At 37.3% G+C, this 72,089-nt stretch overlaps 1 protein-coding gene and 1 non-coding gene across 2 annotated transcripts; both read left to right on the forward strand.

Moving 5' to 3' along the window:
• Window positions 1–6,339: 6,339 nt before the first annotated feature.
• On the forward strand, window positions 6,340–42,229 carry SPESP1 (sperm equatorial segment protein 1). The gene is made up of 2 exons (XM_040493098.1): window positions 6,340–6,542; window positions 41,026–42,229. Exons 1-2 carry the CDS (start codon window positions 6,482–6,484, stop codon window positions 42,042–42,044), a joined length of 1,080 nt encoding a protein of 359 aa, XP_040349032.1. The 5' UTR covers window positions 6,340–6,481; the 3' UTR covers window positions 42,045–42,229.
• On the forward strand, window positions 11,139–11,337 carry LOC121042156 (U2 spliceosomal RNA). Its single transcript, XR_005796009.1, has one exon. It is a non-coding gene; the product is annotated as a U2 spliceosomal RNA (small nuclear RNA).
• Window positions 42,230–72,089: the final 29,860 nt, after the last annotated feature.

Consider the following 72,089-nt stretch of genomic DNA (forward strand, 5'->3'; position numbering starts at 1 on the left):
CTGTACTTAGAGGCAAAGACCTGTGTTTTGTAGTTTTAGTGCATGAGGATGTGGCGAGGTAACCCAATCTTGTAGCCTGAGTCTCAATTTTCTCATATATGGAGCTGGGATGCTAATACATATTTAATCTACCCTTCTGTTATACTTGAGTATAAAAGGAAATATAGAGTCTGTAAGGTTTAGACTAAAGCAAGTATTCAAATACAAAGGGTTATTATTTGAAGGAAAAGGAAAATGAGATCCAGAGAGATTAAGGTCCTTCTTACCCAAGGTCACTTTCTATTTTATTTGGTGGTTTTGGCAAGAAAATTTCAAGTTATTCAACAAATACTTATAGAGTACATTCTGTGAAAAGTCCCTGGGACACAAACACAAAAAGATACAGTCCCTGTCCTTCAGAATCTTTCTATTAGTGGGGACATGTAACATTTCTCAAAAGTTAAGTGAATTAAAATTTAATTTGTATTGAGAACTCTTTTAGAATTCCAGGACCCTCCTAAGTAGATGGATCCATGGGGCAATAAATCATTGTTCTGACATCTCTGTAAGTCACCAACTACATTCTAAGACTTTCATGGGATTTTGCACACTGACTTTGTAGAGCTAAAAGGAAAGAGGGAGAGTTTCCCTGGAAAGAACTAAAAACATTCCTAGGTTCACATAACTTCCAACCCCTTCCCAGCTCTTCTCATCCACATTCCAAAATTTCTTTGCCACTCATACATTAAAACAAAATAAATACATCCCATGGATCCAATTTAGAATCCTGTATTGAGAATAAAAAATGCATCTGCCTACCTCAAGTGGTGCAGAGCCTAGTGAAAGAGGGCAATCCTAACAGTAAGCCTACCTCCTCTGTGTGCTTCCAGGTCTCATTTTACAAATTGATTTCAGGCAAGGTCTGTCTTTAATGTAAGTGCAAATAGAGTAGCTTCAGCAGTTAGTGGAAGACTCGATGTGCAACATTCCTCTAGACAGCCTGCGCTGAAGAAAATCTCTGTTGGAGGACAAAGGCTATTATTATGTAATCATTTTTACTATTCTTAAATGCTATTTGGTGTGTTCAGAGTGCAAGGCATGAAAATAAGACAAAACACACGAGAGCAAAACATGCTCCAGCACAACAAAATCAGAACCCACTTCCCAGACTCCCAGCCAGAGTGATGCTCAGAAGTAATTGCAAGTACCATGCCAGCCATTGGCGAGGCTCTGCCGCCCCCAGGTGGCTGAAGTCCTTCTCTGACAAAGTCGCTGGTGCTCCTGTTAGGATTTTTAGTGTTAGGATTTTTAGAACTGTGGAGTAGATGGTTGGGTAGGGAGATGGGTGGATTCATTTAGTAAATATTGAACTTCAGCTATTCTTCCAGAATAGTGCCAAGTGCTGTTAGGAAGTGACATTTGAGATCTCAGATCTGAAAATTGCATTGGCATTACATAAGGCAAGGGCTATGATCAGGCTGCCCTGTGCTTTGGTTCCAGAATAGTGGGGGAAGTGGCAAAGATTGGGGAAATGACTTACGGTGATGGGGGCAGGACTTCCCAAATATGCTTCATTCTCCAGGGAGACAAACATAACTCTATCTAACCATAGCCTATGAATTCGAATCCATTGGGTCGGGGCATCTGGGTAGCTTAGTCGGTTAAGTGTCTGACTTTGGCTCAGGTCACGATCTCACAGTTCATGGGTTTGAGCCCTACATTGGGCTCTGTGCTGACAGCTCAGAGCCTGAAGCCTGCTTCAGATGTGTGTCTCCCTCTCTCTCTGCCCCTCCCCTGCTCATGCTCTCTCTCTCCCAAAAATAAATAAACATTTTAAAAAAAAATCCATTGGGTCAACAGGTGAAAGAATACAGAGCAGGTAAATGCAGGCTTCAGATACAACCTAGAAGAAGTATAGGGCAAGTTCTAGGTGGGGGCAGGGAGGGAGAGTAGGCAGAATTCTTTGCCTCACTGAAAAACAAAGTGAGACAGATTAAAAGAACAAGATACCATATTTAATATGGTTGGTCTTCAAAGATGATGACACCCAGGATTAGTAAGTCATTATACTATTGATGGGTATGGAAGTTGGTACAATCCATTTGACAGAAATTCCACAATTAGGAATTTATTGTTCAGAATTACTTGGAGGGGTATATGGAGAAAAGAGCAGATGATGAGACCAGTGCCATTTGTTTCACCTGGGCTTAAATAATGGCGTCACAGACACTTCAGAGCTGAGGAACTCCCTGAAGTTGTCTCTGCAGCTGAGTAACTATTCTTAGTTTCTTTTGGGATTCTGTAAAAGCCTACATAAAAGTCCCAACCTTTTGATTTCCTTTGAACTCAAACATGCATTTATCGAGCAATCCATGAATGCAGGACGTTGGCTGGGCTGGGGAGGGTGCAATGCAGGGATAATTTAGATCTGCTTCTTTGACCTCAAAGACTTTAGTCAAGAGGGTCGACTTGTAAAAATGAAATGCAGCAATTCAATGAAAAATGGCTGTAATAGAACACTGTGGAAATATGGGATAGGGAAAATACAATATAATCTAATTGAGGAAGGGGTGGATTCCTAGCAAACGTGGCATTTGAGCCTTGAAACACAAGTGGATTTTGATAGGTCTGGGAAGTTCAGAGGGAGGGAAGGTTGGTGTCTCTTCCTTTAGGTTGGAAGAGCATGAGCTGTTATGTTAGTATATCTTTATGGGCACCAACAAGGTGCTGTGTGTGATAGAGAAGCATAAGAATCATGATAAAGCGGAGATACAATACATCCCTGAGAAAAAAAATCATATAATAGTAAATGATATTTAACTTAATACTGTGTGATTTAGTTTCAGAACAGTCCACAGAGTCCAGAGGTGAAACAGAGATACAGGCAAAATACTATTTTTGTTTTGTTGTTGTTAGTGAATTAGTCACCTTAAAAATATTTCGGTTAATCAGTAGGAGAAAGTACGAGGCATAAGATATCCATTACTTTTGCTACTGTTTCTCTTCTAAGCTTCTAGATTTTGTAAAAAGTTTTCATTTTTAATTACATGAGAAATTAATATATAATACACTCTTGTTTGGAAAAATTCAAGGGATAAGGAAAAAATTAAAGAGAAAAAATTCTCCCTTCAAAATCTCTTCTTTCCACCCAATATCATTCCTTTTCCTAGAAGCAAGCACTGTTATCAGCTTGCTGTGTTTTCTTCCAGAAAGATTTCTGGAGTATTCATGTAAATATTTAACTGTGCTATGATTTCACATAAATTGATATGTATTTTTCTGCACTTTAAAAGATATTCAATACCCTATTTTGGATATTTTCCTATGTTAGTACATAGATCATAAAGTACACAGAGTTAAAAGTCATTCTTGGTAACTAAAATTCCACAGTTAAGGATATCCTTTGGCTACTTCACCAGGTCCATTTGGGTTTTTTTTGTTTGTTTGTTTTTTTAAGCTTATTTACTTAAGTAATCTCTATAGCCAACATGTGGCTTGAACCCACAACCCCAAGACCAAGAGTTGAACGCTCTTCCAACTAAGCCATCCAGGTGCCCTTCAACACATCCATTTGGATGATCCATGAGAGCCGCTAAGGTGTTACCGGATTTATATAAACACACAAAAAAGCAAAAAACAACCCAACCCTGGGTCTAACAAACTGACATCGTATTTGAACCTCTCACTTACAGCCTTTCACTCAAATTTGGGAGAACAAATCTCTGCAACCACCAAAACCTATCAGGGGGGTTCTGTCTGCAAACCACAGTCTGTGTTGGGGTGATACCCCCAATCTATAGTTTATGCTCTCCTGTCCTCAGTTTCCTTGGCTTTTGATATTCAAAGTCAAGCATGTCCAATAAAAATACAAACAAAACAGATGAACAGAAACAAAACTTTTCACCTAAGCACCCACTCCTATAAAGGTGGTTTAACTTTCAACTACATCATGAATTGAAAAACAAAATCCAGCCCCTCTTTTGACTTGTCTGTTCAAGATTCTAGCTGTCTTTCACTGAGGCTCATGCATTAAGGTGGAATGAAAGGTAGTGGGGCAAGGAAGCCCAGGGAGGGTGGGACCTCAATTAATAACTCAAATATAATCCACTCCTATGAGAACACTTCCCCCAAATTAGATATACTTTATGAACCCCATTTTAATAGTTGCCCAGTATTCTAACAGTATTTTAGAATGTTCTTTTATAAACAAAATGTACCATTCTCTTATATTTTTTTATTATATTATAGATAATGATCCATTACGGCTATCTTAGGACATATCCCCCTCTGAATTTATGTTATATAACTTATAAAATAGTATTTATATTATGTTAAGGGTTGTTACGTATTCCAAATTGCTTTCCAAGTAGTTGTAATCATTTGATTCTAGAAGGCTGCTAAGACACTGGTAGAGCACCTCCAAGACTCCCGCACCAACCGTGAAAAAGTTGTCTGTACTAGCTGTCCCTATTTCCTTGGCTCTTGGTCATTCCTCAACTCACATGGTCTGGATTCTGCATAAACCACTCCACTGAAACTGCTTCTGCCAAGGATCCTGTTGCTCATGGAAGTTCTCAGAAGCATGTGACAGCCTTAGACTCTCCCCCTCCAATGAAGCTTTCATTCTCTCCTGGTTTTCCTCTCCCTACTTTCAGTCTTCTTTGCAGGTCCCTCCTCCTCTTTCTAGCCTGCCATGTTTCCTAGGATCTGACTTAGGCCCAGTGGCCTTCAACCCTGAAAGCTCTCCTCAGGCAATCTCACACTTCTCCTCTTCTAGATTTTGACGCCTCCTACACCTCCCTGTTCACCTCAGCTCTCTCTGGGGCCCTGCATCCATCTGCTCACTGGACAGTCCCCGCCAGTAGTAGTTCCAAGCCCATCTCAACAGAACAATGTTGAAACTAAACTTCTCTTCCTCCACCGCCCTTCCCAAACTCCTGTATTCCCCATCTCACACCACATGCCAGGGGCTCCAGCCAGAAACATGAGCATGATCTCCTCCCTCAGTCCTCACATTCAGACAATCTCCCAGTTTTGTCGATTCTAATTAAATGTCTCTCAACTCTGTCCACAGGCCCCATGTCCTCTGCCAGTATGAGTCCAGGTCTCTATCAATACATGCCAGGATTTCTGGAACAGCCTTCTCACTTGGCTCCCTGCCTCTCACTCTTGCTTCCTTCCTGCCAACCCATTCCTGACATTGCAAGGAGAGCTTTCTGAAATGCAAATCTAATTATACCTTTCCCAGCTCTGAACCTTGCAGTATTTCCCCATTGCCTCAGAATAAAACCCAGGCCCTTTGCTTCCTGAAGCAGAGATATGGGTGCCTATGGATTTTTTAAATTACCATATGGTAAACTTATTCTTGGTGGTGTACAGTTCTAAGAATTTTAAGTTTTGTTTATTTATTCTTGAGAGAGAGAGACAGAGTGAGTGGGGGGTGAGTGGGGGAGGGGCACAGAGAGAGGGAGAGAGAGAATCCCAAGCAGGCTCTGCGCTGTCGGCACCAAGCCCTATGTGGGGCTCGAACTCACACATGTGAGATCATGACCTGAGCCGAAACCAAGAGTCGGACTCTTAACCGACTGAGCCACCCAGGCGCCCCAACAGTTCTAAGAATTTTAACACACGTATAGAATGAGGCCACCACAACTCTCCATCACTCCTCTTCTCTCATACATACTCTTTTATAGTCACGCTCTCCCCAATCCTAACCCCAGACAACCCACCCATCTATTCGCCATAGCTTGTTTCCATAGTTTGTCTTTTCAAAAAAAAAAAAAAAAAAAACAAAAAACGGGGGGGGGGCGTCTTTTGAACAAAACAAACCCAAGCCCCTTAAAGTGGCTTTAATGACTACCTAGCTCTCCTCTCTCACTTCCAACATCTGCTCCCTCCCAGTCGCTGCAATTAGACGGAACGATTTCCGGTTCTCTGGGAGTGGGAGCGCCCAGCTGTCTTCACGTGGGGGGACCTCCTCCCCGCCCTTTAGGGTTGGGGGGGGGGCTCCTCTGTGCCCACAGTGCCTAGTGCTTCCCCCACTACAGCACTTCCACGCGGCTGCGACTGCCAGGCTACTTGTCCATGTCTTCCATCACATAGCTCCCTCCAGGCACCGCCACACGCCCAGCTTCCACCGGCCGGCCGAGCTCTGCCACATCCCAGGCCTCGTAGCTCCAGAAGTCGCCCGGGCGTCAAGACATTCGGAGCCGGCGCCCGCCACGGAGCTTGGAAGCCAAAGCGAGCATGCGCACCGGGGCGGGGCAGAACGTTGTGGCCCAGTCTCCTGCGCGCTGGTCCAGGAAGGGGCGGGCCTCGGCCACTCGCGTTCCCCTCCCCCAAGCCCTCGCTGCGCCTGCGCGCTGGGGACAACCGTTGCAGGGCGCCCACGGCCCTGAGGAGGGACTGTCGCGGCTGACAGCCTCTCTTTTCGGCCCTGAGGTACCCGGCCTGGTGGCCGAGGACGTTCCCGTCGCATGGCGGAGTGCTGCGGACGGTGCCCATGAAGTCCTTAGTCCTAGTTGTGCTGTTGCTATGGCTTTCATCCGTGCCTGCCTTTCCGAGTGAGTGACCGACCTGCGGCGGCAGCCACCCAGGGGACAGTCCTGGGGGAAGCTCCCTGCTCCGGGGTCCGCCGGAGACCCGGTCCTGCACTCTTCCCACACCTCACTGCCCGGGGTCCTGGCCTCCGTTGTGGAGGTGTATCCCTCTCCTACTCGCGCCTTCCTCCGCCGCGACCTGCGCGCCGCCGGTAGCGATGCAGCGGGTCCCAGGCGTCACCCGGGATGCGCCGGCCTGGGCACACTGGGCTGGCGGGTGTGACCTCCTCACCCTTGGCGGATACGTTCCTTGACATTAACCTCGTTCCCCTTGGCCAGAGTCGCTGCGTGTGAGAGAAAGCAGGGGTCTGCAAACTGCTGCCCGTGGGGCCAAGGGGGCCTGTTTTTGTAAGGTTGGCTGGCCAAGAATGGCTTTTACGTTTTTAAAGGTGAATATGAGATATACTCGCTCCTGACTTGTGGAAAACTATGAAACTCCAGTGGCATTGTTGATAAAGTTTTATTGGAACACAGCCATGCGCATTCCTTTATTAATTGTCCATGGCTGCTTTACCGCATTGTTTAACAGCAGAGTTAAGTAGTTGCCACAGAGACGGGATGGCGTGCAAAGGCTAAAATGTTTACTTCGGGCCCTTTACAGAAAAAGTTTGACCCCTGTGGTAAAACACGGAGAGCAGGTGGATTGTCTAGGACACTCTGTGTCCCCCTATGCCCCCCAACAGTGGATCCTCCAGTGCACAGGATTCAAAACCTCCGTTGAGCAGAATTCTAACTTACGACTTGTTCCTGCCCGTCCCCAATAGCTGAAAACTAGTAAGATCAAGATCAGACGTGCTAAGACTACTATGTTGACGAGGACACCTTGAAATATTTAAGTGCATGTCTGATATTCCAGATGTAACTGTGAGGCTCATCCATCTAGTTTAACTGTAGTTCGTTGTAACTTTTATTAATGTTGGGGTTGACCTACCCAAGTAAATAAAGTTTAACAGGTAGGTGTGAAAAAAGTACTAAGGAGCATGCCAGTTATGAAGAACTCTATTTCAGAATTGTTAAAATGTCTTAGTAAAAAATTAGATTTAAGAAGTGAAAATACAACACAACCTAAATCGTGAATACTGGTGAGAAAAGTTCTGGATAAAGTGCCGTATACCAAAGTCATCCCTTTAAGTACTAGCATTTATGATTGTTAGCTATTTTAAACAAAGATCTTTTGTAAAAATTTTCTTCTTTGCCATAAAGGAACAATATACTGAAGATGATGATATCCTTTCGTGATGTCTGATAGTCATTATAACTAACATCAGTTATTGCATTTTGGTAGCTATAGATCAGTAAGTCGCAACTGACTGACATGTATGGAGACTTTAATTGAAGAGACGTTAATATTGTCACACACCACACTCTGCGATTGCTGGATCCTTAACTCAGTGCAGTCTCCTGCTTAACTGCATCATTTCATGGCTTGTTCTTTTTTGTATGTGTGCCCTCTTCCCTAAGCTTTCGTAAAGCTCGCAGGAAATGAAAAGAAAAAGGAGTGGTATTGTGTTGAAGATACAGATGACACAAGATATAAGGAAAATATATACAGATCACAGAGGATAGCTTGGAAAATGTAATTGACTTCTTTTCCACAGGATTGGATTAAGGGATATGTAGAGCAACGTTTACATGGCTACTTTCTCTGTCTCTCTCATTCTCTTTCTCTTGGTGATTTTAATTCTGTTTATTTATTTTTTGGAGTAAGTACACCAAAAGAAACCAGGCTTATCCTTGTGTTTGGTTTAAATCCAATTTGTATTTTTATTTTATATGGCCACTCTTCTAACATTTGTGGGTGAGAGTCATATAAAAAATGCTGTCAGGCCAAAGAAAAGGCACATAGGTTTTTATAATGAAAAGTACAGTTTTGCCTTTTTTTTCAAGAATACCAAGACAGTTTTGAGGTCATCTTACACAAGTATCATAGCTATTTTATTAAGTAATTACATTTTTTTGAAAACCTCAGTACTTCTTTTAACTGTCCATACCTTTCTAATGTGCCCAACCCAAGTTTAGCTAGTACCAATTTAATCCAAGTTCAGTTTGACATGAGTGAGGCTTGGATTCTTCCACATGCATACACCTCCTGATGGTGCATGCATCACCTTTGTACCATATACTTAAATTTATATACACTCAATTAATTTTCTTGTATCTGATTTTTCCATAGTTTTAGTTTTAAATATTACCAAATTTAAAAATCATACCCCTTTAATGTGTTGGTGGTGTATAACTTGCTTTACTTCTTAATGAGAGTTCTGGTTGCTTTAAAAGAAAATTATAACTTCGAAAGTATCTGTAGTTATATATTTAAATATTATTAAAATAAATTATACGATTTGCCTTTTATAATTTTAAGTCACCAAATATTCATAAGCCTGAAGCTACAAACACAAGAATGTGAAATACTAGCTTTTGGGCTCTTTTTCTTTTTTTTTTTTTTTTTTAAGTTTATTTATTTTGAGAGAGAGAGTGGTCATGTGTGCTTACACATGTGAGCAGGGGAGGGGGAGAGAGAAAAGAAGAAAGAATCCCAAGCAGTCTCCCAGCTATCAGCAGGGAGCCCCACGCGAGCCTTGATCACATGACCTGAGCCAAAATCAAGAGTCAGACTCCTAACCAATGAGCCATGCAGGCTCTTTTTTATATCTTATAATTAAATTGTTTTTTTTCCCCCTGGTTATCTCTTTGGATCGATCAGCAAAAGTAGAGTTAATGATACAGGATTGTTTCAAGCTAGGATCAGAAAACCTCTTAACTTGCTTCTCCAGATTGGTGTTTAAAGAAGGCTAAATATATAAGTTTTTTTGGCATCTATCTTTGTCCCTAGGAAGGCCTTTGTCCTAATAGACCACAGAAGGCAAAGGAAGTAGTAAAGCAGCAAACAGCAATAATAATTGTTGAAATGTATTGGCAAATAAATTCAAAAGAAAAGCAGATTCCTTTTATTTATTTCAAGTACAATCAAAAGATCAAATTCACTTGGTTCTGGTGATGCAAGTTCACTTTACACTGTTTCAAGGCCCAAGACTATGGCTCTGGGAGGGTCTCTCAAACCTGTACATGCAATATTGTGACACACCTCATTAATGTTTATGAGGAGCATGTTATCTAATATGGAATGTCCAGAGGGGAGGCGTAACAGTAGTTGCATTAGGCTGTCCTTCGATGTTTTATCAGAAAAAATTCCTGTCTTTCTGTTCTTTTGAGCTGTTTTTTGTGCTGTTTTGGTAGGATCTCATGTGTTTTTAAAGACTTCTTGTTTTCTCTTATTAGCTGGTTGTCCCAAGACCACTTTTTATCTTCCCTTCTTTCAGTGGGATCGACCATCCTTCTGAGGAGACATAGGACATAGTATTAGAGACTAAAGTACCTGGGATACATATCGGACTTACATGATGGGGTGATATTGTTATTTACATCATTTTATTGAACAGAACTAGAAGAGATATATTTCAAAGTCATCAGTTTGTTTTGGTTCCAATTAAAATTTAACATTACTCCTGGGATAACTTTCTGATTTTTAACCTTTTACCTGAATTAAATTTGTATCCCTTTTAAAAAATATAATTTGGGGTGCCTGGCTGGCTCAGTTGGTAGAATATGTGACTCTTCGAAAAAAAAAATTTTTTTTAACATTTATTTATTTTAACAGAGAAAGAGCATGAGCAGGGGAGGGGCAGAGAGAGAGGGAGACAGAATCTGAAGCAGGCTCCAGGCTCTGAGCTGTCAGCACAGAGCCCAATGTGGGGCTCAAACTCACAGACTGCGAGATCATGACCTGAGCCAAGTCAGACACTCAACTGACTGAGCCACCCAGGTGCCCCAAGAATATGTGACTCTTGATGTCAGGGTTGTGAGTTCAAGCCCCATGTTGGGTGTAGGGATTACTTAAAAATGTGTGTGTGTACATAAATATATGACACTTTTTTGGTTATGTGTTGCAGAATAAAGTAACACCCCCCAAATTTATTATTTCTCATGATTCTATGGGTTGACTGGGCTCAGCAGGACAGTTCTGCCCCATAAGGTGGAGTTGAGGTCAGTCATTCAGCTGTATTCAGCTGGAAGCTCAAGTGGGATGAGAACATCCAACATGGCTTCTTATCTTCCAAGGTCTTTCAATACATGATTTCTTATCTTTCAGTAGTCTAGCCCAAATGTCTTTCTACCACGGCAGCTTGCTTCTTAAAGGGAGTTTTACAGGACCCCAGTATGTAAGTTCTTATCAAGCTTAAGCTGTGTCAGACTCACTAATGTCTCTATAGGCCAAGATAGTCACATTGGGCAAGCCCATATTCATTATGGGAAGACACTAACCAAGAACATAAATACCAAGAAGTGCAAAACCCAAAGTTACAGTTCTTTTTTCTCCCCCAGCCTTATTGAGGTGTAACCGAGAAAACTAATATATTTAAAGTATACCATGTGATGATTTGATATATGTCTATACTGTGAAAGGATTCCCACTATTGAGTTAATTAGTGCATCACCTCACATAATTACCTTTTTGTGTATGTATCAACCATAGTCCCCATGTTATATATGTTATACATTATCGCTTCTTGGCCTTTTGGCTAAGATCAAGTGTATATATGTTATACATTAGATCCTCAGGCCTTACTCATTTTTTTTTTAATTTTTTTTTCAACGTTTATTTATTTTTTTGGGACAGAGAGAGACAGAGCATGAACGGGGAGGGGCAGAGAGAGAGGGAGACACAGAATCGGAAACAGGCTCCAGGCTCTGAGCCATCAGCCCAGAGCCTGACGCGGGGCTCGAACTCCCGGACCGCGAGATTGTGACCTGGCTGAAGTCGGACGCTTAACCGACTGCGCCACCCAGGCGCCCCCTTACTCATTTTATAACTGCAAGTTTGTACCCTTTTACCAGACTCTCTCTCTGTTTCCTCCACCCCTAACCCTAAAGTTATATTTCTTTAACTGGAACACTTAATTCATGGGAACATAATTGTTCATTTTACCTGTCAGCAAAAATTTAAATGTGAATTAACAAATTATAGGAAAACTGCTGGATGAATAACAAGATAGGATGTTTCTCTTTGTGACCATTCTTTGAGTGTACCCCACTAATGAGGCACGGTTATTAGAACCTTGATTTGAGTTGGAAGTACTTCATCTTTGTGATTTAAGTTCATTTTAATTTGAAGGTGTTGGTGTGTTAGCTGGCAGTTCTTATGTGATGAAATATTTCAGATATTAATTCTTACTTGCAGCACTTCTGTAGAATAAGGGAAGTCTATTTGTGAGCCCACTTAATGACATGGATGGAAAATAGAAAGAAATTGTTCTCCAAAATTAAGGACATTCATCCAGAGTCTGGTCCACCTATACATGATTCCTTGCTTGGGTCTATATTAAGCTTTATATACATGAGTTCCTTATCAATGAAACCATTCCGTTTTTCATTCTTGTGGTAATAAAAATCCTAGTTATATTTGAACCTTTAAAAAAATGGGCATCCATGATTCTTAGTTAAATTTTGAGTGTGATCACCAGTTTCCCTATCGAGGTTACAGGCCATGGGCAAAGTAAAAACATGTGAGTCCTTAAAGCACAAGGACCAGAGGTATTCCATTGAATTTTAACTTCTTTGTCTTTGTATGAAAGTTAAAAAGTTTACTGAGTTTCCCCCAATTATAAGGAACATTTTACTACTACCTTACCAGGTATGTATTCTTATACCAAACCACACATTTAAAAATTAACAGTATTTTTGGGCTTTAAAGCCTTCATTTTTTAGGGGCACCTCGGTGGCTCAGTCAGTTGAGCTTACAACTCTTGAGTTTGATTCAGGTCATGATCCCCGGGTTGTAGGATAGAGCCCTGCAGCGGGCTCTGTCCTGAGCATGCCACCTGCTCAAGATTCTCTCTTCCTTTCTCTATCCCCCCACCACTTTTCCTCTCCAACACTACTCCTCTCCCCTTCTGCTCCTCTCCCCCATTCATATGCTCTTTCTCTCTCTCTCTCTCTCTCTCTCTCTCCCTAAAATTAAAAAAAAAAGCCTTTGTTTTTTTAAAACATAAGTTGTATATTACATGGTCAGAAACACCCATCTTATATTGAGAGATACAGATTTTTTTTTAGAATTCCATCTGACTTAAGGTGTTTTTGAGTGTATTTCTTTGTATAACCTACGTATTACATTATGCATATATATCTTATCACGGTCTATTGGTATCAACATTTTACCAGTTTGAATGAAATGTCAAAACCTTACCTCCCTGGGGCACCTGGGTGGCTCAGTTAAGCATGCGACTTCAGCTCAAGTCTGATCTCACGGTTTGTGGGTTCGAGCTCACGTTGGGCTCTGTGCTGACAACTCAGAGCCTGGAGCCTGCTTCGGATTCTGTGTCTCATTCTCTCTTTGCCCCTCCCCCATTTGTGCTCTGTCTCTCAAAAGTAAATAAATGTTAAAAAAATTTTTTTTAAACAAAACCTTACCTCCCTTTATGTCCTTTACCTCTCCCATTTGCAGTATAATTGCCTAATTGCGTTAAATATTTCCTCTACATACACTGAGAACCATATCAGAGTATTGCAAATTTTGCTTCAGCTGTCAAATGTAATTTGGAAAACTCAAGAGAAAGAAACTGTTGCATTTACTCAGGCTTTTACTCATGCTTTTGCTCTTCCTTTTGTTCTTTCTCCCTTCTCAGTGCTCCAAGATTCCTTCTTTTATCAGTTTCTTTCTATTGAACAAACCTCATTTAGCCATTCTTTTAGGGTAGGTCTTTGGACAGCAACTTCTTTCAGTTGTCCTTCATCTGAGAGGTATTGATCATTCTTTCATTCCTGAGGGATATTTTCCCTTGATAGAGAATTCCAGGTTGACAGTTTTGGGTTTTTTTCTTTAACTCTTGACAAATATTGCTGATCTCCATGGTTTCTCATAAGAATTCCAGTTGTCATTCAGATTGTTTTTCCACTATAGATAAGGTGTTATTTCTTTTTTTTTTTTTTCTTTGTCTTTAGTTTTCCGAAGTTTGACCATATGTCTTAGCATGGATTTCTTTTGGTTTATTTTGTTTGAAGTTCACTTAGCTTTTTGAATCTATAAGTTCATGTCTTTTGCCAAACTTGGAGTTTTTTCCAGTTATTATTAATATGTCTTTGATTACTTTTTCAGACTCAACCTCTTTCTTCTTGGATGACTTGAATGTTCCAAGACTTAGATGACATGAATGTTAGGCCTTTTCGTTACAGTCTCACAAGTCTCTGAGGCTCTGTTCATTTTTTTTTTTCCAGTCCATTTTCTGTTTTTCACATTAGGTATTTCCCATTGTTCTGTCTTCCAGTTCACTGATTCTTTCCTCTGTCCCCTCCATTCTGTTGTGAGCCTATCCATGAAGGTTTTTTTCATTTTAGTCTTTGTGTTTTTCAGTTCAAAACTTTCAGTTTGGTTCTTCTTTATATATTCTGTTTCTTTGCTGAGATTTTCTTGTTCTTTGCTGAGACTTTCTATTATTCATTTGTGTCAAGCATGTGCATGATGGCTTGTTGAAGCATTTTTATGATAGCTGCTTTTAAATCCATGTCAGATGATTCTAACATCTGTGTCATCTTCGTGCTGGCTTCTTTTGCTGCCTTTGCTCATTCAAATGGAGATTTTCTTGGTTCTTGTTGTGACCAGTGTCTTTTGATTAAAACATGGATATTTTTGGTATTATGTTGTAAGACTCTAGATCTTATTTATATCTTCTGTTATAGATTGAGACTGAATTAGAGATTTAACTGATTTATAGATTTAAATGAATGTTGCCTTGTTACCACATGGTGAAGATGAAAGTCCCAGCTGCTCCTCAGCCTTCTCTACCGGAAGAGAAGGTATTAATTCATACCTGGTAGCAACACTTCTATGAGATAAAGGCAGAGATGTTGGAGCACCTTACTGAAGCCTGCCTGATGAGGGTAAAAGTCTGGGTTCTCCACTCAGCCTTTGCTACTGGCCATAGGGCTATAAAGTTTTCTATGGTGTTTGCCTGGAATGGGATGGTTATTGCCTAAAAGCTTTCTGTCTTGCTAGGCTACCGTTTTACTTGTCCTTTGGCTATAGAGAGCAGTCTTTTCTCGGAAAATTTTTTGTCTGCATCCATTGGTGTTTCTCAGTTGCCAGCTTCTCCAGTCTCTAGTCTGAGGTGTGTGTGGCAAAAAGAAAACCCAGGGAACTCACTGCTGTGTCATTCCTTAGGTCTTGAAGTTCCTAGTTAGTCTGTCTTTTCTCTGCCTTTCAGATTACTTGTTTTGTATATGGTATCCAGGGTTTTTAACTCTACTTAGTGGGAAGAATAGAGGAAAAGTGCATGCTATCTTTTTGGAAGTGAAAGTCCAGATACATTGGTTTAAAACATTTTATTTGGGACTTAATGGAAGAGACCATGTGTTTTACAAATAAGCAAGAATACCTAAGTAGAGCAAACATGGGAATTATGTGATAACCTGATTTTATTTTTAATTTTGGTCAAAATATGTTGGAAGTATGTTTGCAATGCTTTTCTTTATATTATTTCCTAGTTTGTGTATAAAGAAAGTACTAGATATTAGAAAGGAGAGAGGAGTCTTAATAGACCATCAGACATCTAAATTTAGATCGAATTTTATCTGACTAGTGATTCATAATACTCTACCTAAATAATTGAGATAGAATGTAAATAAATTCAATATTTTGAAAGTTTGTCTAAAATTCTCCTTTAAGTTTTTATTTTTATAGGCAGTTAACCAGTGCACATTACTTTATTAGCAACATTCCTTTTAACTTACAGGCAGTTTGATGCCAAACCTCAATGTTTTTCTTCTAAGTCTTTAGAGAAATACATATTATTAATTTAAATGTTAGCTTATACATCCATAATTAAGAATGTCAGGAAATATAATCAAGTTAATGTCAAAATAAAATACAATTCATGTTAAACTATCAGTGAATTATAACACTTAAAATCCATACATAATACATTTTAATGGAAAAATTCTGTTGGTCATTATGATTTTATAATATTATAACTAATTTTTAAGACACCAAATATTTTGTTTGTAGCACATTTTAAGTGAAATTGCATATTCACATTATATTTATGTTTTTCAGTACATTTCTCAAAAAGTTTAGGTACATTAGCTTAAATGCAGAAATCCAAATTGTGCATAGGTTTGGATATGCCTTATTTACTTTTGAGTTTTGTATTCTGTGATAGCAATACAATCACCACACAAATGAAGCACATAAAAAAATACTTTTTTAAAAAGTAAAGTTTTTTAAAAGACCTACATTTTACCAATATTCTACCAGAATTTTAAATTGTAGCATTAAGTAAGAAACTCCCCAAAGAAATATTAAAATTACTTACTTTTATTAGAGCCCTGTATTTTTTTTATCCTTTAAAGTATGAAAGTTCTCAAATTTGAATTACATGTATATTTTTATTTATTTTGAGAGAGAGAGAGAGAGAGAGAGAGAACACAGGAGGGGCAGAGAGAGAGGGAGAAGGAGAGAATCCCAAGCAGGCTCCACACTGTCAGCACAGAGCCTGACATGAGGCTTGAACCCACAAGGTGAGATCATGACCTGAGCTGAAATCAAGAATCAGATTCCCGGGGCGCCTGGGTGGCGCAGTCGGTTAAGCGTCCGACTTCAGCCAGGTCACGAGCTCGCGGTCCGTGAGTTCGAGCCCCGCGTGGGGCTCTGGGCCGATGGCTCGGAGCCTGGAGCCTGTTTCCGATTCTGTGTCTCCCTCTCTCTCTGCCCCTCCCCCGTTCATGCTCTGTCTCTCTCTGTCCCAAAAAAATAAATAAACGTTGGAAAAAAAAAAAAAAAAGAAGCAGATTCCCAACCCACTAAGCCACCCAGGTGCCCGTGAATTACATGTATATTTTTTAAAAATTATATTCCCCCTCCTTTTTTTTTTTTTTAACCAAAGGAGGTGGGAGTGGTTTAGTTTTCCTTAAAAAATTTTTTTTTAATGTTTATTTATTTTTGAGAGAGAGAGAGCATGAGCAGGGGAGGGGCAGAGAGAGAGGGAGACACACATCTGAAGCAGGCTTCAGGCTCTGAGCTGTCAGCACAGAGCCCAATGTAGGGCTCGAACCCATGAACTGTGAGATCGTGACCTGAGCCGAAGTCAGACACTTATCTGACTGAGCCACCTAGGCGCCCCTAGTTTTCCTTTTTTTTTTTTTTTTTTAATTTTTTAATGTTTATTTACTTTTGAGAGGCACAGAGACAGGGCTTGAGTGGGGGAGGGGCAGAGAGGGGGGAGACACAGAATTCTAAGGAGGCTCCAGGCTCTGAGCTGTCAGCACAGAGCCAGATGCAGGGCTTGAACCCATGAACCATGAGATCATGACCTGAGCCAAAGTCGGACGCCCAACGGACTGAGCCACCCAGGCGCCCCTAGTTTTCCTTTTTAGTTCAGCTTAGAAACTATTGACTCTTTGCCCAAGATTCAGAGTGACATGTTTTTCCTTTAAAAAAAAAAAATTATTATTATTTTATTTCATTTTATTTTATTTTATTTTATTTTATTTTATTTTATTTTATTTTATTTTATTTTATTGTTCTGAAATTAGTTAACATACAGTATAGTCTTGGCTTCAGGAGTAGAACCCTTTGATTCATCTCTTACATATGACATGCAGTGCTCATCCTGAAAAGTGCCCTCCTTAATGCCCATTCCCCATTTAATCCACCCCCATTCCCCTATCAACCCTCAGTTCATTCTCTGTATTTAAAAGTCTCTTATGGTTTGCCTCCCTCTCTGTTTTTATCTTATTTTTCCTTCCCTTCCCCTATGTTCATCTGTTAACTTTCTCAAATTCCACATATAAGTGAAATCATATGATACCTGTCTTTCTCTGAGTGACTTATTTCACTTAGCATAATACCTTCCAGTTCCATCCATGTTGTTGCAAATGGCAAGATTTCATTCTTTTTCATAACCAAGTAGTATTCCATTGTATATATACATATACCACATTTTCTTACTGCATTCATCAGTTGATGGACATTTGGGCTCGTTCCATAATTTGGCTATTGTTGATAGGGCTACTATAAATGTTGGGGTGTATATGCCCCTTCAAATCAGCATTTTTGTATCCTTTGGCTAAATATCTAGTAGTGCAATTGCTGGGTCATAGGGTAGTTCTAGTTTTAATTTTTTGAGGAACCTCTATACTGTTTTCCAGAGTGGCTGTACCAGTTTGCATTCCTACCAACAGTGCAAGAGCATTCCCATTTCTCCACATCCTCACCAACATGTGTTTCCTGTGCTGTTAATTTTAGGCATTCTGAGGTAGTGTCTCATTGTGGTTTTGATTTGTATCTCCCTGATGATGAGTGATGTTGAGCATCTTTTCATGTGTCTGTTTGCCATCTGGATGTCTTCTTTGGAAAAGTGTCTATCATATCCTCCGCCCATTTCTTCACTGGATTATGTTATGGATTATGATAAGTTCTTTATAGATTTTAGATACTAACTCTTTATCTGATACATCGTTTGCAAATACCTTCTCCCATTCTGTTGGTTGCCTTCAGTTTTGTTGATTCTTTCCTTCACTGTGCAGAAGCTTTTTGTCTTGTTGAGGTCCCAATAGTTCAGTTTTGCTTTTATTTCCCTTGCCTCTGGGGACATGTCAAGTAAGAAGTTGCTGTGACTGAGGTCAAGGAGATTGCTGCCTGTTTTCTCCTGTAGGATTTTGATGGTTTCCTGTCTCACATTTAGGTCTCTCATCCATTTTGAATTTATTTTTATGTATGGTGTAAGAAAGTGGTTCAGTTTCATTCTTTTGCATGTTGCTGTCCAGTTTTCGCAGCACCATTTGCTAAAGAGACTGTCTTTCCATTGGATACTTTTTCCTGCTTTGTCAAAGATTAGTTGGCCATATATTTGTGGGTCCATTTCTGAGTTCTCTGTTCTATACTGTTGAGCTATGTGCCTGTTTTTTGTGCCAATACCATACTGTCTTGGTGATTACACCTTTGTAATATAGGTTAAAGTGTGGGATTGTGATGCCTCCAGCTTTGGTTTTCTTTTTCAACATTACTTTGGCTATTCAGGGTCTTTTGTGGTTGCATACAAATGTTAGGATTGTTTTCTTGAGCTCTGTAAAGAATGCTGGTGCTATTTTGATAGGGATTGCATTAGGTAGATTGCTTTGGGTAATATTGACATTATTAACAATGTTCTTCCAATCCATGAGCTTGGAATGTTTCTCAATTTCTTTGTGTCTTCTTCAATTTCTTTCATAAGCTTTCTATAAGTTTCAGCATACAGATCTTTTACCTGTTTGGTTAGGTTTATTCCTAGGTGTTTTATGCTAGGTTTTTGGTGCAATCGTAAATGGGATCAATTCCTTGGTATCTCTTTCTGTTGCTTAATTATTGGTGTATAAAAATGCAACTGATTTCTGTACATTGATTTTATATCCTGTGACTTTGCTGAATTCGCGTATTAGCTCTAGCAGTTTTTTTGTCGAGTCTTTTCGGTTTTCCATGTAGAGTATCATGTCTTCTGCAAAAGGTGAAAGTTTGATTTATTTGCCAATTTGGGTGCCTTTTATTTCATTTTGTTGTCTGATTGCTGAGGCTAGGACTTCTAATACTATATTAAACAACAGTGGTGAGAGTGGACATCCCTGTCGTGTTCCTGATCTCAGGGGTAAAGCTCTCAGTATTTCCCCATTGATGATGATATTAGCGGTGAGTCTTTCATAAATGGCTTTTATGATGTTAAAGTATTTTCCTTCTATTCCAACTTTCTTGAGGGTTTTTTTTTTTTAAGAAAGGATGCTGTATTTTGTCAAACGTGTTTTCTGTATCTGTTGACAGGATCATATGGTTCTTATCCTTTCTTCTATTAATGTGATGTATCATGATTGATTTGTGAATATTGAACCAGCCCTGCAGTCCGGTAATGAATCCCACTTGATCATGGTGAATAACTCTTTTAAAGTACTGTTGGATTAGATTTGCTAGTATCTTGTTGAGAAGTTTTTACATCCATGTTCATCAGGGATATTAGCCAGTAATTCTTTTTAGAGAGGTCTTTGCCTGGTTTTGGAATCAAGGTAATGCTGGCTTCATAGAATGAGTCTGGAAGCTTTCCTTGCATTTCAATGTTTTGGAATAGTTTGAGCAGAATAGGTATTAACTCTGCTTTAAATGTCTGATAGGATTCCCCTGGGAAGCCATCTGGCCCAGGACTCTTATTTGTTAGGAGATTTTTGATAACTGATTCAATTTCTTTGCTAGTTATGTGTCCATTCAAATTTTCTATTTCTTCCCGTTTGAGGTTTGGTAATGTGTGAGTATCTAGGAATTTGTCCATCTCTTCCAGATTGTCCAGTTGGCATATAATTTGTCATAGTAGTCTCTAATAATTGTTTGTATTTCTGTGGTGTTGGTTGTGATCTCTCCTCTCTAATTCATGGTTTTATCTATTTGGTTTCTCTTTTCTTTTTGAGAAGTCTGGTTAGGGGGTTATCAGTTTTGTTTATTCTTTCAGAAAATGAGCTCTTAGATTCATTGATCTGTTTTTTTTGGGTTTTTTTTTTTTGTTTTTTTTTTTTTTTTTATCTATTTGTGTATCTCTGCTCTAATCTTTATTATTTTCCTTCTTCTGCTGGCTTTGGGCTTTATTTGCTGCTGCTTTTCTAGCTCCTTTAGGTGTACAGTTGGGTTGTGTATTTGGGACCTTTCTTGCTTCTTGAGATAGGCCTGAATTACAATGTATTTCCTCTTAGGATGCCTTTGTTGCATCGTAAAGGGTTTGGACTGTCATGTTTTAATTTTCATTTGCTTCCATGTATTTTTAAATTTCTTCTTTAATTTCCTGATTAACCCATTCATTCTTTAAGAAGATGTTCTTAACCTTCAAGTATTTGGGGACTTTCAATTTTTTTTTTCTTGCTGCTGATTTCAAGTTTCCTAGTGTTGTGATCTGAAAATATGCATAGTTATGATCTCAATCTTTTTGTACTTGTTGAGGGCTGTTTTGTGACCCAGTATGTGATTTGTTTTGGAGAATGTTCCATGTGCACTTGAGAATGTGTATTCTGCTGCTTTAGGATGAAAAGTTCTGAATATATCTGTTAAGTCCATCTGGTCCAATGTGTCATTCAGAGCCGTTGTTTTCCTTATTGATTTTCTGCCTAGGTGATCTGTCCATTGACGTAAGTGGAGTGTTAAAGTCACCTACAATTATAGTATTATTATCACTAAGTTTGCTTATGTTTGTGATCAATTGATTTATATACTTGGGTGTTTTAAGTTGGGGGCATAAATACTTATAATTGTTAGCTCTTCTTGATGGATAGACCCCTTAATTATGATATAATGCCCTTCTTCATCTCTTGTTACAGTCTTTGTTTTGGAATCTAGTTTGTCTGATGTAAGTATGGCTGCTCTGGCTTTCTTTGACATCCATTAGCATGAGATGGTTCCCCATCCCCTCACTGTCAATCTGCAGTTGTTCTCAGGTCTAAAATTAATCTCTTGTAGGCAGCATATTGACAGATCTTGTTTTTTTATCCATTCTGATACCCTGTGTGTTTTGATTGGGGCATTTAGTCCATTTACATTCAGAATGATTATTGAAAGATATGGATTTAGTGCCATTGTGTTACCTGTAAGTTTTGTGTTTGTGGTGATGTCTCTGGTCCTTTGTAGTCTTTGCTGCTTTCCACTCACAGAGTCCCCCTTTGGATCTCTTGCGTGGCTGGCTTAGCGGTCATGAACTCCCTTAGTTTTTGTTTGGGAAAGCCTTTATCTCTCCTTCTATTCTGAATGACAGCCTTGCTGGATAAAGGATTCTTGGATGCATGTTTTTCTTATTCAGCACATTGATTATTTCCTACCATTTCCTTGTGGCCTGCCAAGTTTCAGTGGACAGGTCTCCTACTACCCTTATGTGTGTACCCTTGTAGGTTAAGGACTGTTTGTCCCTAGCTGCTTTCAGAATTCTCTTTATCTTTGTATTTTGCCAGTTTCACTATGATATGTTGTGGGATTTTTGTTTTTGTTTTTGTTTCATTTTTATTTTGAAGGGAGTTCTCTGTACCTCTTGGACTTGAATGCCTATTTCCATCCACATATTAGGAAAGTTCTCAGCTATAATTTGTTCAAATAAACCCTCTTCCCCTTCCTCTAGCTCTTCTTCTGGAACTCCTATGATACGGATATTGTTTCGTTTCATGGATTCACTTAGTTCTCCAATTCTCCTCTCATGATCTAGTAATTTCCTTTCCCTCTTGTTTTCAGCTTCATCATTTTCCATGATTTTATCTTCTATTTCACCTATTCTTTCCCCTTCTTCTTCCACCCTTGCTGTCACTGTGTCTAGTTTATTTTGCATCTCAGTTACAACATTTCTTAATTCATCAGGACTAGTTCTTAGGTCTTTGATGTCTATAGCAAGGATTCTCTGGTGCCTTCTATGCTTTTTCAAGCCCAGCTGTTAGTCTTATGACTGTTACTCTAAATTCTTTTTCAGATATATTGCTTATATGTTTTGAGCAATTCTCTGGCTGTGATTTCTTCTTGAATTTTCTTTTGGGGAGAATTCCTCCATTTTGTCATTTTGGCTAAGTTTCTGTCTTTTGTGTTTTTTAAAAGCTTGTTATGTGACCTGCACCTGAGAGTATTACTATATTAAAAAGTGCTCATACCCTGTCCAGGTCCTGGGACTTCAGGAAGTGTTTTTTTTGTGTATGTTTCATGCATTCTGTTGTTGAGTTTCGGCTCCTCTATCCCACCTCTGCAGAGCTCTTTACTTGCTTATAGTGGTGGAATGTTTGGAACCTTCAACCTGGTGTGCTTTGATTTGTTTGTTGAAGTAAACCTGGAAAAAGAAAAGGAAAAAAAGTGGAGTGGGGGTGGGGGGGAAGCCTGATCCCATAAAAAAAGAAAAATTAAAGGGTAAAATAGAAGACCAAACAGAATCAAAAAACTGTAAGGCTAAATCCAGAGAAAGAGAAAGGAAAATAAAGAAGAAGAAGATAGAGAAAAGGTGGAAAAAGAATAGAATAAAAATGCCTGATCAAAAAAATTATATTTATATTTATATTTATAATGTATACAAAATAAGAATTGACCAAAAAAACAAACAAACAAACAAACAAACCAGGAACTATGGGCTTGATTCCAAAAGAAAAAAAAAAGAGAGAGAATCTAGAATAATAAGATAAACTAAAATTAAAAAACAAAAACAATTGTCTGTTGGCTGTGCTGGTCTGGAGGAGAGGCTGACTTTGTGTTGGGTCAATCTTGCTCCAGTAGATAAGCAGTTGCCAGGCACCAAGGGGCAGGGTTTGGTGTAAATTGGTACCACCTCCATCGGGAGCCCACTGTCCTGCTCCCTGCAGTCCCTTCATGTTGGTGTTGAGGAGGAAAATGGCGACACCCAATCTGTCCTCCTCTGACCAGGTGTTGCAAATCATGCTGTTAAGGCAGCCCTCACAGAGTATGGAGGGCAGTCAGCTTGCCCTGTGCCACAGTTCTCCTGTGCCTCTAGGAGCTCAACTGAGATTCAAAATCTGATGTCTTAAATGACCCTGCACTATGCAGACCCTGTTCTGGAGTAGCACCACTCTGCCCTGCTGATAAAAGGCCTTTGGCTGGCACCTGCAGGGTGTTTTGTCCTTGGGGAGGCAGTAAACCCTCTTCTTACAGTACTCTGGGAAGAGGACTGTTCTCTCCCAGTGTGCCCCTGAGATGGCTACACTCCTCCATGCATTCCAGGGCTGGCTCCCTCTTCCCCAGGAGCATGGCAATGGCTTCCAGCTCCGTTTGGAGAAAGTCGCTCACTTTTGTACCTCCAAGTTTTAGCTCCAGAGGCTCCATCCTGCCAAGCTGTCTCCCTCCAACTGTGGAGATCTTGATGTCACTCCACATCCATTCCCTAGGTGCTCCGAGTGATCTGACCTCAATACAGCTGTGTTTGAGGGACAAGGAAAATCCCGGTCCCCTTACTTCTCTGCCATCTTAACCCGTCCCGAAATCAAGCTGTTTCCATGGTGTTCCTCTCTTAAAACTTTAGTCTTAAGGAACTGGGTATATTACTGTATAAGATTTTTAATATTAGCATTTTATTATTATCAGTACATTTTATTGTAATTTTTGGCATACTGTCACTTCTTAGAAGCATAGTCTTTTTTTCTTTTTTTTTCATTTTTGAGTGTAAGTTTTTTGTGGAAAAAAATTGTTAGTTAAAACAGTTAATGCATAATACCATTTTAGCTTTACCAATTAGGAAATCTCTCCAGAAACAAATAAAGGTGTAGCCTTTTGGATTTTTATGAACATAATCATATATATTCGTTCTCTTAAATAGACATTGTAGAAGAAATTATTTGGTTTTTTACACCTCTTAACAATTGGAAGTTTTATGTATACAATTAGATATTTTAATTGATGCTTGATAGTGCATTTGTAAGAACTTGAGACTTCCAAATATTTTAAAAACTCAATTAATTTACAATATATTTGCATAGATAATAGGGCACTAGGTTTTCTTGGGTTTGTTATTCAGTTTCTTTAAAAAAAGAAAAGAAGCCACTTAATTTACATGTTAAAACCATGATTTGTGGTTTAAAATGAGTGACTAGAGGTAAAAATCACATTTTTTAATTTCTAAAAATTTGTAATATCTCTGGCCACAAAAACCATAGTTTCTCAGGTGAGACAAGGGAACCAAGCCACTCCTAACTCTTTGGTAGAAGAAAAAAATCTTATGAATTATACTGTCATATCCATAATCTTAAATTTAAGAAATTTTATGTTAATTTTGTCTCAGTTTAAAGTAATAAAATTTATGGCATGATGAAACTGGGAAATATAGCTTGGTTTTTAGAATGTGTTCAGTTAGTTACATTACAGTGAAAATAGCATCTACTGATAAAATTAAATTTTATAAACTAGTTCTTTAAAAATGATAGTTTTGTTTTATCTTTGTGTTAATGTCCAGTAACTATAATGCAAAACAGAGTTATCAGCATGACATTTTAAATACATAATATACATACAATGAGGTACACAAATCACAGGCCTGAACTAAGTGATAAAATATTACCAGCCTAGACTAGTTTACAAGTATTTTATTTTAATGCTTGCAATTATTTAAAATCTTGCATAGGAATTTAAGTGACTGGAATTTTCTAAATTACTTACACTTACAAAACTGGGTTTCTCCAGAAAGAACTTATGTAGAGAGAAAGATTATACATGTAACTACATGAGTCATTAGGTTAACCAAATAAGATTCTTGAATATGACAGCTCAAACTGTTTATATTTTTCATCCATCTCATAAAGTGTACTAAAAAATAACAAGCTTTTTTTAAACTCTAGTACTGTAATGCTGCACTAAGAAAAAAATGTCAGTTAAAACATTAAAATTAAGCAATTAGAACAGAGAATATATCAGACAGTGGTGTATTTAACAACAAAACGGTTTTTAAAATTACACAAAACCCCAAACAAGATAATTTAACCATTCATTAGTTGGAGTGGAATGTAGTCCGATTATACAAAAGCAATTGTAATGTTTAACCTTGTTATTCATTAGTATTTTTATGGTAAGTTTTAACATTAATAAATTGTTATTGACAGAACCAATAATTATGTCAGTTTTAATCAAGATTTCCAGCTAAAAGTAATAGTTGTATGGCTTATTATATTATAAAAAGGAATGCAATTATAATTTAGATAGGGGGTTTAAAATTCAGGTTGGTGTGCCTTAATGTTAAAACTCAGCTGGCAAAGATCAGTAAAAATGAATGTCTGTTCATATATATTTTTTAGTTCTGTTGACTAAAATGGCTTGATAACAATATCACTTCTTAATGTTAGTCTTGATATGTACCTCTAGCCCTCAGATTTTTATCTCTAATATTGTTTTCCGTGAAAAGAAACCAGGATTCCTTGAAAGGATAGCTGATTTTCATCTTTAGGAAAATAAAGTCTAGACTTGAGGGGTAAGGATGAGAGTGGGGTAGAAGATGGGAGGGAGGCAGGCAGCAGTAACTACCAGACAACAAACAAGGATACTTTAAAAATTCAGTGGTTCCCTCAAAAGGATACAAGAGACAGCTTACAGTGGCTCCAACTAAGTTGTGACTATTTGAGCATAAAAAACCAAAATGATAGTTTAAAACTGTTAAAAAAAATCTAAGAGTCATAATGAAACTCAAAAGTATGAGAACTAATTTTTAATACCTAATATTTTACTCAGGTGAAGTTTATTCAGATATTTAAAAATACTGTTTACATTTAATTTTATTTATGTGCCCAAGACAGGCAAAAGTGTTTCCTTACACAAAACTAATACAAATCAATGCTTTACAAGATCTTACTTTCTTCCTGTAAAAGATCTATGGACAGACTCATGATTCTTTTGCTACTACCCACCCCCATAGGCTACCCACCAACAGGATTCACATATTAGAAGATATACTACCATATTGTTTCGGAAGTTAATGAAATGTATTAAGATGATCCATGCACATGAAGGTGCTCTCTCAACTGATCCTGATAGCTATACCACAACAGGATAAAGAAAACTTGATGCCAAAGTCAAGTGACCTTTGAAATGTGCTTAAAATACATAGAATTATGGGGCACCTGGGTGGCTCAGTCAGTTAGGCATTCAACTCTGGATTTCAGCTCAGGTCTTGATCTCACAGTTTGTGAGTTCAAGCCCCACATTGGTCTCTGTGCTGACGGCGTGAAGCCTCCATGGAATTCTCTCCCTCTCTCTTTACCCCTTCCTAGCTCACATGCACACTCTCTCTTTCAAAAATAAATGAACATTTAAAAAGTAATAAAAAATAGAGAATTGTGCTTTTTCTTTACATTTGTTTGCTTTTTGATGGGTTTAGTAGTTGTTGCTGGTGGCTACTTTAACTTCTCTCCTTGCCCTTCATGGTTCTTAAAAAGAATGGAGTGGATGAAAACATCCCCAAAGACAATGTTAGAAGCCAAGAACTGACACACTAGGCCTAATAATCTTGCTCTGAAAATTTCATTTGTACCATTTAGTCATAGAAGATGAAATGAACAATAAACTGTGTTGCTTACACTTCAGATGAAAAATACCCATTTTTTTAGATTCTTGGCTTTGTGTCTTCATTAAATAAGGACTTAACAATGTATAAAAGGCATTTCAATAAAAACTTAAATGTTGATCAAATATAATAATATATTACGATCCTATTTATATAAATATGTATAACCTTGAATTCTGTTAAAAAATCTATCAGATGGGGCGCCTGGGTGGCGCAGTCGGTTAAGCGTCCGACTTCAGCCAGGTCACGATCTCGCGGTCAGTGAGTTCGAGCCCCGCGTCAGGCTCTGGGCTGATGGCTCGGAGCCTGGAGCCTGTTTCCGATTCTGTGTCTCCCTCTCTCTGCCCCTCCCCCATTCATGCTCTGTCTCTCTCTGTCCCAAAAATAAATAAATGTTGGAAAAAAAAAATAAAAAAAAAAAATCTATCAGATGGAGAGGTGCCTGGGTGGCTCAGTTGTTAAGCATCTGACTTTGGCTTAGGTCATAATCTCACTGTTCCCGAGTTCGAGCCCCACAACAGGCTCTGTGCTGACAACTCAGAGCCTGGAGCTGTTTCAGATTCTGTGTTTCCATCTCTCTCTGCCTTCCCCTGTTCATGCTCTGTCTCTCTCTTTCTCTCTCAAAAATAAATAAACATTAAAAAATTAAAAAAAAATCTATTAGATGGCAATACTCCCCAAATTGATCTACAGATTTGACACAATCCATTTCACAATCTGGCTTGCTTTTTTTGTAGAAATGAACAAGCTGATACTAAAATTCATATGGAATTGGAAGGGACCCAGAGTAGCCATAACAATCCCGAAAAAGAACAAAGTTCAAGGATTCACACTTCCTGATTTCAAAATTTACTGTTACAACTGCAGTAATCAAGACAGTGTAGTACTGGCATAATAATAGACATATAGGTGACAAATTTAATTCAGAGTCCAGAAAGGACCTTTTACATTAATAATGGTCAGTTGCTTTTCAACAAGGATACCAAGACAATTCAGTGGGGAAAAGAATAGCCTTTTCAGCAAATGGTGCTGGGATAACAGCCAAAGGAATGAAGTTGGACTCTTGCCTCAGGCTATATACAAAAGTTAATTCAAGCTAGATCATAGATCTAAATGTAAAAACTAAAACTATAGAACTCTTAGATGAAAATGTAGGTGTAGGTCTTTGTGCCCTTGGATTTGGCAATGGTTTTTTAAGATGTATCAAAAGCACAAGTAACAACAACAAAATAGATAAATTGAATTACATCAAAATTAAAAACTTTTGTGCTGCAAACGATAACCTTAAGAAAATGAAAATACAACTAACAGAGTAGGAGAAAATATTTTCAACTCATATATATGCTAAAGGACTTGTCTCCAGAATATATAAAGAATTCTTACAACTCAATAAAAAGACAACCCAATTAAAAAATGGGTAAAACATCATCAGAATACAGATTTATCCAAGGAAGATATATAGGTGGCCAACAGGCATGTGAAAAGATGTCCAATATCATTAGCCATTAGAAAAATATAAGTCAAAACTCAATGGGATATGACATAACACTCACAAGGATGGCTGTAATCAAAAGAACAGAGGATGATCTGGAGAAATTGAACCCCTTATACATTGTTGGTGGGAATGCAGCTGCTTTGGCAGTTCTTCGAAGCTTAAACATAGTATCACTATATGACCTAGTAATTCCATTCCTAGACATATGTACAAGAGAAATGAAAACACACATCCACACAAAAGCTTGTATGTGAACATAGCAGCGTTACCCATTGTCACTAAAAAGTAGAAAGAAGCCAAATGAGCAGCAACTGATGAATTCATAAATTGTAGTATATGCATACAATGGAATATTATTTGGCCATAAAAAGGAATGAAATACTGATGTGTGCTCCCAAATGGATGAGTCTAGAAAACATTATGCTAAGTGAAAGAAGCCAGTCATAAAAGAATGCATATTATATAATTTCACTTATATTAAACACCAAGAATAGGCAAATCCATAGAGAAAGAAAGTAAACTTGTGGTTGCCTAGGGCTGAGGGAAATGGGGAATGGGCTTATTTGGGGGATGATGAAAATGTTTTAATGGTTATGGTTGCACAACTGTGACTATACTAAACACCACTGAATTATATACTTCAAAATATGTAAAAGATAAGTTATGAAGGAATTTTGTTCCTAGTAACCCTTAGGGATTTTAATTATGTTAATTCAATGTTACCTTAGAGATTGATAAAGTGAATTAAAAGGGGATTAATAGAACTTAAACAAATTTAGTTAAATTTATGTGATCTAAATTTATACTAGGCCATTTAGTAAGGGCCAGTTTAAGGAAGTGCAGGGACTTTCTGAAAATTGTAGCTATTTAACTACAATATTTATGATACTGTTGATAAACTTCAGACTTAGAAACTTAGAAAAATATAATTAAAGCGGTATCTTTTATTGTTGTAAAAAAGTGCCTCCTTTGCCTAAAATAAGAGGACTTTTTTTAATGTCCACATTTTCTCCCTAATAATAATTGGACTGTTAGCTAAAAACCAAAACCAAGCAAGCAAAAACAAACCAAAAGACAGTCTTTAGACCAGCAGATTTATTTTAAACATAACATGATGTTTAGTTTTCCTCTATAGCATTCTTCTATAGAACTGTTTTAACCTGCTATTATTTCTTTAAGATAAATCACTGGAGGTACAATTAATTTGTATACTTACCAGCATTTGGTTCATTTATTCAACCATTCATTTGACAAATGCTTTTTGACTGTCTGCTATGGCTGTAGGCTCTGGGTATAACAGGATATAGAGAACAAAGTAGACATGGTCACAGCTTTCAAAGAGTTTTCAATATGTAGTCGTTAACAGACATTAAATTTAGATAGTTAAGATGATCTTGAATTCTATAAAGAAAAGATCAGTGTGCTAGAGAGAGACTGATGAAGGATCTGGGATTCATAAAGGAGGTATTGAAGTTGCTTTTGTTACTAAGGAAGTAACTATACATACACATGCCAATCCTAGGTTTTATTGTTTTTAAAAAATTTTATCTCCCTGACTGGCAAAATAAAGATTGTTTTTAACGTGCATTTCTTTTATGAACAGTGAACTATAGCAACTTTTCATGCTAATAGGCTTTTTATTCGTTATACTCTCTTCTTCCTTCTTTAAGTGGCCATTCTAGGAGAAGGAATATATGTTTTGAATATATTATTTTTTGATTGAAGTTTTATATTTCACTGCTTATTTTAAATCATGATTTTATTATTTTCCTCAAAATAAACTCAAAAGTAACTTATTTTTGCTTCTGTGTGAAGTGAACGGATCCTTTTTGCATCATTGACTGTCAGTTCCTATGTATACTTTGTAGTACCAAAACATACCTAATTTGGATCAGTTTTAGACATTTTTCCAAAGAAGACATACAGATGGGCAACAGACACATGAAAAGATGCTCATCATCACTTATCACCAGGGAAATGCAAATCAAAACTACAATGAGATATCACCTCACACCTGTCAGAATGGATAAAATCAACACAAGAAACAACAGGTGTTGGTGAGGATGTGGAGAAAGGAAAACCCTCTTGCACGATTGTGGGAATGCAAACTGATGCAGCCGCTGTGGAAAACTGTGGAGGTTCTTCAAAAAGTTAAAAATATAATCCAGCAATTGCACTATTAGGTATTTACCCAAAGAATACAAAAATATGAATTCAAAGGGATACATGCACCTCAATGCTTATAGCAGCATTATCTACAATAGCCAAACTATGGAAATAGTCCAGCTGTCCATCAATTGATGAATGTATAAAGAAGATGTATAAAGAAGAATGTATACACACACACACACACACACACACACACACACACACACACACACAGTGGAATATTGTTCAGCCATAAAAAGGAATGAAATCTTGCCATTTGCAATGATGTGGATGGAGCTAAACAGTATCATGCTAAGAGAAATAAGTCAGAGAAAGACAGATACTGTATGATTTTGCTCATATGTGGAATTTAGGAAACAAAACAAACAAGCAAATGGAAAAAAGAGAGAATGGGAAACCAAGAAACAGAGTCTTAACCATACAGAAACAAAATGATGGTTACCAAAGGGGAGGTGGTTGGGGGAGAGGGGATGGGTGAAATAGGTGATGGGGATTAAAGAGTACACTTGTTATGATGAGCACCAGGTATTGATTCTATGGAAGTGCTGAATCACTATATTGTACACCTGAAACTAATATTATACTGTATGTAACTAACTGGAATTAATTAATTTATTTATTTATTGAAAGAGGGAGAGGACATATTCAAAGAGGGGAGGGGCAGAGGTAGGAGAGAGAGAGAGAGAGAGAGAGAGAGAGAGTGAGAGAGTCCCAAGCAGGCTCCATGCCCAGCTCAGGGGCCTGATGCTGAGCTTGCTCCCATGACCATGAGATCGTGACCTGAGTTGAAATCAAGAGTCTGCGGGATAGAAGGAACATACTTAAAGATCATAAAAGCCATTTATGAAAAGCCCACAGCTAACATCATCCTCAACAGGGAAAAACTGAGAGCTTTTTCCCTGAGATCAGGAACACGACAGGGATGCCCACTCTCACCGCTGTTGTTTAACATAGTGCTGGAAGTTCTAGCATCAGCAATCAGACAACAAAAGGAAATCAAAGGCATCAAAATTGGCAAAGATGAAGTCAAGCTTTCGCTTTTTGCAGATGACATGATATTATACATGGAAAATCCGACAGACTCCACTAAAAGTCTGCTAGAACTGATACATGAATTCAGCAAAGTTGCAGGGTACAAAATCAATGTACAGAAATCAGTTGCATTCTTATACACTAACAATGAAGTAACAGAAAGACAAATAAGGAAACTGATCCCATTCACAATTGCACCAAGAAGCATAAAATACCTAGGAATAAATCTAACCAAAGATGTAAAGGATCTGTATGCTGAAAACTATAGAAAGCTTATGAAGGTAATTGAAGAAGATTTAAAGAAATGGAAAGACATTCCCTGCTCATGGATTGGAAGAATAAATATTGTGAAAATGTCAATACTACCCAAAGCTATCTACACATTCAATGCAATCCCAATCAAAATGGCACCAGCATTCTTCTCGAAACTAGAACAAGCAATCCTAAAATTCATATGGAACCACAAAAGGCCCCGAATAGCCAAAGTAATTTTGAAGAAGAAGACCAAAGCAGGAGGCATCACAATCCCAGACTTTAGCCTCTACTACAAAGCTGTCATCATCAAGACAGCATGGTATTGGCACAAAAACAGACACATAGACCAATGGAATAGAATAGAAACCCCAGAACTAGACCCACAAACGTATGGCCAATTCATCTTTGACAAAGCAGGAAAGAACATCCAATGGAAAAAGGACAGTCTCTTTAACAAATGGTGCTGGGAGAACTGGACAGCAACATGCAGAAGGTTGAAACTAGACCACTTTCTCACACCATTCACAAAAATAAACTCAAAATGGATAAAGGACCTGAATGTGAGACAGGAAACCATCAAAACCTTAGAGGAGAAAGCAGGAAAAGACCTCTCTGACCTCAGCCGTAGCAATCTCTTACTCGACACATCCCCAAAGGCAAGGGAATTAAAAGCAAAAGTGAATTACTGGGACCTTATGAAGATAAAAAGCTTCTGCACAGCAAAGGAAACAACCAACAAAACTAAAAGGCAACCAACGGAATGGGAAAAGATATTTGCAAATGACATATCGGACAAAGGGCTAGTATCCAAAATCTATAAAGAGCTCACCAAACTCCACACCCGAAAAGCAAATAACCCAGTGAAGAAATGGGCAGAAAACATGAATAGACACTTCTCTAAAGAAGACATCCGGATGGCCAACAGGCACATGAAAAGATGTTCAGCGTCGCTCCTTATCAGGGAAATACAAATCAAAACCACACTCAGATATCACCTCACGCCAGTCAGAGTGGCCAAAATGAACAAATCAGGAGACTATAGATGCTGGAGAGGATGTGGAGAAACGGGAACCCTCTTGCACTGTTGGTGGGATTGCAAATTGGTGCAGCCGCTCTGGAAAGCAGTGTGGAGGTTCCTCAGAAAATTAAAAATAGACCTACCCTATGACTCAGCAATAGCACTGCTAGGAATTTATCCAAGGGACACAGGAGTACTGATGCATAGGGGCACTTGTACCCCAATGTTCATAGCAGCACTCTCAACAATAGCCAAATTATGGAAAGAGCCTAAAAGTCCATCAACTGATGAATGGATAAAGAAATTGTGGTTTATATACACTATGGAATACTACGTGGCAATGAGAAAAAATGAAATATGGCCTTTTGTAGCAACGTGGATGGAACTGGAGAGTGTGATGCTAAGTGAAATAAGCCATACAGAGAAAGACAGATACCATATGGTTTCACTCTTATGTGGATCCTGAGAAACTTAACAGGAACCCATGGGGGAGGGGAAGGAAAAAAAAAAAAAAAGAGGTTAGAGTGGGAGAGAGCCAAAGCATAAGAGACTGTTGAGAACTGGAGCAAACTGAGGGTTGATGGGGGGTGGGAGGGAGGGGAGGGTGGGTGATGGGTATTGAGGAGGGCACCTTTTGGGATGAGCACTGGGTGTTGTATGGAAACCAATTTGACAATAAATTTCATATATAAATTTAAAAAAAAATGAAAAAAAAAAAAAAAAAAAGAAATCAAGAGTCTGACTCCCAACCAACTGAGCCATCCAGGCACCCTGTTAACTAGCTGGAATTTAAATAAAAATAGAACGAAATAAAAATTAAAAATAAAACATTTTGGGATCAGTTCAAATGTTTCCAAGTACATCTTAATATATGAATGGGGTGTATTTGTGTCCAGTTGACAGTAGAGCAAAATTCTGTATATTTTACTTATGTATTGATTGTATTTTCATATTTATATGTATTTTAAAAGAAAGTTGTATTCCTCCAGGATAATTTTATTATCATACTTCTACTTTGCCAGCATCCTTATGTCATGTTTTTATGACAACATTGTGTAGTTATTATGTGTACCTGCTTTGAAAGAAGGCAGCCTGTTTGAATGCCATTCTTCCCACCTACAAATTGAATATAATCTTAGGCAAATTACTTGTCCTTTCTCGGTATCCTCCTTTTCCTCTTTATAAAAACATTCCTCACATTCATAGCCCTCAGTGTGGTGCCAGGCACGTAGTAATCCCTCAGTCAGTCAGAGCTATTATGGTCTTTTCAATCACTGTCTTGCAATTTTGCCCTTCAGATTTGGTGCCACTTTTGTTCCCTGCAGTTGTTTTACCATTTTGTTTAGTTTCCTATAATTCCTGTCATGTGACTCATTCTCCCTGTACTATTTCAAGAAAAGAAGTGCAGATAGTCTCAAGCACAGCTGTGACATCCATATCTATGATTCATGTTAAACTGTAAACCTGCTTTGCAGGGAGCCATCCTGCTTACTAGAGGCACTGGAAAGCAGCATTATGATTTCTCAAGGTGGAAGAGGTTCTTACTTGTCCTCATTTGGAGACATTGCTCTGTTTGGCTGGAACATTAACTGGTAAAGAGAGAGGGGGGATATTATAAAGCGTGCCAGGGTAAACTACAAGTATCCAAAGTACAAAAACTCAACTTCTAGCAGAGTAGTCTGGTCTTTGTAAGAATTTGAATTTTGTTCATCTTTCTCGTAACTTCTGAAGAAAGAGGAAAAGCAGGTTTTCATAGTGGCCAGAACCATTTGCAGGGATATTGGAGGCTTGACTATCTTTTACTACCTTGCTTGCAAATATCTGTACAAAGATCAAATTGATTTGCAAGAGCAGTCCTGATTAGTACAACTATGAAGTCACTATGAAGTATGTAGATTTTTTAGGGGGACAAAAGTAGGAGGTGGGAAGTGTGTGGGAGTGGATGGATTTAACAACAGAACAATATGGAGACAAAAGGTACATGAAGAAGGGAAGAAAAGCAAGGTAGAAAGTAGGGTGCTGTATCCTTCGGCAGCCATGAACAGGCTTTTTATTTATTTTTTTTTAAATTTGTTTTTTTCAACGTTTATTTTTGGGACAGAGAGAGACAGAGCATGAACGGGGAAGGGGCAGAGAGAGAGGGAGACACAGAATCGGAAACAGGCTCCAGGCTCTGAGCCATCAGCCCAGAGCCTGACGCGGGGCTCGAACTCACGGACCGCGAGATCGTGACCTGGCTGAAGTCGGACGCTTAACCGACTGCACCACCCAGGCGCCCAGAACAGGCTTTTTAATGTTGCCTAAGTAATAGTGTAAAGGGATAGTGAGTACTTCAGTTTTTTTTAGGAATGCACTAGCAGTAAGGATGTTCTTTTCCAGTCCTTTGACAATCTACTTCACCTAATAGTAACTTGGGTGTCCTGTTTACTACTTTGAGAAGGGACAAGCTAAATCATTAAAAATGGAGGGTTTAGCAGCCTACCGTCTAATGGCAATGTCTTTTTAAAAGCACTTAGGCCTTTGTTGGCTGCAGATTTTAGATTTGTATGTGAATAGTGGCCCAGAATTGAAAATTTTCCAAAGCATATATAAAAAAAATTCTTTATGGAGAAATTTAAATATATACACAAGTAGAAATAATGGTATAATAAATCTCCATATATCTATAACCAGCCTCAACTACTAACCCATAATTAATCTTGTTTCATTGATATTCCTTTCCCTCTCATCTTCCTGGTCCCTCTCTCTAACTTCTCAGATTTGAATTTTTTAGAAGCAAATTCCAAACATCATATAATTTCATTAGTAAATATTTCAATATGAAGACTAAAATATAAGTACTTAAACACAATAACAATGTTAGTTTCACACCTAAAAAGATAATAATACCTGAGTATTATCAGATATCTGGCCAATGTTCAAACTTTCCTGATTTTCTCTCTTCAATTTTGTTTGGATGAATTGGGATTCAAATAAGATTCATACATGTAATTCATTGATATGTCTTTTAATTCCATTTTAATGTATATTCTTCTTTCATCTCTGTTTTTCTCCTTGCAATGTAATTGTTAGGAAATGGGATCATACGTCCTATAGTTTCCCACAGTCTAGATTTTGCTGATTATATCCCTATGGCATAGTTTATATCTTCCTTTGTTTCTTGTCCCATGGATTTTCAGTATATTGCTAGTTAGACCTAGAAAAATCGTTAGATTCAGGTTTTTACTGTTTTTGCAAGACTGCTTCATCGGTGGTATTGTATTCTTTCATCAGGAAATAGATAATATCTGATTTTGTATCTTTGGGGGTATAAACAATCACTGATATTAATAATCATTGCAAAATGTCATATTCTAAGTGGCTTCTCCATTTATTAGCTAGAATAAGTTTATAAATTGAAAGCTTCCCTCACTTTGAGCTATTTTTCCATATACAGTTGGGTCTGTTTCTATCTTTTCTGTTCTGTTCCATTTATCTGTATATTCATGTGCAGTGCTATACTAGATTTATAACAGAGGCTTTATAATATAATTTCATGGGTCTAGCCCCCATTTTTTGGGCTATTCTCACTCAGTTTTCCTTCCAGATGAGCTTTATAATCCATTTTTCTAACTCCAGGAAATAGTGATATTTTGTTAGAAGCATATTAAATGTATACCTTAACAGAGAGAACATGACATCTGAGCATCTTTATGATGTTGAATCTTTTTTTCTAAGAACATGGTATATCTTTCCATTTGCTAAAGCTTACATTATGTCTTTCAGAAGATTTTATTATATTCCTATATCAGTTTTCTGTGGCTGCTATATAACAAATTACCATGAACTTGGTGTCTCAAAATAACAGAAATTTATTCTCTCACAGTTTTAGAGGCTGTAAGTCTAAAATCAGTTTCACTGAGCCAAAATCAAGGTGTAAGGCAGAGCTGTGTTCCCTCTGCAAGCTCTAAGAGATTTTTTTAAATGTTTATTATCTTTTTGAGAGAGAGAGAGAGAGAGAGAGAGAGAGAGAGAGAGAGAGAGAGAGAGTTAGCAGGGGAGGGGCAGAGAGAGAGGGAGACACAGAATCCAAAGCAGGCTCCAGGCTCCAAGCTGACAGCAGAGAGCCCGATGCGGGGCTTGAACCCATGAACCGTGAGATCATGACCTGAGCCGAAGTCAGATGCTTAACTGACTGAGCCACTCAGGTGCCCCAAGAGATAATATTTTAATTGGCTCTTCTAGCTTCTGGTAGCTGCCAGCATTCTGTGTTTTATGTCCATTTCACTCTATTCTCTGCTTCCTCCTCTATATTACCCTCTTCTTCTGGGTATCAGATCTCTGTCTCTCTCTTATAAAAACATTTGTGATTGGATGTAGAGTTCACCCAGATAATCTAGGATAATCCCCTGTCAAGATCCTTAACTTAATCATATCTGCAAAGACCTTTTTTTCTTATAAGGTAACATTTAAAGGTTCCAGAGATGAGGACCTGACCTCTGCATGCCTATATTCAGCCTAATATAATTACTCCTATAGTTTTGGGCATGTTTTTTTAAATTTATGATTAGATATTTTCTTTCATTATTTGTTATCAAAATAGCATCTTCTTTCTCATCTTTTAACTGGTTTATATTTGTATATTGATTTTCATAGATTGATTTTATAACTTGCTACTTTACTAAATTCTCTTAGTCCTTATAGGAGCTTTTCAATGAATTCTTTTGTGTGGTCTGGAAGTATTATTATATCGTTTACACGTAAAGATAGTTTAACCTTTTTCTTCCCAATTCTCATGCTTCCAATTATTTTTGTTGTCTAATTACTAATAACCTCCAACACAATGTTAAGTGGTAATGGAAATCTTAGTATCCTGATCTTGTTTCTGTCTTTAGTGGGAAAGGGTCTAAGGTTTTTTATAGATAGGATCCAAGACATATTTTTAATGTTTTTTTTAAGGATTTAAATTTATATTTTAAACTGAGAAATGTCAGGAGTTATCTTTATAGAACTTTTAAAGTGTTTTCAAGTATCTGTTTGGTTCCAGGTAGATACAGTATCTTAATTTTATAGTTAAGTAAATGTTCAGAGAAATTAAGTAATTATCTAAGGTCATGATGTTAGAAAGTGGTACCCACAGGACAAAAATCAAAAAAATATTTTCACTGCAGTAGGCTACCTATTACTTTAATATTTTCCTCCAGGAAAACTATAGATTCAGGACAATGATTTACATACCCATAAGAATACATAAATAAGTTATTTTCCCTTTTAAAATGTGAGTTTTACTGGTTTACTATATTAAGTGATTGGGTGTGTGTGCTTGTGTGTTTTTAGAGAGTAAGATACTATATACGGAGAAGGCTAGTCCTCTTTAATGACCAACTCTGGTCCCATTTCCTCTCCTCAAAATCAATGTAGTATAAACCCTGACAGTTGTAGTATTTTTCTTTTTTGTAATGCAAAGGCCAGACTTAAGCTTTGATTGTAGAGGCATCTATTTCAAAGAGCCATCCATTTCAAAGACTGCTATCTTGAATAAACACATTGCCAGCAGGCCACCCTGGTTCATTTATTTTAGAGATCTTAATTGATTTTGATAACTGACCTTTTGGGCTACTTGTTTTTTCCTTTCCTGTGCTTCAAATTCATGGTCTTATGTTTTAAATTCAATAAAGAGTGAACCCTAGGGTCCCCACATTTGACCCCAATAAAAAAAGAACCCCTGGTCCATTTGCACTCTCCACTCCTACCACCCTCTCTCTGGTGCTTTCTAGGGTGCTCTCTCCCTCCCTCTCTTTCTTTCTCTTTCTCCACCCCGTCCACCCCGTCCTCCTCCTCCAGTGTGGCCCCGGGTGTGCTATGCAATTTCAAGATCTTGTAAGTAATAAACCTTTTTCCCCCCAAATTTCCTGATGGTTGTTGCTGAAGGGTGTTTTGCAATTATAGTAAGAACCACAAGGGTCAGTCCAGTGGTTACATTGGTTTGGAAAGGGGATTCTTCTCTGGAAACAGCTGCCCCCACCCCACAATGGCCAAGCCCAGGTGAGTACCACCAGGCATTTCTAGCTGGTAGTCTTACTATAGGTAGGCTGAGACTGACACAAAATAGGCAGTAGCTCACAAGAGTTAGGTATGTTAACCTTCTAGTTCCTTTTTAAAAATCCATAATTCACAGACAAAAATGTATGATACTGTGTCAGTGATTTTAAGAAAATTATTACAAGGTTTGGGGCGCCTGGATGGCTCAGTTGGCTAAGGGACAGACTCCTGATCTCAGCTCAGGTCTTGATCTCAGGGTTGTGAGTTCAAGCTCTGCGTTGGGCTCCACACTGGGTGTGGACCTACTTAAAAAATATATATAAATATTACAAGGTCATTATCAAAATCTACCTCTTTTTTCCTCACCCATCATCATCATATGGATCTTGAAGTATGCAAGGCTTTTCTAAGCATAACATAAAACACAGAATCTACTTTTAGAGTCAGATCTCCAGACAAGTCTGGTATCTTTCCACTGACTCTGCCTCACTAAAATGTTCTTATTAAGAAATTTTTAAAATTGAGAAATAAGCTATCAATTTTGGTTAAATATCCATCTGGTCTCTCTAAGTTGCAACAGAAGAGTTAAGGAAGAGAGGAAAAACATGTAAATGTAAAGCTTTTTTTTTTTTTTTTTTTTTTTTTTTTTTTTTACTGTTTTGTGCTTGCCAAAGTGCTGAATAGAAGTGCCTTCTGAACAGAAAGTTTGTTATTTCATTTTGCCTGAAGAGGGAGGGTTTAGGTATGAGTTATGCATGAGAGTTTGGTAAAAAATGACTTACTTTCTTCAATTAAGCCATTTATATCCATGATAGTGGCAAAATGATTTCAAAATGACATGTATAAAATCCCAGCACTTAAAATTAAAAGCTGTTTTAAGAAAAGGGGAGTTGAGCAGAATTTCAGAATATCTTATTCAATTATCTTTTTTGTTTTCCATGTTGGAAATGAGAAGCTTCATCAACCACTCAGATGCTGCAAAATACCAGTATAAATAGAACTGCCATTTTTGAACTAGAGTGTATTATACTAAGTGAAATAAGTCAGTCAGAGAAAGACAAATACCGTAATTTCACTCATGTGTGGAATTTAAGAAACAAAACAGATGATCATAGGGGAAGGGAAGGAAAAATAAGATAAAAACAGAGAGGGAGGCAAACCATAAGAATCTTAAATACAGAGAACAAATTGAGGGTTGCTGGAGGAGAGGTGGGTGGGGGGATGGGCTAAATGGGTGATGGGCATTAAGGAGGGCACTTGTTGGGATGAGCACCGGGCCTTATATGTAAGTGATGAATCACTGGGTTCTACTCCTGAAACTAATACTACACCGTATATTAACTGACTTGAATTAAAAAAAAAAAAACAACTGCCATTTTGTGTTGAGAGTGAAATGTTGATGGTTTAGAGCAGGAATTGGCAAACGTTTTCTGTGAAAGGACAGATAGTAAGTATTTTCAGTATTTGTATACCATATGGTCTCTATTGCAACTACTCAATTCTATTGTTGCAACCCAAAGCAGCCATAGATAATACATAAACAAATGGACGAAACTGGCTGGATTACAAGAAAACTTTATTTACAAAAACAGTTAGGTGGATATGACCCACAGGCTGTAGTTAGAGCTTTGCTGGGTTGAGGGCAGTTGGATACTGGTAAATGTTCAACAAATGATTTTTTGGAGAGACTAGTAAACCCAGATTTATAGCATTTGCCCATTTATATGATGTAAATACTCCCACCATCGTTGGGTTTCAAGCTGTGTATTTGACATTACTGAACAGGGACATAGAAAGAGATATAGAGTAGTACACTATTACAAGCATTTCTGCCATACAGCTATGAAAGATGTAAATAACCTCAAGACCATAGATAATAGTAAAATTACATAAAAATAAGTGATGAATTTTGAGTATTTATTACCTTTATTTCTGATACAATTTATCTAATTGCAAATTAAAATAATTTTTAAGAGTGTCTATGTTTAATATTTGGCTTACAAAATTCCTAAAAAATTAATAATTGGCTCTAGTGAGCCAGTATGAGGCAATTCCAACACATCACTTCTAGAGATTATAATCAGGAATTTTGTTTTAATAAACTGCCTACAGAATCATAAGTTATATGGGAGGTAGGAGCGAAAAAATATAGAGAATTGTGTTAATACGCAACTTTTACACTAACCTTGTTCATCTGTTTTAACAATCTGAAAAAATAATTTTGTTTATATAAGTGAGAGTTGACTGAGTCAAAAGTGCTTTATTTCTTGGTTCTTTATCTCAACTTTTAAGTGATAATATATGAAGTAAATTTAGGTCAGTAGATTCTGTCAATATGTCAATATGTAATACTAAGTGTTACCATTTGATTTTTTTCCCCTTAAGGTATAACTGTGACGCCTGATGAAGAACAAAACTTAAATCATTATGTAGAAGTTTTACAGAACCTAATACTAAGTGTTCCTACTAGGGAGCCAGGTCGTGAGGAAAAATCAAAGTCTCCAAATAATGCTCATTCTATAGGACCAAAGTTATCAAGATTTAAGGAGATAATTACACATGGAGACACTTCAACTAAAAATGATGTTTTAACGAATCCTGTCAGTGAAGAAACCACAGCATCTCCCACTGGAGGCTTCACAATGCCAGGAAGGAAGGAAAAATCTACAGAAAGTACAGCATTCTGGTCAATTAAACCAAATAATGTTTCGGTTGTTTTACATGCTGATGAACCTTATATTATTAAAGAGCCAGAGCCAGAGCCAGATTCAGAAGTAAGATCCACTGAGGCGCCAAAGCCATTGCCAAATGTTACTAAATCATCCACAAGTCCAGATGTCACCCCTTTAAGTAGGAGCACTGACATGGATACTGTCACAGAACCAGAAGATGTTCCTCAGCTCTCAGGCGAATATACAGTGGGAACACTTGAAACAATAACATTTGGAAGACACCCACAGATTTTGAATAATGAAGACATTTTGAAAAAAATTTCAGATATTAGTTCACAGGTGCGACAGGCACCTCTTGTTGAAAGCCTCAAGCCAGAATACAGAGAGGACATTCGAGCCTCTAGAGAGCACCTGAAACGAAGCCTTGCTTTAGCAGAAGCAGCAGAACATAAATTACAAAAAATGTATAGATCCCAGTTCTTACCACTTGGCCGAAGCAGTAGTGGAATTGATGACATTGAAACTGTAATTAACATGCTGTACAATTCTAGGTCTAAATTATCTGAATATTTGGATATTAAATATGTTCCACCAGAGATGAGAGAAAAGGCTACTACAGTCTTCAATACATTGAAAAAAATATTATGTGTAAGTCAACTAGAAACTCAAAACCTTATTAGGAAGTTATTAAACAATAATATAAAAATGTTGCACCTACTTGATATTCCATGACAAAAATTGATTGAAACGACCTATGCATTCACTTCACAGAAGAAATAAGCACATTAGTGATTCACAAGTTGTATAAAAATATTTTCTACTGTTCAATGTGCCAACATCTCTACATGTCATATGTTCTAAAATATTCTCATATGCACTAAAGCCTAATAATTTAAAATAAAATTTTGGTTCAGGAGTTCGTAGTTTTTTTTCCTCATTAATTAACTTAAAAAATTATGAAGATCTAATCTTTAAAATGTTTAAGCTTTGATTTTACTTGAATAGATGAAATTCACTTGTTTTATTGAGAGTCAAGAGACTGTGTGCAATCTGTATGTAGCCTGTTTTAAATAATTGAATATAAATGTAAGATGTTAGTACATATGGTCTTTATTACTCTTTCAGAGAATCTGAGAGTTTTCAGTCTGAATAGCAAAGTTGGAACTTGAATCAGAACTTTTATTTGTATATATGTCTGCCTCCTTTGAAAGGTGGATGGTAGATGAAGATACAACCCTTTTTCTTTGTTATTAAGTACTTCTGGAATATCAGTGAGTGACTGTAATTTGGGCTTATAACGTAGTCATCCTCACTTCCTCCTTTTGTTTGTTTCTATACATTTATATTGAAGCTTTGCAAATCTTTTGTTCGGAGTATGACTAATGAAATTAAGGTTAACTGTGTAGTATCATGATCATGGGGCAAGTAATTCTCTTTCATGATTTGATCGGTATTATATTTAAATTCATTTATTCATTCACCGAGCCAGTAGTTTTAGCTTACTGGAGGCTTATTGACCTCCTACACATAGGTGCAGGACAAAATGCTAGGCTTTGGGGATATAGTAAGACCTAGTTCCTTCTTTCTTTGAGAAAGACAGATGTTAAATAAATGACTTCAATAATTTTTAAATTTCAGTTGTGACCAATCAGTAAGAATCTGTGAGAAATTTGACCTCACCTAGACCAAAATAATGGGAAAGCTACCCTGAGAAAGTAGCATTTAAGGTGAGATCTGAAGGATTAAGGTGTGTGTAGGGAGAAGGAGGCATTCCAAGCACAGGCAAAAACAGGTATGATGCTCTGAGTTGGGGATGAGTATGGCAAGTTCAAGAAGTAACGAGTGTAGAAAGGTAGGCAGAACATCTCAAGATGGAGCTGGTCAGGTACACAGGGTTGGAGTAGATCCTGTGAGGCTTTAAAGCGTGTACTGACGATGTCAGCTCTTATCCTATGATCAGTGAGGAGCATTTGTGGACTTTAAGCAAAGGATGAGGTATGATCAAATTTGTGTTAAAAAAAAAAAAAAACACTGGCTGTAGTTTTGAAGGTAGACAGAAGTAGAAGTGCACTATGCAAAGGCCAAATTTAGCTTGGACTAGTTCGAAAGAAGTGTTAATTTAGAGGTAGGAATCAACAGTATTTGGTGATTGCATGGATATGGAGACAGAGAGTAGCAGGGATCAAAAAGAATTCCTACCCAAAAGACCGCATGGATTTTGTTTCACAACAACACTCTTCACTGGATTTTTTTGTTTGTTTATTTATTTTGTGCGTGTGTGTGTGTGTTGCTTATTTTAAAAAATAATTTTACTTTAGAAGATTTCAAACATGTGAAAAGTCAGCAGATTAACGTAATAAACCTATGTGACTGTCATCCGGTTTCGACAATGATCTGCTAACCACCAGTCCTGTTTCACCCAAACCCCCACCCTTTCTCCTCTTTCCTACTTTATGTTGAATTAAATCCCAGATACTTTTCATTTCATTTGTAAATATGACAGTGTGAAGCTCTTTAAGTTTAAAAAAAAAAAACTACCACAATTTCATCACACATACAAATTTAATGATTCTTTAGCATCATCTAATAGCCAGTCAATGTTCAAATTTTCAACTAATAATTTTTAAATTTAGAATTTGTATGAATCAAGATCAAATAAAGTTCATACACTGAGATTGGTTGATATGACTCATAAGTCTTTTAATCTTTCCCCCTTGAAACTTATTTGTCAAAGCAATTGGTCATTTGACCTATAGTTTTACACCTGTGGATTTTGCTGATTGTATCCCCATGATGCCATTTAGTATGTTTTCCTGTCTTCTGTATTTTCTGTAAATTGATAGTTGAGTCTGTCAGACTTTATCAGACTCAGGTTTGTCTCTTTGTCAAGATAGTGTAGTATTCTTCCATCTGGTTGTGTTTGCTTTTGTATTTATAGAGCAGCCTTTGATAATCATTATCTAGATAGATTATTGATCAGGTGTTGCAAAATGGACGTATCATTCCTTATTAGCTGGAATATGTCTGTAATGAGAAACTTCCTCTCTATTATTTGATTCCCTAGGGGTCTGGGATATATTGGAAAGACATAAAATCTTTCTTTGTTTAACAGTTTTCAAAATAATTTAGTTCATAGAATCCTCCAATGGTGACTTGTTTTTTAAAATTAGAACTTTATTGGGGCTCCTGGGTGGCTCAGTCGTTTGAAAGCGTCCCACTTTGGCTCAGGTCATGGTCTCACGGGTTCATGGGTTTGAGCCCCATGTCCGGCTCTGTGCTGACAGCTCAGAGCCTGGAGCCTGCTTCCGATTCCGTGTTTCCCTCTCTCTCTGTCCCCTCCCCCACTTGCACTCTGTCTCTCTCTCTGTCTCTCTCTCTGTCTCTCTCTCTCTCTCAAAAATAGACATTAAAATTTTTTTAAATTAGATCTTTATTCTTTTGGAACAATTGTAGTCTTACAGAGAAATTGATGGGAAAATACAGAGTTCCTACATACCTCCCTCTAGTCTACCATAGTTTCCTGTATTATTTACATCTTATATTAGTGTGGTACATTTTTTACAAGTGATGAACAAATATTGATACATTATTATTAAGGTCCATAGTTTACATTAAGGTTCACTCTTTGTGTTGTACATTCTATGGGTTTTGACAAATGTATAGTAACATGTATCCACCATTACAGTATATCATATATAGTAGTTTGCCCTAAAAATTCCCTGTGCTTCACCTATTCATCCCTCTCTCTTCCTCCCCCATCCCTCCAAACTCTGGTAAAACTGATACTTTTACTCTCTCTATATGTTTGTCTTTTCTGGAATGTCATGTAGTTACAATCTTATAGAATATAGCCTTTTAAGATTGGCTTCACTTAACAATATGCATTTAAAATCCCTCCATGTCTTTATGTGGCTTAACAGCTTTCTTTTAGTGCTAATATTCCATTGTATGGATGTACCACAGTTTATACATTCACCTATTGAAAGACATCTTGGTAACTGTCAAGTTTTGGCAATTATGAATAAAACTGCTATAAACATCTCTGTGCAGGTTTTTAAGTAGACATAAATTTCAATTATGCCAGTTTTTTTTTTTCATATCTTTGAACATGCAAAGTTAGCAAACTTTTATATTTTGGCCAATCTGATAGATGAAAAGTGTTACCTAGTTGTTGCTTTAATGTATATTTCTTTAATTATGAGTGAGGTTGGGCATTTTTAAAAAATTTTTATTTCTGAAAATGGCTTGCTCATGTTTATTTCTCTACTGGTTTGCTTTTCCTTAGTGATACATAACAATCTTTTTGTGTAACAAGGGAATTGGAATTGTGTGTCATATTTTTACAGCTGTTTTGACTAGGTTACTATTTGTATTTTGATATTTCCATGTATAAATTGAAAATATTTATAAATTCAAATTTATAATTTTTTTTCCTTTGGGTGCCTTTATGTTTTGTGTTTTGTGTCACCTTTCCCTCTCTGAGATTTTACAAAATTCCTCTTTTTTATTCTAGTGTTTTAATAGTTTTACTTTTTAAAAAATGAACTTTTTTAGAACAGTTTTAGGCAAATTAAGCAGAAAGTGCAGGGATTTCCCATATATACTCATACATGTATAGCCTCTCCCATTATCAACATCCCCCACTAAAGTGGTATATTTGTTACAATTGCTAAATCTACATTGTTGTATCATTATAACTCAAAGTCTGTATTTTAAATTAGGGTTCACCCTTGGTGGTATATTCTGTAAGTTTGGCCAAATGTATAGTGATATTTTTCCACCATTATAGTGTCATAAAGAGTAGTTTCACTGCCCTAAAAATCCTCTCTGCGCTGCCTATTCATCCCTTCCTCCCATCAACCCCTGGCAACCACGGATCTTTTTACCGTTTCCATAGTTTTGCCTTTTCTAGAACATCACGTAGTTGGACTCATACAGTATATAGCCTTTTCACATTGGCTTCTGTCACTTAACAATACACATTTAAGATTTTTCTGTGTCTTTTCATGGCTTAATAGCTCTCTGAATAATATTCCATCATCTGGATGTACCATAGTCTATTTATCCACTTACCAGCAAAGGACATTTTGGCTGCTTCCAAGTTTTGGCAATTATGAATAAAGCTGCTATAAATAACCATAAGCAGGTATTTGTGTGGACATAAGTTTTCAATTCCTTTGAGCTAATACCAAGGAGCACAATTGTGTTGTGGGGTTGTATGACAAGAGCATTTTTAGGTTTGTAGAAACCATGAAACTGTCTTCCAAAGAGGCTGTACCATTTATCATTCCCACCAGCAATGAATGAGAGTTCCTGATGCTCCACATCCTCACCAGCATTTGGCGTTGTCAGTGTTTTGGGTTTTCATCATTGTAATAGGTGTGTAGTGCTCTCATTGTTGTGACCTATTATTTTTTAATTAAAATTTTTATTTTTTGATAACTATAAACATGCAGTTGTAAGAAATAATATGAAGAGATCTAGTTAATGAGCTCTTTACTCATTCCATCCAATGGTAATATCTTTTAACACGATGGTAAAATATCACAACCAAGATAAATATGTTGGTATAAGATACATTAACCATTCCATGAGGATCTCTTATGTTACCCTTTTATAGCTACACCAACTCCCCTCCTGCTTTCACACCCCCCTAACCACTGGTAACCACTATTATCTGCCCCATTTCCATAATTTTATCATTTCAAGAATATTACATAAGTAGAATCATACAGTATATTGTATACTTTTGAGATTGACTTTTTTCACTTGGCTTAATATTCTGGACATTTATCAGGGTTGTTGCACCTTATCAATCCCTTCCCTTTTACTTGAGTCATGCTGCACACTTTGTTTAACCATTTACCTGTTTAACAGCCTCTGGGTTATTTCCAGGCTTGGGCTATCACAAAACTCGTGTAAACATTCATTTACAGGGTCTTTGGGTGGAGATAAGTTTTCATTTCTCTGGGATAAATGCCCAGGAATGAAATTTCTGTGATATGTCCTAGTTACATATTCAGTTTTATAAGAAACTGCCCACCATTTTCCAGAGTGGCTGTGCCATTTCATAATACCGCCAGCAATGTATGAGTTTCTCTGAAACCTCACCAGCATTTGGTGTCCTCACCATTACTTAACATCTATTTATTTTAAGATATACAATTCAATAGATTTAGTATATTTATAAAATTTTACAACCATCACAACTGTCTAATTCCAGAATATTTCAACACCCCCGTGAGAAACCCCCATACCCATTAGCAGTCATCTCTCCATTCCTCTCTCCCCCAGTCCCTGGCAACTGTGTTCTGTCTCTATGGATTTGCCCATTCCAGACACTTCATATGAAGTAATCATACAATATGTGTTTGTAACTGGCTGCTTTCACTTAACAATGTTTTCAAAGTTTACCCATATTCTAGCTTGTATCAGCACTTCATTACATAATGGAATAATGGAATTATGGATTCCATTACATAATGGAATATTCTATAAACGTATTGCATTTTGTTTATGCATGTCTCAGTTGATAGACTTCAGGTTGTTTCCACTTTCTGGCTATTAGGAATAGTGCTGCTACAGATGAACATGCTTTTGTGTGCACGTAAATTTTAAATTATCTTGAGTGTATACCTAGGAGTAGAATTGCTGGGTCATATGGTAACTTTATGTGTAACTTTGGGAGACTGCCAAACAGTTTTTGAAAGGGGCTGAACCACTTTTTACATTCCCCCCGGCAATGTATGAGGATTTCAGTTTCTCCACATCCTCCCCAACATTTACCAATGTCTTTTTTTTATTATAGCCATCCTTCTCTGATGGCCAATGCAGTTACATACCTTTTCATGTGTCAGTTGGCTATTTGTACATCATCTTTGGAGAAAAGTCTATCTGGACCCTTTGCTATTTTTTAAGTTTAATTTATTTTTTTTAATTTACATCCAAATTAGCATCTAGTGCAACAATGATTTCAGGAGTAGATTCCTTAATGCCCCTTACCCATTTAGCCCATTCTGCCTCCCACAACCCCTTCAGTAACCCTCTGTTTGTTCTCCATATTGAAGAGTCTCTTATGTTTTGTCCCCCTCCCTGTTTATTATTTTTGCTTCTTGTATGTTCATCTGTTTTGTATCTTAAAGTCCTCATATGAGCAAAGTCATGGTATTTGTCTTTCTCTGAATGACTAATTTCTCTTAGCATAATACCCTCTAGTTCCACCTACGTAGGTGTGAATGGCAAGATTTCATTCTTTTTGATTGCTGAGTAATACTCCATTGTGTGTGTGTGTGTGTATAAATATAAATATATATACCACATCTTCTTTATCCATTCATCCATTGATGGACATTTGGGCTCTTTCCATACTTTGGCTATTGTGATAGTGCTGCTATAAACATTGGAGTGCATGTGCCCCTTGGAAACAGTATACCTGTATCCCTTGGATAAATACCTAGTAGTGCAATTGCTGGGTCGTAGGGTAGTTCTATTTTTAGTTTTTTGAGGAACTCCATACTGTTTTCCAGAGTGGCTGCACCAGCTTGCATTCCCACCAACAGTGCAAAAGAGATCCTCTTTCTCCGCATCCTCGCCAACATCTGTTGTTGCCTGAGTTGTTAATGTTAGCTATTCTGACAGGTGTGAGGTGGTATCTCATTGTGGTTTTGATTTGTATTTCCCTGATGATAAGTGATGTTGAGCATTTTTTGATGTGTTGATTGGCCATCTGGATGTCTTCTTTGGAGAAGCATCTGTTCATGTCTTTTGCACATTTCTTCACTGGATTGTTTTTTGGGTGTTGAGTTTGATAAGTTCTCTATAGATTTTGGATACTAAACCTTTATCTGATATATCATTTGCAAATATCTTCTCCCATTCCATTGGTTGCCTTTTAGTTTTGCTGATTGTTTCCTTCACTGTGCAGAAGATTTTTATTTTGATGAGGTCCCAATAGTTTATTTTTACTTTTGTTTCCCTTGCCTCCAGAGATGTGTTGAGTAAGAAGTTGCTGTGGCCAAGGTCAGACCCACTCAGACATTCTCGAGGAGGGTCTCACCGATCAAAGGCCAGGTGCTGGCCACACCCAGGAATGTTCACGGGACCTTGCTGCTGCCGATACCCAGAGACTACAGCTGGGTGACAGCCCACCCCAGCAAAAATTCACATGATCGTGTAGCAGCATTTCAGGGATTATGGAAAATCACAACACACATCTGGCACCAGGCTTCACCCTTAACAACCTTATTCCAGCACCAGTGAATGTGGTTGTTCTCTGGGGTCTGCTGAGACCTTTGCCTGTGGGATGGCCGCACAGCCTCTACCAAATGTCCTTCCAGCAGTGGAACTGCTTCTCCCCATGTGGCCCAAGGACCCCCCCCGCCCCCCCCCCCCCCGCCCCGCCCAGACCTCACTCTGCTCCTGGGGATTCACCCTTCCCACCAGAGCACTGCCAGGTATCAAGCTACAGAGTTTCGGACTCTGCGCTCCCCGTTTATAGAGTCTTAATGGATATTAAACCCTCTTCTTTCTCCTTTCTCCCTTTTTAGTTCAGTCCCTGTGGCTGTTTCCATTTTCCCACTTTCTCTCAGCTGTTTTGGGGGGGATGTGCTTTTCCTGTACTCTCCCCCCCCCCATCTCCTTCCTCTCTCCCCAAGCAAAAATAGCTCCCTGCCCTCCATGGCTTTTCTCAACCCCAGTTCACCTCTCCACGCTGCGTACCTGCTGAGTTCTGTGGTTCAGGTTATGCAGATTGTTGTGTTAATCCTCAAATCAGTTTTCTAGGTGTGCAGGATGGTTTAATGTTGGTCTGGCTGTATTTCATGGATGCGAGATGCAAAAAAAGCTTCCATGCTTCCTTTTGCCATTTTTTTAATTGTCTTTTTTATTATCGAGTTGTAATTCTTTATATATATTCTGGATACTGACCCCTTATTAGATATATAATTTGAAAATATTTTCTCATTTTGTCAGTTGTCTTTTCACTTTCTTAATGGTACTGTTTTCAGCACAAAAGTTTGTTTGTTTTTAATTTACATCCATGTTAGCGCACAGGGCAATAATGTTTTCAGGAGTAGATTCCAGTGATTCATCCCCTATGTATAACTCCCAGTGCGAATCCCAACAGGTGTCTTCCTTAATGTCCATCACCTATTTACCCCACCCCCCCACAGCCCCTCCAGCAACCCCCAGTTTGTTCTCTGTATTTAAGAGTCTCCTATGTTTTGTCCCTCTCCCTGTTTTTACATCCTTTTTGCTTCCTTTCCCTTATGTTCATCTGTTTTGTATCTTAAATCCCACATATGAGTGAAGTCATATGATATTTGTCTTTCTCTGACTGACTTATTTCGCTTAGCATAATACCATCTAGTTCCACCCACATTGTTGCAAATAGCAAGATTTCATTCTTTTTGGTTGCCAAGCAATACTCCATTTTATATATATATACCTCATCTTCTTTATCCATTCATTTGTCAATGGATGTTTGGGCTCAACGACATGCAGAAAAATTAACCTAGACCACTTTCTGACACCAAACACAGAAATAAACTCAAAATGGATGAAAGACCTAAACATAAGACAGGAAGCCATCAAGATCATAGAGGAGAAAGCAAGCACAAAAGTTTTTAATTTTAACATAGTCCAATTTACATTTCCTTTTGCTACTTGTGCTTTCATGTTATGTCTAAGAAACAATTTCCAAATGCAAGTTCTCTTATTCAGTATGACTGGTGTCCTCATAAGAAGATTAAAAAGCCATATGAAGACTGAGACAGAGAACACAGTGTGATGACAGAGACATAGATTGGAAGGACAAGGATCAATGGCCATCACCAAAAGCAAGGAAGAGGAAAGGCAAGATTCTGCCCAGAGTCTCAGAGGGAGAATGGCCTTGCTGACACCTTGATTCTGGAATGCTAGCCTCCAAAACCATGAGAGAGTAAATTTCTGTTGTTTAAAGCCATCTAGTTTATGGTACTTTGTTATGACTGTCCTAGGAAACTAAAATAGTCTTAGTGTTTAATTCTTTCATATATATTGCTTAATTCCATAGGCTAGTGTTTATTAAGGATTTTTGCACCTATATTAATGAGCAATATTGGTCTGTAGTTTTCCTATTTTGTACTTCCTTTTCAGTTTTGCTATCAGAGTAATATTAGCTTCATTTAAGGAATTAGGAAGTGTTCCTCTCTCTTCAATTTTCTGGAAACAATTATGTAAATTGGTTTTAATGCTTCTTTCAACATTTTCTAGAATCCTCCAATGAACCTTCATATTTTGCTTGTCTCAAATATCTTCATTTTCCTATCATGCCTGAAGGATATTTTTTCTGGATTATAGCCTGTTGGGTTTATAGTTCTTAATTTTCATCACTTTAAAAGGATTGTACTAATCCCTTCTGCCTCCATGGGTTTTGGTGAGAAACCCATTGTCATTTGCATTGTTTTTCTTATTGGTAAAATGTCATTTCTCTCTCACTGCTTTCGAGGATTTTTCTGGGGTTTTTTTCACATTAATTTTCAGATATCAATTAATTAATTTCTGAGAATGAGCAGGGGAGAGGAGCAGAGAGAGAGAGAGAGAGAGAGAGAGAGAGAGAGAGAATCTTAAGCAGGCTACCTGCTCAGTGCAGAGCGAGATGTGGGGCTTGATCCCACAACCCTGGGATCATGAAATTAAGAGTTGGATGCTCAACTGACTGAGCCACCCAGGTGCCCCAATTTTCAGATATTTAACTATAATGTCTCTTGGTGTAGATTGCTTTGGATTTATCCTATTTGGAATTTGTTCGGCTTCTTCAATTTATAGGTTTATGCTTTTTGCCAAATTTGGAAAAGTTTTATCTATGATTTGAGTACTTTTTCAACCCCAACATCTTCTTTCCTTCTGGGACTCCAGTGATGTGACTACTAGATCTTTTATTATAGTATCATGTATCCCTGGAGCGCTGATAATTTATTCTTTTTAGTCTATTTTTTCTTTATTGTTCAGATTGAGTAATTTCTATTATTCTGTCTTCAAATTTAGTTATTTATTTCCTCTGTTCCCTCTGTTCTTTGTTGAGCCCATCCACTGAGTTTTTGTTTCAGTTATTTTGTTTTTCAGTTCTAAAATTTCCACTTGGTACTTCTTTATATCTTCTAATTCTTTCTATATCTTCTAATTCTCTATATCTTTGGGGGAGATTTTATACCCTTTTTCATTTATATCAAGCGTGTTTGTAATGTTCATTGCAGCATTTTTATGGTGGCTGCTTTAACATCTTTGTCATACAATGCTAATATTACTGTTATCTTGGTGTTGACATCTATTGATTGTTGTATCTGCTTGGTAGTGGTGAAAGTCCTGACTCTCTGCTAGGCCTCCTCTGACACCATTCTAGTGGTGAGAAGGAGGGATGACTCATTTACTGCTGGATAACGGTGGAAGTTCAGCCTATCCACATACTCTTCGCTAACATGAAGTGGGAGATTAAGGACACCTATTGGGGATGAAAGTCCTGGTTTCCTACCCAGCCTTCTCTGATACACCCTGGTGAGGAAAGGGTCCATATTTAGCTTTTGCTGGTGGGAATGGGGATTGGGTTGGCAGTCACAGTTTTTCTGTAATATTTGGCTGGAATAGGGTGATTGCTGTCTAAAAGTTTTGTGTGTTGCTAGGTTGCCCCTTTCTAATCCTTTGGCTAGAGAGAATGGCTTTTGTTGGGTTTGTTATTTCAGTGCCTGCTCGTGTTTCTGGGTTGTCAGCTTCTTTAGCTCTAAGTCTGAGATATATGAGGGAAAAAAGTCTGGAGAATACACCACCATGTTATTTTTTGGATTCAGAGCTGTCTTCCTAGTGTACCTTCTTTTTTCCACCTTTTTTTCCTTTTTTTCCACATAAATCTTCTTATGTTTTTGGTTGTGTTTAAGAGTTGGTACTTTATCCTAAAGACAGTGAACATATTTGAAATATTTTAGGCATTTTTAACAAGTCATTCCAGTTGGCTGCAGTGTAGATAAAGGATAAGAGGAAGCAAGACTGGAAGTAGAGGCCAGTTAGGAGACTGCTAGAGGAATCATAAAGACAATTATGTCCCGCACTTGGATGGTAACAAAGGAAATGGAAGTAAGTAGTTGAATCTGAGAGATATTCGGGAACTAAGAATCAACAGAACTTGGTGATTGTTTGATATCCAAGATAAATAAGGGAGGCAGGAATAACTTCTATGTTTCTGACTTGCACCACCAGGTGGGTGTTAGTGTATCTTGTTCTTTAGTAGCATTTGTCACAATTATAATTTTATAGTTATTTGTATATAGTTTTTGTTTAATGTTTGTCTCCCCTCATTAGACTAAGCCTGAGACAAGAGGGGCCATGAGAGTTTTGTTCATTGCTGCAATTCCAGCACCTAGCACAATGTTTGGCCGGTAATTATATGCTCAATAAATATTAATACATTACAGTATATTTAAAAGAGTGAGCATTATTGTGGGGAAGATGATTTTGGAAATGTTATTTTTGAATATATTAAGTTTAAGGTGCCTATGAGACTGTCCCATTTAGACATTGGTCTAGAGCTTAAGAGGTAACAGTAAATAGGGATTTGGTAACTCTCTGCGTATAAATGAGAATCTAAGCCATTGAAATAGAGAGATTCAGGGGCGCCTGGGTGGCTTGGTCGGTTAAGCGTCCGACTTCGGCTCAGGTCATGATCTCACGGTCCGTGAGTTCGAGCCCCGCGTCGGGCTCTGTGCTGACAGCTCGGAGCCTGGAGCCTGCTTCGGATTCTGTGTCTCCCTCTCTCTCTGCCCCTCCCCTGTTCATGCTCTGTCTCTCTCTGTCTCAAAAATAAATAAACATTAAAAAAATATATAAAAAAAAAAGAAATAGAGAGATTCTTCATGGAGTATATAGAGAAACAAAGAAAGCCTAGAACTAAGGCTTAAGGAACTCTGCCTTAAAGTGACAAAAAAGGAAAAGGAGCTCCTAAAACAACTGGGTAAGAATAGTCAGAAAAGTAGGGGGCATACAGGAAAAGTGTAGTCAAATATAAGGCAAAGGAAAAGTGTTTAAAGAAAGAGGGAAGAGTTAACTCTGTTGTAAGTGAGAAGTCAAACAAGATAAAGATTGGAAATCATCCACTGAAGTAGTTAAAAAATTGTTTTGGTAGAGACATTGGAAGAATAAGTTGAGATAAGAACATGGAAACAGAAAATACAGACAACTCTTGAAATATGTAACTGACTAGAATAAGAGAAAAAGATGATAGCTGGAGGGGAAAGTAAAGCCCAAGGAAGATATTAGTTTCTTTGTTATTTTCAAATAGACTAGACTAGACCATGTCTAGAAGCTGATAAGAGGAGCCAATAGAAAAGAAGTTGAAGACCACGTGGGACAGTGGAATAGTCAGTGGAGCAAATAAGATCCAGAACATTGGTAGAGGACTTTTACTTTATTTTTACTTTTATTTTTTTTAAGTTTTTATTTAAATTCTAGTTAATTAACATACAGTGTAATATTAGTTTCAGGTGTACAATATACTGATTCAGAACTTCTGTACAACACCTGGTGCTCAACACAACAAGTGCTCCCCTTAATCCCCATCACCTATTTCACCCATCCACCAAACACCTCCCCTCTGGTAACCATCAGTTTTTTCTCTGTAGTTAAGGGTCTGTTTCTTGGTTTGCTTCTCTCTCTCTCTCTCTCTCTCTCTCTCTCTCTCTCTCCTCTCTCTTTTCCCTTTGCTCATTTGTTTTGTTTCTTAAATTCTACATACAAGTGAAATCATGTGGTATTTGTCTTTCTCTGACTGACTTCTTTCACTTAGCTCCATCCATAATACAACGTAGCTCCACCCATGTCATTGCAAATGGCAAGATTTCATTCCTTTTTATGGCTGAATAATATATATAGTACACGCACACATGCACACACCACATCTTCTTTATCCATTCATCAGTCAGTGGACACTTGGGCTGTTTCCATAGTTTGGCTATTGTAGAGAATACTGCTATAAACATCAGGGGGCACATATCCCCTTTCCTCTACAGTCAGGTACAAGACAGGGATGTGCACTCTCACCACTGTTATTTAACATAGTGGGGGAAGTCCTAGCCACAGCAATCAGACAACAAAAAGAAAGAAAAGGCATCCGGATCAGCCAGGAAGAAGCCAAACTTTCACTATTAGCAAAAGACATGATGCTATATAGAGAAAACCCAAAAGACTCCGCCAAAAAACTACTAGAACTGATAAACGATTTCAGTAAAGTCGCAGGATACAAAATCAACATTCAGAAATATGTTGCATTTCTATACACCAATAATGAAGCAGCAGAAAAAGAAATTAAGGAATCAATCCCATTTGCAATTGCACCAAAATGGTAAGATACCTTAGGAATAAACCTAACCAGAGGTGAAAGATCTGTACTCTGAAAACTATAAAAGACCTATGAAAGAAACTGAAGAAGACACAAAGAAATGGAAGAACATTCCATGCTCATGGATTGAAAGAAGAAATATTGTTAAAATGTCCATACTACCCAAAGCAATCTACACATTCAATGTAATCCCTATTAAAATACCAACAGCATTTTTACTTTAGATGGAAAGATGAACATTTCCTTTATTGCAGTGGTGGGGTGGGGTGGAGAAAGAATGGATTCAGATAAGACAGGCTTATAGATTTGGTAGCAAAAATTGAGGGAATTCCAAATTATAGTTGCTGCTGTTTCTTTTTCTTCTTGTTCTTATTCTCCTTCTTTTTGTTCTCCTCTTCCTCCCCCCTTTGTCCTCCCCCTCCTCCTTTTCCCCTCCCTTCCTCCCCCTCCTCCTCCCCCACCCCTCCTGTCCTCCTCCTTCTCCTTCTTCTCCTCCTTCTCCTTCCTCCTCTTCCTTCTCCTCCTCCCTCTTCTTCTCCTTCCCTTTCTTCCCCTCCTTCTCCTCCTTCTTCTCTTTATTTTCTCTTCCTTCCTTTTTTAAATGTTGCATAAATTGAGGATATCTGCTGAGATTGAGTGAGTTATAAGGTTTAAAAAGGATAGTATAGGTGAAGGGTCTAGTACATAAGAGGTGTTAATGAATAGTAGTTTTGTGTTACTTATAGCTTTAAAGAATATGATTATATAGGACCAATGTAGTACAATGTGATTTGAGAAAATTCAAACATCTCCCCTATAGTCTGACAAAGTGTTTGAAACTCTACTTTGAGAAAACATTTAAATTGGATTAAAGCATTGTCAGAAACTGCTTTATCTGTTTTGTATGTTCTTGTTTTGGTGGAATATATTATTTTAAATTGAAACCAACTTCACTTGATTTCAAACTGTTATTAATTCCTACTAAAATCCATTTTAAGTTGTTTTTTTTTTTTTTTAGATTAATCTCAATCCAACATGGGGCTTGAACTCATGACCTGAGATCAAGAATTGCATGCTCTACTGACTGAACCAGCCAGGAGTCCCTCTACTAAAATCTCTTTTGGTGTTTCCTGCAGACTGAGACTTGAACCTAGGACCAGCTTTGACTTTAAGCAGGAATAATATAATTCAACACTTTTGGATTTAGCATCAACTCACCTTGACTATTACACTGGCCTTGATCTTGTGAACCAGTTCTAAGATCCCTATTTCTTCTTTATTCCTGAGACTTCATCACCACCTCACACCCCAGGTTTAATAATCAGAACCTTGTACCTGAATCCCAACTTTAGTAATCTATCATTCCTTTCGTACTGCTCTAGACTAATTCCTGTTCAGGGGCTAGAATTTTGCCAGATCCCAGCCCACTGGGTTGGCACTAATAGGCTTACCTGATGCTTCCTGCCTTCATGAGTGTTCTTTTCCTCCACATCACTGGTTGTCAGACTGTGTTCCTCAAAACAGCAGCATGAACATTGCCTAGGAACTTGTTGGAAATGCACATTATTGGGCCACATACCCAGAGTTTCTAATTCGGTGGTTCTGGGAATGAAGTTTAGAAATCTATGTTGTAATGAGCCCTCCAAATGATTCTGATGCATGCTAAAGTTTGAAAACCACTATACCATAAACACCTGCTCCTTTCTAGGGCACCCAGTCACACTGTGTTAACCACTGAGAGCACATCAATGTTCTATATTCTCATCCATGTGTTCTGCCTGATAGACTACATATTCCGTGTAGATAGTTGTATCTGACCCTCACTGCCTACCACATCTTTATGAATTCAGTCGAGTATTTGTTCCTGCCAGACTGCTCAATCCTGTTTGCTTTCATGTGCAATTAGGAAAGCTTTAATACGTAGTCAGAGGTTTGATAGACAAAAATCTACATTATCTCTTAATTCTCAAAGAATAAGGTCACAAATTACCATATATAAGTTTCATTAAATTAACACAACATATATTTATTGTTTTTTTTATTTTTTTATTTTTTTAATATGAAATTTATTGTCAAATTGGTTGCCATACAACACCCAGTGCTCATCCCAACAGGTGCCCTCCTCAATGTATTGTTTTTTAAAGAACAGCATTTAGTAGACAACTATTGGGCTGTACTTTGCATTTTGCTTTGTAATAGACACTATGAAGAAAAATGATCGTTTCTGATTCAAATATGACATAAAAACAATGAAGGGTATTCTGTAGAAAAAAATACACTAGTGACTTTGCTAATATTTCCTATAAGAATTTGCTAGCATTTCTTTTACAAAATGGAAGTTTGTTTTCTATAAATTATTTTATGCTTATTTTTTGTCATATTTCTTATTTAAGAAATAAGATATTGATTTATAATAAGGTATTTATTATAAGGCTTTATTAAGGTATAACTGAAAAATAAAATGGTAATATATTTGAAGTATACAATGTGATAATTTGATATATTATACATTGTGAAAGGATTCCCACAAGTTAATTAACACACCCATCACCTCACATAATTACTGTGTTTTGTTTTGGTGAGAACACTTAAGATCTACTTTCTTAACAAATTTCAATTATACAATACAGTACTACCAAATAGAGTCAGCATGCTATACATTAGATCCTCAGACCTTATTCATCTTATAATGGAAAGTTTGTACCTTTTTAACAACCTCTCCCCATTTCCTCCATCCCCTATTTTCTGGCAATCACCATTGTACTCTCTTTTTCTATGATTTTGTCTTTTCCTTTTAGCTAACACATGGAAAAGATACCAGGTGGTATTTATGTGATTCCCTGTCGAGTTTATTCAATTAGCATAATGCCCTCAAGATTCATTCATGTTGTCATAAATGCCAGGGTTTCCTTCTTTTTTGGGGGTGGGGCATGAGCGGGGAGAGGGGCAAAGGGAGGCAGGGAGTAAGAGAGAGAGAGAGAGAGAAAGAGAGAATCTTAAGCAGGCTTCATGCTCAGCGTGGAGCCCAATACCGGGCTTGATCCCACAATCCTGGGATCATGACCTGAGCCAAAATCAAGAATCAGATGCTCACTGACTGAGCCACCCAGGTGCCCCAGTTTCCTTTTTTAAGGCTGAATACTATTCCAACACACACACACACGCACGCACGCACGCACGCACACACACACACTTTCTTTATTTATCCACTAACAGACACTTAGGTTGTTTCATATTTTGGCTATAGTGAACAATGCAATGAATGTGGAAGTACAGAAAACCCTTCAAGATCATGATTTCATTTTCTTTGGATATATAACCAGGAGTGGGATTGTTGAATTATACAGTAGTTCTATTTTTAATTTCTTGAGGAACCTCCTTACTTAAAATTTTTTTTAATGTTTATTATCTATTTTTGAGACAGAGACAGAGCATAAGCATGAGCAGGGGAGGGGAAGAGAGAGAGAGACAGACATAGAATCTGAAGCTGTGCTGACAGCTCAGAGCTGGACACGAGGCTTGAACTCATGAACCATGAGATCATGACCTGAGCTGCAGTCATATGCTTAACTGACTGAGCCACCCAGGTACCCCATACTTTTTTTTTAATAATGGCTGTATCAGTTTATATTTACCAATAGTGTGTAGGAGTTCCCATTTCTCCATATTCTTACCAGTATTTTCCCTGATGATTAGTGGTGTTGAGCATCTTTTCATTATACCTATTGTCCATTTGTATGTCTTCTTTGGAAAAATGTCTGTTCAGATCTGTTGCCCTTTTGTTTTTCAATGTTTATTTATTTTTGAGAGTCAGAGACGGAACACAAGTGGGGGAGGGGCAGAGAGAGAGGGAGACACAGGATCTGAAGCAGGCTCCAGACTGAACTGTCAGCACAGAGCCGGATGTGGGGCTTGAACTGATGAACTGCGAGATCATGACCTGAGCTGAAGTTGGCTCCTTAATCGACTGAGCCTCCCAGGGCGACTCCAGTTGCCCATTTTTAAATCAGGTTATTTGTTTTTGCTATTGAGTTATATGACTTCCTCATATACTTTGGATATTAACCGCTTATCAGACACGTGGTTTGTAAATATTTTCTCTCACTTTATGGATTGCCTTTAATTTTTTTGATGGTTTCCTTTGCAGTGCGGAAGGTTTTTAGTTTGATGTAGTCTCAATTGTTTATTTGCTTTTGTTGCCTTTACTTTTTATTTGTCAAATCAAAAATCATTGCCAAGATGTTAAGGAACTTACTTCTTTGTTTTCTCCCAGGAGTTTTACAGTTTCAGGTCTTACATTCAGATCTTTAATCATTTTGAGTTGATTTTTATGTATGGTGAAAAATAAGGCTCAAATTCCAATCTTTTGCATGTGAATGCTCAGTTTTCCCAACACCATTTATTGAAGACACTGTTTTTTGGCATCTGTATTGAAAATTAATTGACTGTATATGAATGGATTATTCCTGGGTTCCCTCTTCTGTTCCACTGACCTATGTGTATGTTTTTATGCCAGTACAATACTGTTTTTTGATGACTATAGCTTTGCAATGTAGTCTGAAATCAGAAAGTGTGATGCCTCCAGGTTTCTCTTGGTCAAGATTGCTTTGGTCATTCACAGTCTTTTGTGGTTCCATATGAATTTTAGAATTGGTTTTCCTATTTCTTCTATTTCTGTGAAAAAAAAGCCATTGGAATTTTGATAGGGACTGCATTAAATCTGTATATTGCTCTGGGGGTATGGATATTTTAACAACATTAGTTTTTCTAATCTATCAGCATGGAATTATTTTTTATTTATTTGTGTCTTCTTTAATTTCTTCCATCAGTTTTTTTAGTTTTCAGATTACAGATGTCTCACCTCCTTGGTTTACATTTATCCTTAGTATTGTATTCTTTTTGTTGCTATGGTAAATGGGATTGTTTTAATTTCTCTTTCTAATGGTTATTAATGTATAGAAATACAACAGGTTTTTGTATATTAATTTTGTATCCTGCAACTTTACTGAATTCATTTATTAGTTCTAACAGTTTTTAGGGTAGAATCTTTAGGGTTTTCTATATAGAAGATCATGTCATCTGCAAACAGACATACTTTTACTTCTCTGATTTGGATGCCATTTAGCTTAGTTTAGTTTAGTTTAGTTTAGTTCAGTTTAGTTTTTCTTGCCTGATTGCTCTGGCTAGGACTTCTAACACTATACTGAATAAAAGTGGTGAGAGTGGGCAGCCCTGTATCGTTCTTGATCTTAGGGACAAAACTTTTCACTATTTAGTATGATGTTACCTGTGGGCTTGTCATATATGACCTTTATTATGTTGAGATATAGCTTTTCAAATAATCTGATGTTAGTTTTGTTGATCTTTTCTATTGTCTTTCTAGTCTTTGTTTCATTTATTTCCACTTTAATATCTGTTATTTCTTTCCTACTATCTTTGGGATTTGTTTGTTCTTTTTCTCATTCCTTGAGGCATAAAGTTACATTATTTATATGGAATCATTCTTATTTCTTAAAGTAGGCATTTATTGTTACGAACTTCACTCTTAAAACTGCTTATAAAAGTAAATGTTCCAAAATACACACCAGTATGACAAAATAATTTAAATTTTATTAATCAGATATTTTAATATAAAGACAGAAATGTTATTCAAATGACTTTCTCTAAGCAAAGTATTAAAAGAAACTTATTTTTTTTAAGTTTGTTTATTTCGAGTGAGAGAGATAGCACACAAGCAGGGGAGGGGCAGAGAGAGAGAGAGAATCCCAAGCAGTCTCCATGCTCAATGCAGAGCTTGATGTGGGGCTTGATCTCACAACCCTGGAATCATGACCTGAGCTAAAATCAAGAAGCAGATGATAAACTGACTGAGCCACCTAGGCACCCCTATTGAGCATCTCTTTATGGGCATATTGGCCATTTATATATCTTCTTTGGAGATAGGACTGTTCAAGTCCTTTGCCTATTTTTTGATTGAGCTGTTTTTTGTTTGTTTATTTGTTTTGCTTTGAGTTGTAAGAGTTCTTTATATATTCTGAATGCTATACCATTCCTTAGCAGTTGTATGGTTTGCAAATATTTTCTTCTATGAGTTATCTTTTTTCTTTCTTTTCTTTTTTTTTTTAATTTTTTTTTCAATGTTTATTTATTTTTGGGACAGAGAGAGACAGAGCATGAATGGGGGAGGGGCAGAGAGAAGGAGACACAGAATCGGAAACAGGCTCCAGGCTCTGAGCCATCAGCCCAGAGCCTGACGCGGGGCTCGAACTCACGGACCGCGAGATCGTGACCTGGCTGAAGTTGGACGCTTAACCGACTGCGCCACCCAGGTGCCCCTTTTCTTTCTTTTTTTAAAAAATTTCTAACATTTATTCATTTTTGAGAGACAGAGAGAGACAGAGTATGAGTTGGGGAGGGGTAGAGAGAGAGGGAGACACAGAATCTGAAGCAGGCTCCAGGCTCTGAGCTGACAGCACAGAGCCTGATGTGGGGCTCAAACTCACAAGCTGAGATCTTGACCTGAGCCAGAGTCAGATGCTTAACCGACTGAGCCACCCAGGTGCCCTTCTTTTTGCTTTCTTGATAGTGGCCTTCAGTGCACAAAAGGTTTTAATTTTGATGTACTCCAACATGTCTATTTTTTTTTCTTTTGTTGCTTGTGCTTTTGGTGTCCTTTTAAAAAATCCATTGCCTAACCCATTGGGATGAGCACTGGGTGTTGTATGTAAGCCAATTTGACAATAAAATTATATTCATAAAAAAATAAAAAACAAAAATAAATAAAAATCCATTGCCTAATCCAAAGCCATCAAGATTTACTCTATGTTTTCTTTTAAGAGTTTATAGTGTTAGCTCTTTTTCTTTGTTCATTTGAAAATTCTTTCTTTAGTCCTTGCTTTTCAAGATACGTATGATCATGTATATTTTATTAAGTGTTTTATAGTATTAACTCTTATATTTAGGTCATTGATCCATTTTTAGTTAATTTTTGTATATAGTATGGAATAGGAGTCCAATTTTATTCTTTTTCATGTGAATATCCAGTTGTCCCAGCACCATATTTGAAGAGGCTATTTTTTTCCCAATGAATTTGCTTGCACAAATTCAGTGTTCAAAAACAACTGACAATAGATAAATGAGTTTATTTTTCGACTCTCAATTCTATTCCATTGGTCTATATGTTTATTTCTATGCTATTACCACACTGGTTTGGTTACTGTACTTTATAGTAAGTTTTGAAATTGGGAAGTATGAGTCCCCCAAATTTGTTTTTCTTTTTCACGATTGTTGTGCCTATTCAAGGCTCCTTGTAATTCCATGTGAATTTAAGAATTGGCTTTTCCATTCCTGCAAAAACAAAAACACAAACAGAAAAACAGAAACTGCTGTTTGAATGATGATAGGGATTGCATTTAATCTGTAGGTCTCTTTGGATAGTGTCACTATATTAAAATAGCAATATATCATGAACATAGGAATTTTTAAAAAATTTAGCTCTTCTTTAATGCCTGTCAGCAATATTTTATATTTTTCTGTGTATGAACCTTTCACCTCCTTGGTTAAATTTATTCCGAGGTATTTTATCCTTTTGATGCTATTGTAAATAGAATTATTTTCAGCTTTGCTGGTCTATACAAGCACAACTGATTTTTTGTGTGTGTGTTGATCTTGTACTTTCCAACTTTCCTGAATTTGTGTATTAGTTCTAGTAGCTTTTCTTGTGAATTATTTGGGATTTCTATATATAGAAACATGTGTTCGCAAACAGAGATGGAAGGTTACTTCTTCCTTTCCTTGTGAATGCATTTATTTTTATTTTCTTGACTAATTGCTCTGGCTAGAACATCCAATACAATATTGAGTAGCAACAGTGAAAGTGAGCATCTTTATATAGTTCCTGATGTTAGAGAGAAAGCTTTCAGTCTTTCACCACTGAGTGTGATGCTAATTGTGGGTTTTTTATAAATGCCCTTTATCATGTTGAGAAAGTTCCCTTCTATTTCTAGTTTTCTCAGTGTTTTCTTTTTTTATCATAAAATGGTGTTGAATTTTTGTCAAGTGCTTTTGCTGTGTCGAGATGATTCCATTGTTTCTTTTTGCTTTATTCTATTAATGTGATATATTACACTGATTGATTTCTTTTTCTTTTTTTATTGTTTGTGAGTTTACTTTTTTTTACTTTTTTGATTTTTTTACTTTTATTTTTTTTTTATAATTTACATCCAAATTAGTTAGCATATAGTGCAACAATGATTTCAGGAGTAGATTCCTTAGTGCCCCTTACCCATTTAGCCCATCCCCCCTCCCACAACCCCTCCAGTAACCCTCAGTTTGTTCTCCATATTTATGAGTCTCTTTTGTCCCCCTCTCTGTTTTTATATTATTTTTGTTTCCCTTCTGTTATGTTCATCTGTTTTGTCTCTTAAAGTCCTCATAGGAGTGAGGTCATATGATTTTTGTCTTTGTCTGACTAACTAATTTCACTTAGCATAATACCCTCCAGTTCCATCCACCTAGTTGCAAATGGCAAGATTTCATTCTTTTTGATTGCTGAGTAATACTCCATTGTATATATATATATATACCACATCTTCTTTATCCATTCATCCACTGATGGACATTTGGGCTCTTTCCATACTTTGGCTATTGTGGATAGTGCTGCTATAAAATGGGGGTGCATGTATCCCTTTGAAACAGCACACCTGTATTCCTTGGATAAATACCTAGTAGTGCAATTGCTGGGTCTTAGGGTAGTTCTATTATCAGTATTTTGAGGAACCTCCATACTGTTTTCCAGAGTGGCTCCACCATCTTGCATTCCCACCAACAGTGCAAAAGAGATCCTCTTTCTCTGCATCCTCTCCAACATCTGTTGCTGCCTGAGTTGTTAATGTCAGCCATTCTGACAGGTGTGAGGTGGTATCTCACTGTGGTATTTCCCTGATGATGAGTGATGTTGAGCATTTTTTCATGTGTCGGTTGGCCATCTGGATGTCTTCTTTGGAGATGTGTCTACTCATGTCTTTTGCCCATTTCTTCACTGGATTATTTGTTTTCTGGGTGTTGAGTTTGATAAGTTCTTTGTAGATTTTGGATACTAACCCTTTATCTGATATGTCATTTGCAAATATCTTCTCCCATTCTGTTGATTGCCCTTTAGTTTTGCTGATTGTTTCCCTTGCTGTGCAGAAGCTTTTTGTTTTCATGAGGTCCCAATAGTTCATTTTTGCTTTTGTTTCCCTTGCCTCCAGAGACACGTTGAGTAAGAAGTTGCTACGGCCAAGATCAAAGAGGTTTTTGCCTGCTTTCTCCTCGATGATTTTGATGGCTTCCTGTCTTACAATGAGGTCTTTCATCCATTTTGAGTTTATTTTTGTGTATGGTGTAAGAAAGTGGTCCAGGTTCATTTTTCTGCATGTCGCTGTTCAGTTTTCCCAGCACCACTCGCTGAAGAGACTGTCTTTATTCCGTTGGATATTCTCTCCTGCTTTGTCAAAGATTAGTTGGCCATATGTTTGTGGGTCCATTTCTGGGTTCTCTATTCTTTTCCATTGATCTGAATGTCTGTTCTTGTGCCATTACCATACTGTCTTGATGATCACAGCCTTGTGGTAGAGTTTGAAGTCCGGAATTGTGATGCCTCCTGCTTTGGTTTTCTTTTTCAAGATTGATTTGGCTATTCGGGGTCTTTTCTGGTTCCATACAAATTTTAGGATTATTTGTTCTAGCTCTGTGAAGAATGCTGATGTTACTTTGATAAGGATTGCATTGAATATGTAGATTGCTTTGGGTAGTATTGACATTTTAACAATATTTGTTCTTCCTATCCAGGAACATGGAATCTTTTTCAATTTTTTTGTATCTTCTTCAATTTCATCACCTTTCTATAGTTTTCAGTGTGTAGATTTTTCACCTCTTTGGTTAGATTTATTCCTAGGTATTTTATGATTTTTGGTGCAATTGTAAATGAGATCGATTCCTTGATTTCTCTTTCTGTTGCTTCATTGGTGTATAGGAATGCAACCGATTTCTGTGCATTGATTTTATATCCTGCCACTTTGCTGAATTCATGAATCAGTTCTAGAAGTTTTTTCATGGAATCTTTTGGATTTTCCATAGAGAGTATCATGTCACCTGCAAAGAGTGAAGGTTTGACCTCCTCCTGGCCGATTTGGATGCCTTTTATTTCTTTGTGTTGTCTGATTGCAGAGGCTAAGACTTCCAATACTATGTTGAATAACATGGTGAGAGTGGACATCCCTGTCTTGTTCCTGACCTTAGGGGGAAAGCTCTTGGTTTTTCCCCATTGAGGATGATATTAGCATTGGGTTGCTCGTATATGGCTTTTATCATCTCGAGGTATGATCCTTCTATCCCTACTTTCTTGAGGGTTTTTATCAAGAAAGAATGCTGTATTTTGTCAAATGCTTTCTCTGCATCTATTGAGAGGATCATATGGTTCTTGTCCTTTCTTTTATTAATGTGATGAATCACGTTAATTGTTTTGCGGATATTGAACCAGCCCTGCATCCTAGGTATAAATCCCACTTAGTCATGGTGAGTAATTTTTTTAATGTATTGTTGGATCCAGTTGGCTAATATCTTGTTGAGGATTTTTGCATCCATGTTCATCAGGGAAATTGGTCTGTAGTTCTCCTTTTTAGTGGGGTCTCTGTCTGGTTTTGGAATCAGGGTAATGCTGACTTCATAGAAAGAGTTTGGAAGCTTTCCTTCCATTTCTATTTTTTGGAACAGTTTCAAGAGAATAGGTGTTAATTCTTCCTTAAATGTTTGGTAGAATTCCCCTGGAAAGCCATCTGGCCCTGGGCTCTTGTTTTTTGGGAGATTTTTGATTACTAATTCGATTTACTTACTGGTTCTGTGTCTGTTCAAATTTTCTATTCCTTCCTGTCTCAGTTTTGGTAGTGTATATGTTTCTAGGAATTGGTCCATTTCTTCCAGGTTGCCCATTTTATTGGCATATAATTGCTCATAATATTCTCTTATTATTGTTTTTATTTCTTCTGTATTGGTTGTGATCTCTCCTCTTTCATTCTTGATTTTATTTATTTGTGTCCTTTACTTTTTCTTTTTGATCAAACTAGCTCGTGGTTTATCAATTTTGCTAATTCTTTCAAAGAACCAGCTTCTGGTTTCATTGATCTGTTCTACTGTGGGTTTGTTTGTTTGTTTGTTTGTTTTGGTTTTGATGGTATTAATTTCTGCTCTAATCTTTATTATTTCCGGTCTTCTGCTGATCTTGGGTTTTATTTGCTGTTCTTTTTCCAGCTCTTTAAGATGTAAGGTTAGGTCGTGTATCAGATCTTTCTTCCTTCTTTAGGAAGGCCAGGATTGCTATATACTTTCCTCTTATGAGTGCCTTTGCTGCATCCCAGAGGTTTTGGGTTGTGGTGTTATCATTTTCATTGGCTTCCATATACTTTTTAATTTTCCCTTTAACTTCTTAGTTAGCCCATTCATTCTTTGGTAGGATGTTCTTCAGTCTCCAAGTATTTGTTACCTTTCCAATTTTTTTCTTGTGGTTGACTTCAAGTTTCATAGCGTTGTGGTCTGAAAAGATCCACAGAATGATCTCGATCTTTTTGTACTTGCTGAGGGCTGATTTGTGTCCCAGTATATGGTCTATTCTGGAGAATGTTCCATGTGCACTGGAGAAGAATGTATATTCTGCTGCTTTAGGATGAAATGTTCTGAATATATCTGTTAAGTCCATCTGGTCCAGTGTGTCATTCAAGCCATTGTTTCCTTGTTGATTTTTTGATTAGATGATCTGTCCATTGCTGTGAGTGGGGTGTTGACGTCTCCTACTATTATGGTATTACTATCGATGAGTTTCTTGATGTTTGTGATTAACTGATTTATATATTTGGGTGCTTTCACATTTGGCGCATAAATGTTTACAATTGTTAGGTCTTCTTGGTCTATAGACCCCTTGATTATGATAATGCCCTTCTGCATCTCTTGATACAGTCTTTATTTTAAAGCCTAGATTGTCTGATATAAGTATGGCTACTCTGGCTTTCTTTTGTTGACCATTAGCATGGTAGATGGTTCTCCATCCCCTTACTTTCAATCTGAAGGTGTCTTTAGGTCTAAAGTGGGGCTCTTGTAAACAGCATATAGATGGGTCTTGTTTTCTTATCCATTCTGTTACCCTATGTCTTTTGATTGGAACATTGAGTCCATTGATATTTAGAGTGAGTACTGGAAGATATGAATTTATTGCCATTATGATGCTTGTAGAGTTGGAGTTTCTGGTGGTGTTCTCTGGTCCTTTTTAATCTTTGTTGCTTTTGGTATTTATTTACCTATTTATTTATTTATTTTATTTATTTTCATCTTTTCTCCCCTCAGAGAGTCCCCCTTAAAATTTCTTGCAGGGCTGGTTTAGTGGTCACAAACTCCTTTACTTTTTGTTTTTCTGGGAAAATTTTTATCTCTCCTGTTTTGAATGACAGCCCTGCTGGATAAAGAATTCTTGGCTGCATGTTTTTCTGATTCAGCATATTGACTATATCCTGCCACTCCTTTCTGGCCTGCCAAGTTTCTGTGGATAAGTCTGCTGCAAACCTGATCTGTCTTCCCTTGTAGATCAGGGACTTTTTTTCCCTTGCTGCTTTCATGATTCCCTCCTTGCCTGAGTATTTTGTGAATTTGACTATGATGTGCCTTGTTGAGGGTTGGTTTTTGTTGAACCTAATGGGGGTCCTCTGTGCTTCCTGGATTTTGATGTCTGTGTCTTTCCCCAGGTTAGGAAAGTTTTCTGCTATGATTTGCTCACATAACCCTTCTACCCCTATTTCTCTCTCTTCCTCTTCTGGGACCCCCACGATTCTGATGTTGTTCCTTTTTAATGAGTCACTGATTTCTCTAATTCTTAAATCGTGCCCTTTTGCCTTAATCTCCCTCTTTTTTTCTACTTCATTATTCTCCATAAGTTTGTCCTCTATATCACTGATTCTCTGTTCTGCCTTATCCATCCTTGCCGCTGTGGCATCCATCCACGATTGCACCTCAGTTACAATATTTTTTATTTCATCCTGACTAGTTTTTACTTGTTTTATCTCTACAGAAAGGGATTGTAGTCAATTTTCAACTGCAGCTAGTATTCTTATTATCGTGATTCTAAATCCTGATTCAGACATCTTGCTTGTATCTGTGTTGGTTAAATCCCTGGCTGTCGTTTCTTCATGCTCTTTCTTTTGGGGTGAATTCCTTGATTTCACCATTTTAAAGGGAGAAAAGGAATTAATGGGGTAGAAAAAATTCAAATTAAAAAAATTAAAATTAAAAAAAGTAAAACTAAAAAACTAGAACACACACACAAAATTGAATAAATGTTGTTAGATCCTAGGTGTGTTTTGGTCTGGGTGTTGAAAGTGGTTTGATAGATTAGAGAAAAAAAGGGGGGAGGGGGAAGAAATCATTTGAGAATTTGAAAAAAATGAATACACTGAAGTAGACTAATATGAAATGATGGAAGTAAAAAAGAATTTGAAAAAAATTTACACAAAACTAAAGAATATAGTAGAAAAAATTAAAGAAAAATATTTTTAATAAAAATTAAAAATAAAAATGATTTTTTTCTCTTTCTGTATTCAAGCAAAAGAAAAGAAATGAAAAAGAGAAAAAAGAAAAAAAGGGAATTGTTTGAAAATTTGAAAAGTGAATACACTGTAGTAGACTAAAATAAGATGATGGAAGTAAAATAGAATTTGAAAAAAACTTACATAAAAGTAAAAAATATAGAAAAATTAAAGAAAAATATTTTTAATAAAAACTGAAAATAAAAATGAATTTTTTCTTTCTGTATTCAAGAAAAAGAAATGAAAAGGAGAAAAAAGAAAAAGAAAAAAAGGAAATCACTTGAAAATTTGAAAAAGTGAATACAGTACTGAAGTAGACTAAAATAAAATGATGGAATTAAAATAGAATTTGAAAAGATTTACCCAAAAGTAAAAAAATAGTAAAATTTTTAAAAAAAATTATTTGTTTCTTTATTCCAAGTTTAAACTTTCTTCAGTAATACAAGTTGCAAATACTGTCCCATTCTGGGATACTCTGTCCCATTCTTTCTTTTACCTTTCAACCCCTATAGGGTGCTATTGTTATGAGATGTTGTTGTTGTTGTGATGACTTTTTTTGTTGTTGTTGTAAGAACACTTAACATGAGATCTGGCCTCTCAACAAAATGTTAAGTTGTTAACTATAGGCACAATGTTGTACAGAAGATCTCTAAAACTTATTCATCTTACATAACTGAAACTTTTTACTCATTGAGCAGTAATTCCTTGTCTCCCCCTACCCCAGATCCTGGAAGCCGCCATTCTCTTCTCTATTTCTATAAGTTTGACTATTTACACACATCATACAAATGGAATCATGCAGTATTTGTCGTTCTATAACAACAAGGTTTATTTTACTTTGCATATTATCCTCCAGATCCATCCATGTTGCAGCATATGGCAGGATTTCCTTCATTTTTAAGGCTGAATAATATTCCATGGTATGTATATACCATATTTTCTTTATCCATTCATCCATTGATGGACCTTTAGGTTGCTTTCATATCTTACCTCTTGTGGATAATGCTACAGTGAACACAAGAGGGCAGATATCCTTCAACATCCTGATTTCAATTCTTTTGTTTTATTTGTTTTTTGTTTTAATGTCTGTTTGTTTATTTATTTATTTATCTATTTATTTATTTAAATATATGAAATTTATTGTCAAATTGGTTTCCATACAACACCCAGTGCTCATCCCAAAAGATGCCCTTTTCAATACCCATCGCCCACCCTCCCCTCCTCCCCACCCCCCATCAACCCTCAGTTTGTCTCAGTTTTTAAGAGTCTCTTATGCTTTGGCTCTCTCCCACTCTAACCTCTTTTTTTTTTCCTTCCCCTCCCCCATGGGTTTCTGTTAAGTCTCTCAGGATCCACATAAGAGTGAAAACATATGGTATCTGTCTTTCTCTGTATGTCTTATTTCACTTAGCATAACACTCTCCAGTTCCATCCACATTGCTACAAAAGGCCATATTTCATTCTTTCTCATTGCCACATAGTACTCCATTGTGTATATAAAGCACAATTTCTTTATCCATTCATCAGTTGATGGACATGTAGGCTCTTTCCATAATTTGGCTATTGTTGAGAGTGCTGCTGTAAGCATTGGGGTACAAGTGTCCCTGTGTATCAGTACTCCTGTATCCCTTGGGTAAATTCCTAGCAGTGCTATTGCTGGGTCATAGGGTAGGTCTATTTTTAATTTTTTGAGGAAACTCCACACTGTTTTCCAGAGTGGCTGCACCAATTTGCATTCCCACCAACAGTGCAAGAGGGTTCCCGTTTCTCCACATCCTCGCCAGCATCTATAGTCTCCTGATTTGTTCATTTTAGCCACTCTGACTGGCGTAAGGTGGTATCTGAGTGTGGTTTTGATTTGTATTTCCCTGATGAGGAGCAACGTTGAGCATCTTTTCATGTGCCTGTTGGCCATCCAGATGTCTTCTTTAGAGAAGTGTCTATTCATGTTTTCTGCCCATTTCTTCACTGGATTATTTGTTTTTCGGGTGTGGAGTTTGGTGAGCTCTTTATAGATTTTGGATACTAGCCCTTTGTCTGATATGTCATTTGCAGATATCTTTTCCCATTCCGTTGGTTGCCTTTTAGTTTTGTTGATTGTTTCCTTTGCAGTGCAGAAGCTTTTTATCTTCATGAAGTCCCAATAGTTCATTTTTGCTTTTAATTCCCTTGCCTTTGGGGATGTGTCAAGTAAGAAATTGCTGTGACTGAGGTCAGAGAGGTCTTTTCCTGCTTTCTCCTCCAGAATTTTGATGGTTTCTTGTCTCACATTCAGGTCCTTTATCCGTTTTGAGTTTATTTTTGTGAATGGTGTGAGAAAGTGGTCTAGTTTCAACCTTCTGCATATTGCTGTCCAGTTCTCCCAGCACCATTTGTTAGAGTGTCTTTTTTTCCATTGGATATTCTTTCCTGCTTTGTCAAAGATTAGTTGGCCATACTTTTGTGGGTCTAGTTCTGGGGTTTCTATTCTATTCCATTGGTCTATGTGTCTGTTTTTGTGCCAGTACCATGCTGTCTTGATGATTACAGCTTTGTAGTAGAGGCTAAAGTCTGGGATTGTGATGCCTCCTGCATTGGTCTTCTTCTTCAAAATTACTTTGGCTATTCGGGACCTTTTGTGGTTCCATATGAATTTTAGGATTGCTTGTTCTAGCTTTGAGAAGAATGCTGGTGCAATTTTGATTAGGATTGCACTGAATGTATAAATAGCTTTGGGTAGTATTGACATTTTGACAGTATTTATTCTTCCAACCCATGAGCACGGAATGTTTTTCCATTTCTTTATATCTTTTTCAATTTCCTTCATAAGCTTTCTATAGTTTTCACCAT

Source organism: Herpailurus yagouaroundi, unplaced genomic scaffold (assembly GCF_014898765.1).
Source record: "Herpailurus yagouaroundi ecotype Mexico unplaced genomic scaffold, PumYag 184, whole genome shotgun sequence".
NCBI lineage: Eukaryota > Metazoa > Chordata > Mammalia > Carnivora > Felidae > Herpailurus > Herpailurus yagouaroundi.

Excerpts from the sequence above, each read along its gene's own strand:
- SPESP1 (XM_040493098.1), top strand. The coding sequence starts at position 6,482 with ATGAAGTCCTTAGTCCTAGTTGTGCTGTTGCTATGGCTTTCATCCGTG. Across the intron at positions 6,543-41,025 it reads ATCCGTGCCTGCCTTTCCGA|GTATAACTGTGACGCCTGAT; the intron begins GTGAGTGACCGA and ends TTTCCCCTTAAG.